Below are 57257 nucleotides of genomic sequence, written 5' to 3'. Positions count from 1 at the left end.
TTTTTTATTCAACTATTGAATCAAGTTTATTTTTTACATAAGTATTTGTAAGTTGTTTTCTTTATAATAGTCATAGCGTTATTAAACAGACCATCAGATCTTTAGATAATAAAAATTTCATTAAAACCCCCTGCTTTTAACAATTTTAAGATTTTTCTTATTATTTTTAGAATTGATCAATCAATTTCACTAATCATTACAAATCAATCAACTGGTTGAACCAGAAATATTTTATGATTTTATTGCAATTTGAGAAAAATAATATTAAAATAGTATATTTATATAATTGAAGCTAAAAATATTATAAATATGATAAAATCATATTAAAAGTATATTTAAAAGTAATTGAATTTTCATGAACTAATTTTTTAAATCAAATACATAATAATTGCCAAAAAAAAATTATAATAATATTTCTAAATCATGTCAAAACTGAAAAAAAAAAGTATTTTTTATATATAAAAAAAAATTGAGTGTCAAACAAAAAAACTCAAAGAAGAAAGAAGAAAAGAAAAAACAATAAAACAAATGACATAAAAAGATCACCCGCCCACTGTAGTATGCTATGCATGGTGGCTAAGGGCAAATGACATTTCATCTCAATTCCTATTTGTTTATAGAAAAATAGTTTATTTTAATTTTTTTAAAACATAAATTTTTAAAAAACAAATTATTTTTTGATATTTGATAGTATTATGAAAAATAATTTAAAAAATATTTTTCAATGTTTGATTATATCATAAAAAATAAACTAAAAAATAGCTTATTAATATTTTATTTTTTTTAATTTATTAAAATAATAAAAAATAAATTTTTCAAATTAAAAAGTTGAATAAAAATAAAATTGAAAAAAAATCTAATTTCATAAATTATCTTAAATAAAATAAATAACAATCAAAATAATAAAAATCAAATTTAACAGATAAAAAAGTTGAAAAATAATGAAATTAAAATAATTATAATTATAATTTCATAAATTACTTCAAATTATATAAATAATAATTAAAAGAATAAGGATCAAATTTAATAGATAAAAAAATCCAATTAAAAAATAAAAAAATAAATAATAATCATAAAAATAAGAACCAAAATTAATATAAAAATAAAATTAAATCAAATTTCAAGAGATGAAATTTTAAAAAATATATTCAAAATAAAATATATTAAGAACCAAATTTGATATATCAGGAAAAAAAAATAACATTTCTAATTTGTAAAGTTTTTTGTAAAGTTTTTCACTTCAAACTCCTGAAAAGTATTTTCCATCTAAAATACAAAAACAAATCTTGAAAATCAGGTAAAATTTTAATTTTCTTTTGATTAGAAAGTTATTTTTGTTGATAAAATTTTCTAATAACAAACAAACATTGAAAAGTTTGAAAATTAATTTACAAAAAATCACTTTCCATGAGCGAACATGGCCTAAATTTTTGGAAAGAAAAATTGCTGTTGCAGGGATTCAAACCTGCAGGCTTCAACCTTCGACATTGCCGCGCGCTTCAGCAGTCTGTGCTGTCATAGAATTGATGTAAAACAATTAAAAAGATGCATCAAGATGTTTCACTGTTCACATTGTATATATAAACAGTAAGGCTCTATAAGATACCCAATTCTTTTAGAGTATTTAGGTAATGAGCTCTGGAAATTACAAACACCAGTTTATGGAATACTAAAATACGATGGGACTAAATTCACTTGGCATGAACATAGGTAGCCAAATAGGGTTATCAGCCAAGTCATCTAGACAGTACGATTTCCAACAGGAACAACATGAGCAGCACAAAATATTGACATGCACGAGAATGCATCCTCGTCACTGAGATAACAAGTACTCTAAACCAAAAGAAATCCACATATCATAGCCTTATTAACATTCTTCATATAGCTTATAGTTACTCCCCCGCGGGATGATCTCCAACAGAACCTCATCCAGCATAAAATGGCAGCGTAAATAAGAGCAGACATTAGCGAGACCTGCACAGAAAAAAAAAAGGATCAGTACTCCAGTATTTCAAGTAATACAAAGAAAAAGATGAAGGCAAGCTAGCATACTCTACATGTAGACATCTAAGAATAACCAAAGCAGAAACCATGACAAATCATTTGAACTTCATAAAAAAAGTAGGAATCACAAAAAACCTTCTCGCTATACTACTTAAAAAACAACAACACTCAATGCATACTTTATAAGTTCCCTCACTGTCTCCTTTTTATTATTATTTTTTGGTATAAAGAAGTCGTTTTAAGCAAAAGTGGATCAAGGAGAAATTACAAACAGGTGGATGAGCCATTCTCCTCATAATAAAGACAATAACACAAAAACAAAACTACGACAGAGCTCTATAACATCTCTGTATGCTGACTACAGACACCCCGAAAAGCATCATAAAAAAAGGCTGAAAACTTCATGTAACAAAGGAACGCTGTTTGCTTGAAAACTTTCAGTCTTTTTATCCCAAATGGCTCAAATCAGAGCAAACACTGCACTTCCATGTTCTGTAAAGGAAGAACTGTTTCTATCACTGCATTATGCATTAAACTTTCACACTCAGTTGGCTTACATCCAGCATTGTGGCTTACATCCAAGTTCTGAAAACTACATGTAACAGAGCAATATCCTCAACAGTTATAGAAAAATACGATTTTGGAAATTTGAGCACTAGATGCTTTGCCAGATTTCCTATTACATTCTGGTAAGACCTAAGACATACATTCACCTCACAATGGTTTTTTCAGAACTAAAGAATAGATATCAAATGACTTTATTTGATAAAAAAGGAAAAAAGGAAGCAGAAGGTACTTACCCATAGGATTGTGAATGCGACCTTAATGGACTACGGCTATTGGCCCTCAGAGTCCTTGACCCACGAGATGCACGGTTCCTTTCCTTGGGGTTTCGGCCCTTCTCCGATGGACTTAGCGACCGCTGGTCTACCTGGAAGTCCCTCTCATCTCGTGGAGAATGCGAGCGTGAAATGGATCTTGATCTCCGTGGAGAGCAATAATCCTCCTTCACACCGCGATCCCTGTCTCAATGAAAATAAAGATATATAAAAGAACTTCCCAAAATAAGTGACTAGATCAATGATGAAGCTAGACAAAGAAAACAGAAATTTGAAGCATATCTACTCCAGTTATAATAGATCTGTCTGAATTTGTGGTCTCCATGAATAAAGCAATTTCAGTATGCATTCTTCCATTTCGATAAATGACAGATGACTTGTTTCTAGAGAAATGATATTTTTGCCTGCAGCTTTGTTGAAAATCTAATTGATCAAAATATGGCTGTTACCTGCACCTTTTCAGGGTTTCTGAACAAAATTATGATACTTGCATCCAAACAATTGACAGTTGGGCTCTATTGATCAGCATCCGATAACTTCATGGCTCTCTTTGCCCCAACATTCTAAAATCTCATATTATCTTTTTCTTGGACATTGCCATCATATCTCTACCAGTAAAACTTTGAATAGCTTTCCTTCTTTGAAGATGATTTCTTTCTTGGGCCAAATATAAGCTTTATATTCTTTCTTAACTGGATAGTATATGCAAAACAAGATATCAAACTTAAAAAAATCCTTATTAAAAAGTTGCTCTAAAGTTTTTTATGAAAAATAAAAGAATGAATACCCCGTGATTCTAGTCATCTCTCACATCAAGTTTGGCTATAGTCCAATTCAACTGTAGTAAACCTCACCAACCCAAATGTCAAAGAATGGGAAAGCCAAATGCAGTTTGTAGAGAATAGCTGGTGAAGGTGAGATTATGGTCAAAACTTATTGAAAGGCTTTCATTGAAAGATAAGCATGTCGACCATCACTATGAATTCTTTTTGGAATTAATCTTTATTTATCATCTCCTTTTTCACTTTAACATCTGCAGAAACAAGGTCACTGGCAGATAACATTCAAATTCATTGAAACACATGAAATGTCAAGTCTAGGTGCGTGGGAAATAAAGAAGACAAATACCAACCTCCTCTGAACCAAGAAAACAAATGAACAAGTAATGCATCACTATATCATCATTGACAGCGATAACCATGTTGTTTGTTAGGTGGGAGTGCATCCCACATGAACTTACCAGTCACATGGGTACGTGAAGTTAATACTATTAATAACAAAATAATGTTACAAACTCATACTGTTCACAGAATGATAAAATGCTCCATCTACTTCATGGTATATGGAAAGACATACAGCAATCCTCTATGATTTCATGCCACTATTCCTAAGGTTGAAACTCTAATATCTCCTAAAAGAAAGTGAAAAGTGTAGAAGTGATAAAAGACATCAGCAGCTTAATCTCGTGAAAAAACTGCTGGTATGCAGAAGCTTACAGTTGTAAGATACAATTCACTAGCATTCAAATGTAAACAAATTTTCATCCATGTTGCAAAAACATAAAAGAAAGGAAATGCCATGACAAGAACATGTAACAGCATCACAAAGAAAGCAAAACAGATACTGAACATATAAAATCAAACCTCGAATCATGCCTGGCAGGTGAAGGTGAGCGTGAGTAGGCTGTCAATGAAAAAATTCAACAGTTCATTGAAATTATTCAAGGAAAAATTCATTGATTTCAAAAACAGATCACTTGCATAATAAGGTTTAGATAAAACCACAAAATTTTGAAGAATATTTTGATAAAGAAGTCAGATAAATTTACAAGGGAAAATTTGAACTAACAACGGTATCGATGTCTTGGGGACCTTGGTGGTGTTCTCCCTCCATGGCTGCCTCCATGTCGATCACTAGAAATAAAATTTAAAAAGAATCAGTAAGCTAATGAATTAAAAGTGCTGTTTCAGTTGAACAGAAAAATTGATAAAATAAGAACTGAATGAAGATGAATCACTGGAGTTGAGTAAGTTATTGACACACCTTGTACGAGGAGTTCTGCGCATTTCTTGAGGTGTTTTTCTGTTCTCCTCAGCAAAGACAATTCTGATCTCACGTCCACCAATGATTTTATGGTCCATCCGTTTTTTTGCTTCAGCTGCATCTTCACCGTAACGATACTTCACAAATCCAAACCCTCGTGGTTCCCTATAATCACAGTAACACAAAAATCATAAAAAAACTAACCAACAACCAAACTAATCAATATTGTGATTAAGAAATAAAGCATAGAAACACCAACATTAACATGTCAGGCACAAAACAACTGAAAACCAAACACCACTTATATAATAAAAACAAGCAATTACCCAGTGTAGTAATTCTTGGGCAGATAAATATCTTTCAAAGGACCAAATTTCTCAAATGGCCCCCTAAGATCTTCAGGCCTGCAGAACATCACATGACCAGTAAGGTTTTTACTTTAATAGATCAACAGGCAGGAATCGGACATTCAAAATTCAGTTGACGACGATTCAACAATTCGCTAAAGAATTTAAATAACTCAGCATAAAAACCCTCTCCCTTACAAATTAACAGTTAAGGTATTAAACAAGAATTGAAACAATACCAGTGTAATCACCTAATTAAAAATATTCAACAATAATATTACACAATTCAGTTCACAATTACCACCGAACGGTAGCATAAAAACTGTCCTCAAGCCGAATTGATTAGTAAAAATTGCAAAAACAATTAAACAATAGAGAGGGAAAGAGCAAAGGACCTGGCGTCGAGAGGGAGATTGCGAATGAGCAAGCCAGATGGAGCAGGAGAGCGACGGTCACGGTAAGAACGGGTGTCACGGTGGCGATCTTCGTCATCGTATCGCTTACGGCCCCGAGGAGGGGTTCGGCTACGGCGACCAGGACTGTAGCTTCTGCTCCGGCTTCTGTGCCTTGGCATTGTTGTTTAAATTGGCGAGACTATTATTATTGGAATGAAGAGGAGTGGTTTTTTTATATATATAGATAAGGCAAAACCCTAACCCTAACCCTTGAGAGGGGTTTGTGTGTTTCGAAAGTTTTGGAGGGAGGGAGATTGCGAACGAGATAAGCTAGGTTAAGTAGGTGATGCATTGTCAGACAAAAACAAGGGAAAATCACCGATACCCCTCTAGTTTAAATTTATTAGATACTTGATTTGTGAGTTAAATATTTTTTAAAAATAAAAGAAATTATATATATATATATATATAAAAGCTTTAAAAAAATTAAAAAAAAATTATACATACATATAATCAAATAAATTAAGAACTTTGAGTGTTTATAAATAAAAAAAATCATAAATAATAATTAAAAGAAAAAACAATTAAAACATATATAAATAAGGATATTTAATCTTACAAAAAAAAATTAAAATTGAGATTTACTCAATTGTATTTGCTAAATTTATTTATTAAAATAATATTTTTATTCAATAAATGATAACAGAAATAGAGACACAAATTAAATAATTAAAAAAAATAAATTAAAAAAAAAACATTATGTAAGGCTGCATATATTATAAATATTATTTGAAAATATCAAAAATAAAGTTCATCTATACAAAACAATTATAAAAATATAGATGAATAATAAAAACTCTTCAAAATTTAAATGTATAACCAAAAAAATAATTATCATTTAAAATATAATTTCTAAACATAAGAAAGAGAGAGGGAGTATTAATCTAAATATAAATAAAACAAATTAGAGAAAAAAACCACATAAAAAATCATTAATTTTAAAAAAAAATAATTAGAAAAAAATATTTTATAAAAAAAAAGAAAAAAAGAAAAGTTAAATGTTGTTGGGTCTAGCCCATTTTGTTAGGGGCCACCAGGGGGCCTGCATGACTGAGCCTTATTTTTTTGTTGCAACTAGAGTGGATGACAATTTTTTTGAAAACAAATTGGACGATGTGTCGTTTAATTTGTCCAGATTCTGACCGTTGTGGTGGTCGAGAAATAGATGCTTAATTTTTTTATTCAAAAACAAGTTTTTCAGCTCTCTTTTGACCCAAAACACCTTTGGAATTGTTATACACTTAACTATAACCTCAAAAAAACCAAAAAATCATCTCAAAAACCAAAATCAACCCGAAACTAAAAATTAAACTAAGCTCATTTTGTTTTTTTCATGAAATTTGAAGGTAAAAAAACACTTAATATGAACTCTCTTCATCAAATGGAATCATTTGACACAAAACATCAACCATTGTGGTGGCATAAATTAGTGCCAATGATATTTTTCTCTCTCTACTACCGAAATCCAGCGACCTCTCTCTCTCCTCTCTAAATCAAGAACTAAAAAATAATAAAAATAAACTTTTATACCAAAATTGAAGTTTAAAAAAAAATTAAGGCACCAAAATCATATAATTTGTGTTGTTTTGAAAGTTAGAGATGTATCTTTCCTGAAACTTTTAAAATGTCATCCATGTTTGATGTCTTTTTTCATTTCTGTCCTTATTCTTCCAATCCAACACTTAACTACAAAATCAGAAGTAAATGACCTTAAATTATAATCAAATCACCTAAAATAAAACTTTAAGGACCAAGATGAATTGTCAAAAATGAACGAGGTCATCCAAAGAGATTTTTGTGTGTGTGAACAGTATTGGTGTTTACAATAAATATCCCACGCATGTTAATATTTAGTATAATTTGACCTGGGCCTCATCATGAATTAGATGAAAAAACCTTTTGAGCAAAAACAATATATTTAGTTGAATAAGAAAAACCAAAGTTAAATGATGAAAATAAAAAAGATAATAAGCTAAAAAAATGATGCCAACCTATATTAACTCAATAAGCTTGTGACCCGAGTAATTTGATTAAAAGTAATAAATTTGAAAAAACTTTGAAGCCCAATATTCAATTAATTAATTAATTAACTAAGTGTTAAAGGATAAAATTTTAAAAAAAATCAAACACACAACACGATAAAAAAATAGCAATTATAAGCCAAAAAAAGGCTTGAGCTCGTCTGAGTCAATCTGCCAAACCCACAAGTCAAGTTATGAGATCGTGATAACTCGGAAAAAAAAACAAAGAAAATCATGAAACTCAATTTTAAAAAAAAAAACAAAGTTGAATCATGAGATGGAAAGAAAAATAAGTCCTAAAAAATTGATGTCAGCCACTGTCCCGAGCCATTTGATTGGAAGAACCAAATATGGAAAAAAATATGAAAATCAATTCTTAACAAATCAAATATTAAATGATAAAGTTTTTAAAAAGAATCAATCACATAAAATTATCCAAAAAATAATAATAATTAAAAGCAAAAAAAAAAGATGCTAGCCCACCCGGGTTAACCATTACAATTATATATGTGCATATGTTATTTAAACAATTGCAGCAGATATGGTTACTTTCTAGGTGAATGCTGTAAAACTTGAAATCAAAAGGGTTTTAATAAAGGTTTTATAATGGCTACATAACAGTAATGTGAAATAAAAAACATGGTCAATTTTTATATCTTGCACATTTAACTTCATCTAATACACAAATGTTGACAAAATTTTCGACCTTCAATTGCATCTATAACACAAAACAAAAAAACCAAAAACATTTTTGTGAAAGCTACTTAACTTGTCCAAAAAATAAAGACAACAATGACTTGAATTTATTGTCTTTATATAATTTTTTTTATTGTGTTTACATCACAGGAAAACTAGCAATTTCTCTACGAATAGCTTGGATTTTGATTTCTATAGCAAGAAGATGACTGCTGCCTTTGTAATTTTGATATAATTTACAAACAATAATGTTCTTTAAGTGCTTAGCAATCTGGCAGCTTATTTCCATTTTTGATGTTGTTTATAACTTAATCTATATTATCAAACCTTTGATACTAGACTTGGCTTCAATTCTCTTCATCATTACCTACCAATCACTTCTTTCCAACATATGTCACCCGCAGCAAAACCCAATAACTCTAAGTGTGTTCATTTTTTTTCTTTTCTATCATTGGTTCATTATGCTTGCATGCTTTAGTTTGGCCCATGAACATGCTATCGATGTTATTGCATGTGGAGCTTGCATTTTACTCTTCTCTATTAACTTTGCTTTGCTTTGACTGCACTGTTGATTTTTTTCTTGCCTGATATGCTCTTTTGGATTATGTCAATCTGTCTTTGTTAAACTTATGCTCATTGCTGATTTGAAACTTTGTGATCTTGGATTTAAGGCTTTTTCATGTTCTGTCAATGATTGTTATATTGTTCTTTGCTTCTTCTTTTTTCTTATCTTTATTAGTTATCATGCGATCTGATTTTGTCGACACATATTAGTATAACGATAAAAATAAGATAAGATGTGTAGCAATAAGATATGTAAAAAATAAATATGCTAAATTTTTATTTTCTTACAACATCCACGCATTTAACTTCATATAATTCATAAATGTGGACAAAATTTTCAACCTTAAATTCCATAAAAACCAAAAATATTTTTGTGCATGCTATTTAACATGTAAAAAAAACTTTAGCTAAAGCATCAAATCAAATTATAACATACTTTTTTTTCTTTTATTTTACAAATTATTCTTATTATTCTTATATGTTATTTTATATTACACATGCCTACAACACACACCTTTCACACATCCTTTCCTCTTTTTTTCTTGACATAATTTATTTCATTGTCTTACCATAAGAGGACTAGTAATTTCTATAAAACAATAAGATAATTGCTGCCTCTTTAATTTTAATATAATTTGTAAACAATACTGTCCTTTCAGTGCCCAACAATCTATCAATTTATTTGCATTTTGATGTTGTTTATAACTTTATATATATTATCAGATCTTTGATACTAGACCTGGCTGCAGTTCTCTTTATCATTGCCTAACAATTATTATTTTTTATGGATGTGATTTTTGTTCCGATAAAAAAACAATACCTTATTCATAACCAAAAATTGCCCACAGCAAAGCGCGGGCAGTCAATCTAGTTTAATACAAATTTGATCGATTTTGACCTGAACCAATATATATATCTCAACATTAACATAATATACATATACATAAATAACTTTTTTTTTATCATTTGATATATATTCATACTTCAAATAGTAGTAGGATGATGAATATCTATACGGATAACCAAAACCCAATATATAAATTATGAATATTTAAATTTCTTACACAACAAGTAATGAATATGACATGGATATAAAGAAACTCAACTCGTGGGTATCATTGTCATTCCTAGTTGGATCTTAAAAAATCAATAAATAGATGATTTGGTTTGATTTAGTCTATTCAACGGGTCAACTCACAACATGGTCAAAATCTATTGACCTTCTTAAAAAAAATTCAAAATAATATTGTTTTGATTTTTAACAAAAAAATCTGAGTAAACCTTGGTTTAGGGGGTGTTTCAATTGGAGTTTTTTTTTTAAAAAAGATTTTTTTTCTTTAAATTAAGTTTTTTGGTGTTTTTTGATTGTTTTGATGTGTTAATATCAAAATTATTTTTTTTAAAAAAAATTTCTAATGTATTTTCTAGAGAAAAACATTTTGAAAAACAATCACTATCACTGTCTCAAACACCCTCTTAGTGTGTGTTTAACATTGTGGTAGCTTTTGACATTAGAGTTTGAAGGTAGGTTCAAGAAAAGTTACAAATCATTACTTTTTTGTAATTAAAATTTTAAAAGAGAGTTTTCAATGACATCCATATGGATCCATAATATATATATTAATTAATTAAATATTTTTAAAATTTGATAACCTCTATTGACATTGCATGGGATTGTGGTTGGACCACGTTTCTGAAAAATTTTAATTTTTTTAATTTCAAATTATTATTTATGTATTTTTTTTTTATTTTGATAAACAGTTAATAGAGAATAAAAAATATTTTAATATATTTTAAAGTCAAAAAATATTTCAACTTTTACAACTTTCCTAAACAATAACTTAATACTTCCACGAATGTTTTTTCTTTATAAGGTATTAGAGCATCTGAAGAGAAGAGCTAAAAGAAAAATATAATTTTTTTTTTGTTATAGGTCCAATGAGAGAGTTATATTTAAGAGTCAATATAGTATTTCTAAGTTGAAGAGCTATAAATATTGGTGAAAAATAACTAAAAGGTTGTTTAATATATTTTTATGTAAAAAAAAAGAGAGTTTTGATTAGGGTTGTATAAATAGTCATATCAATATCAAATATATTAAAATATAATTAACTTTACTAAATAATTTTTCACTAAAGTACACATATAAAAATTATTATATTTATTATGTGAAAAAACTATATTGCTAATCTGAATCTTCTAGATAACTTGTCCCTCGAAAATGATTCGAGACACGGTGAAATAGAAGACAGATATGCTTTTGAACATGTTTTTACTTTTTACAGTTCGTAAATTTACACTTGAAAATGAGATTTTAACCTTTTGGTTGAATAAAATAACTGAAAAACTGATTAAATCAAAAAAATAAAAAAATAATTAAAAAAATTGAACGGTAAAAAAATTTAATTAAACTAATTAAAATTATGAAAAAACCGACCGGTTCAGTTAAGTTTTATAAACTTGAAACAGAAAAAACCGAACCGAAAAAACCGAGCCAAACCAGTTTAAACCAAACTTTGTAAAAAAACAAAACCAAAATTGATCGGTTTGAATCATTTTCAGTTATTTTTTTAAATTCAGTTTAATGTTTTTTTTAAATATCAACCCGAATAAAAAAATTGATTACCCTGGCCATCCCTGCACCCCGAGAGGCACTTTTAAAATCTGCCTTGACTGCTTCTTCTAATTGAAAGAAAAAATCTGCTTTTACGGGAAAGACATGTCATCACTACTTTTTGTCATTTATTCTCGACAAAGATGCTTCACTTTCCAACCCCACTCGCCTCCGCCACACGCCACCTCTCACAGCAAGCTTAATTTAGAGACTTTTTTTATTTTTGTATTTTAAAAATATTTTTGCAAAAATTATTATTTTTTTGTTTGTTTCAATTTTTTTATTTTTAAATTATCTTGACATGTTAATATAAAAAAATAAAAAATAAAAAAAATATTATTTTAATATATTTTTAAATAAAAATAATTTAAAAAATAGTTATTACTCCAATATTAAACAAAATTTTAAACCCGCATGAGACCAATTAAAATCACACATAGAATTTGGAGATGTAAAAAACCATAGGAGGTGTTAAGTATAATGACAAATATTTTTTATATGAAAATATATTAAAATAATATATTTTTTTATTTTAAAAAAATATATTTTAAATATTAGCAAATTAAAATGATTTAAAACACTAAAAAAATTAATTTAAAACAAAAAAATTTAAATTTTTTCAAAACTCCAATTCAACCCTGTTAATAATATTTACCATGTAATTTCTTTTATATTTAACAACACAATTTACATCATGTTTTGAATCATTTGAATTGAATTCAATTAAGATGTATTTAATAAAAACTCATGTTTAAAATTCTTTAAGTGTTAAGAATTGAATTCTAAATAGAATTTAATCTTTAAAAATACTAAAAAAATAAATTAGAAATCAACTCCTCTTATTTACAATTTTAAAAAGGAAGAATTTAATATTAAATCGAACTTTTCTAAATTACCTATCTATCTTAAATAGTTTAGAATTGTTTCTGGACGTCCTTTTAATAATTGTAGGAGAGTTTTATTGATTGTTTCATTATCTTATATACTGAATTAGGTTCAAGAAATACTTGTAACCATATTTTTAACTTTAGTGATGAGATAATTCATTGTCTAAGGCAAGTGATAAAAGGAAAAACAATGTTTTTGTATAAGTTTATAATTGCAATTTTTAAAATACTATATTCATGAGTTAAGTATGTTCAAGGACTTAAATTAACCTTTCAACAATTAAAGTGAGTATTTAGAAATGTAGTTGAACTCGTGTTTTAAAAAAAAATAATTTTTTTTATTAAAAATTAATTTTTTTAATATATTTTGGATTGTTTTGATGCGCTGATCTTAAAATTAATTTTTAAAAAATAAAAAAAATATTATTTTAATGCATTTCAGCAAGAAAAATAATTTGAAAAGCAATTACAATTACATTTCCAACCAGGTAATTAATATCATGGGTGCCATTTGTGTGAACATTGTTGTTAAAAACCTTTAAAATCCAGAATTTTCAAATCATCTTATCACATCTCCTTGGGATTCTAATTCTTGTGGAAGATAGCAATTTAGCTATCAAGCTAATAACTATAAATCACCTTTATAAATTTCAATAACTATGCAGCCTATATATATTATATATAGTTTTAAATTCGAGACCAGGCTCGAATTATAAATTATGAGGATTGATTGATTATAAATATTTTTAGAAAAAAATCAAAATAATATTTTCTTAATAATTTTTTTAATTAATATATTGATAAATTTAATTTAATTTTATTTTTAAATCAAATTAATGAAATTATTTTTTTATATTTTAAACCAAACCGGTCTAGATGTCGTTTAACAAAAAATCCCATGTCAACCTTTTATCCTACTCAAGTTTTAAAACAGCGTTACACGCACTCATTTCAATTTTCAAAATTGCTTTTTTAAACACAAGCCAGACGACATTTATCTATAAGGGTAACGTTAAATATATATATATATATATATATATATATATATATATATATTTTTAAAGATGATTTCATTTAATTTAGCTGTATCGTAGCTGTTTACAAATCATATTCAACAGCGCGTGCCGCAAAATGTAGCGTAAATTTGTCGACGACAATCTACATCCCATGTCGCCACCATAACCTCACTTCTCTCTCTAATAACAAAACAAACCTCTTCAACGACTTCGATTCACCACCTACCCAGCCATAACCCAACCACAGGACCCCTCCTTTCCCGTCTCCTCCGCGCCAATAAAAACCCCCAATTCCAAAAGCTTAGGGTTTTTCATCTTTATTTCCTCCTCTAATCATGGAGACCTCCTCCTCCTCTTCTCCTCCTCCCCCTCCCCCACCACCACAACACGACGGCGACATGGAAATCCACCTTCCTCCGGACACCACCGAATGGGACTGGGGCGATCTCCTGGACTTCACCGTGGACGATCAATTCCCTCTCTCTTTCGATACAGTTGTTGACGTCACACAACCTATTGACAATCCAACGCCTGAAGTCGAGTTTTCTGATCGGGTAAGGAAGCGAGACCCGAGGTTGACTTGCTCCAATTTTCTAGCGGGTATAGTACCGTGTGCGTGTCCGGAGATGGATGAATTATTACTAGAGGAAGAGGCTGCTTTACCTGGAAAAAAACGGGCGAGGGTTGCTCGTGCCGGGTCGAGTATTGCTAGGTGTCAAGTACCGAGTTGTGAAGCGGATATTAGTGAACTTAAAGGGTATCATAGAAGACACAGGGTCTGTTTAGGGTGTGCTAATGCTACTGCTGTTGTACTTGATGGGGAAACTAAAAGATACTGTCAACAGTGTGGCAAGTTAGTGTTTTTTGATATCAAATTCCTGTGCCTTAATAAAAAATCGAGTTCTTATTGTATGACATTTGATGGCAGGTTTCATGTGTTATCGGATTTTGATGAAGGGAAAAGGAGTTGTAGAAGGAAATTAGAGAGGCATAATAATAGAAGGAGAAGGAAGCCAGCTGATTCTAGTAAGGGCAGTGCAGGTGATAAGGAAGTTCAAGGGGATTTGCTAACTGAAGATACTACTTGTGATGCTGAAGCTGGCAAAGGTTTTTCTTTATATATATATATATATGTTATTTTTACCGAAGAACGGGAATAATCTATCACATTTATTACAGTATCCCATTTTATACGGAATTTAAATCCCTGTTATGTGCCGAAGCAAAAGATTTTTAGTCAAGGATTGGAAAGAGATTCATGTTCCATTTCCAATTTCTAAATGAACCAAGTGTGGCATTTGGTGTGCGGCCTGATGTATTCTATGTGGTGCAGATGGTTTGTGGTCCAGTAGTCAGATGGTGGAGAAAGAAGGGTTGGTTGAGTCTGAAGATGGACACATTTCAACCTTGAACTCTGATCCTATTTCTCAAAATGTTAATAGTGATAGTGGAGTCTCTTTCACGGCGTCCGGGGACACGCGAATGGATTGTGGGAAAGATGATTCCAAACTTCCATTTTCTCCTTCAATTTGTGACAACAAGAGTGCTTACTCATCCATGGTTGGTCTCTATTATTTTGTGGATTCCGTGTTTTTGCATGCTTGATTTTGTTCGTTTCTTTTTTTCTTTTCTTTTTTATTATTGTTATTATTATTAAATTTGTGGAGTTGTAGTTGATATAAACTGATCTGGATTTTTTCTTGTAGTGCCCGACAGGTCGGATCTCATTCAAGCTTTATGATTGGAATCCGGCAGAATTCCCTAGAAGGCTTCGACACCAAGTATTTTAAAGAATTATATTGCAGTTTAGTATTTGAATGATAATTAATTTATATACAGCTAAGGATATCAGGGATTGGTTGACAGTTGGTAACTGTATTTACAGATATTCCAATGGTTGGCCAGTATGCCTGTGGAGTTAGAGGGATATATTCGGCCGGGATGTACAATCCTGACTGCATTTCTAGCAATGCCAACATTTATGTGGGTGAAGGTAATATATTAGATGCTATCTAATATAATCTTTAGATGAATTTAGAGTTTTTGACAAGATGCCATCTACAATAGTGCATATGCATGCTCTTTGTTATATCTAGATCTACAAATAATGTTTGATTACCCACTTCATTTTAGGTTTCATTTCAAGACCTCCAATTAGTGAATCAACAAAACTACAGGTCTCTCAATTTGTTATTTGGATTTCTGTGAATGCACAAATGTCTTAGCAGAAATGTATGTTCATACTGAAATCTCAAGGCCAGGAATTGAAAGCATTCATTTGTTTTCATACCCATAGATGTGCATAATTGCAGATACCATTAATACCATCAAGTAAATATTTTAGTTTAAAATTTCTAGACTGTCATGAATATTATCTCATACTCTCTCTTTCTCTCTCCCTCCTTTTCTTTATCCAATAAATGTTTGTTATTTTTATTTAATTCTACACAATATTTTAATTTCAATCTTTTCCTGTATGAAACAGTTACTTGAAGATCCTGCATCATATTTGAATGACCTTCTTGGTAGTGGAAAAATGCTGTCTAAAAAGGGTCGAATGCGTGTTTATCTTAATAACATGATCTTCAATGTCACAAAAGGTATGATAATTGTTTCTTTCTTAATGTTTGTATATTACAGCAGTTTATTGTACATAAAGTATGCAAGAACAAAACTAATTCAAATAACCAACCACGATTAACTGAAAGTCCCCTCTTAAATGGTTCTGTTCTTTATTCCTTTTCAATTATTTGTTCATTCCATTGATTAATCACTGAACATTCTATTGACCTAGATGGACATTCCGTGATGAAAGTCAATGTGAAAGGGCATGCCCCAAGACTTCACTATGTTCATCCTACATGTTTTGAGGCTGGAAAGCCCATGGAGTTTGTTGTTTGTGGAAGTAATTTGTTGCAGCCCAAATTTCGGTAAGGATTTGTTTGTACAATCGATTGGTTTTTAGCATCTTCCAAGTACCATTTTGGTAGAAACATAATTTTTTCTTTTTCATCTTTGATTGCCAATACATGGAAAGATGCTAATCGAATGAGGCTCTTCAAGGGATTATATGCAATGTGTTATAATAATTTGTTGCATTTTGAATTGACTTCTAAGTGTGTTTCGTACTTACAAGTGATTGTTGCCTACCACCCTCATTTTTAATCTGTAGGAAAAGTTGCCTTGATGCTGGAAATCATTATTTATGAGCACTTGTAGTTAGTTCCTCATACTTGATTCTATCTACTCCAGCCTCAATTAGTGTATAACAAGTTAGATCTCCCCTAGCATGGTAGAGAACCTTCTGTATATGAACACCTTAGATGCTTATTTTGTTTCACGAGGGAGCCAGGAAGAAGTTTTTATCACTTGCAGCATCTCTGTTGTATGCAGATGATGCTAGCAGAACTAAAAAACGCTGCAACATTTTCTCTGGCATCAAACTATTTACTTTCTCTGGCACCAATCGATTGTTTGTACAATCGATTGGTTTTTAGCATCTTCCAAGTACCATTTTGGTAGAAACATAATTTTTTCTTTTTCATCTTTGATTGCCAATACATGGAAAGATGCTAATCGAATGAGGCTCTTCAAGGGATTATATGCAATGTGTTATAATAATTTGTTGCATTTTGAATTGACTTCTAAGTGTGTTTCGTACTTACAAGTGATTGTTGCCTACCACCCTCATTTTTAATCTGTAGGAAAAGTTGCCTTGATGCTGGAAATCATTATTTATGAGCACTTGTAGTTAGTTCCTCATACTTGATTCTATCTACTCCAGCCTCAATTAGTGTATAACAAGTTAGATCTCCCCTAGCATGGTAGAGAACCTTCTGTATATGAACACCTTAGATGCTTATTTTGTTTCACGAGGGAGCCAGGAAGAAGTTTTTATCACTTGCAGCATCTCTGTTGTATGCAGATGATGCTAGCAGAACTAAAAAACGCTGCAACATTTTCTCTGGCATCAAACTATTTACTTTTCTGGCGGAGCTCATTTGTAGAGGATGCTGCCCCCCCCCTCATACTTGATTCTATCTACTCCAGCCTCAATTAGTGTATAACAAGTTAGATCTCCCCTAGCATGGTAGAGAACCTTCTGTCTATGAACACCTTAGATGCTTATTTTGTTTCACGAGGCAGCCAGGAAGAAGTTTTTATCACTTGCAGCATCTCTGCTGTATGCAGATGATGCTAGCAGAACTAAAAAACGCTGCAACATTTCTCTGGCATCTAACTATTTACTTTTCTGGCGGAGCTCATTTGTAGAGGATGCTGCCCCCCCCCTCATACTTGATTCTATCTACTCCAGCCTCAATTAGTGTATAACAAGTTAGATCTCCCCTAGCATGGTAGAGAACCTTCTGTATATGAACACCTTAGATGCTTATTTTGTTTCATGAGGCAGCCAGGAAGAAGTTTTTATCACTTGCAGCATCTCTGTTGTATGCAGATGATGCTAGCAGAACTAAAAAACGCTGCAACATTTTCTCTGGCATCAAACTATTCTCATTTGTAGAGGATGCCCCCCCCCCCCTCCCCCAAATAGTCCTTGGCAACTGCATCTCATTTTCTTCTGCAGTTAACAGAGGACTGTCTTCTTATTGGTTTTTGACTTTCTGGTTGCTCTATGCTGGAAATTCATATATTAGGCTTTGTTTTTTTTTTTATATTTCTCTGCGTGATAATATTAGCCTTGCTGCTCAGCTCCAAGCCAATAAGATTTAAGTTGCATGCTGGAGTTCCCTTGAGCATCTGTATTAGTATTAAGAAGTGACATCAACCTAACTATAGTGGAAAAAGAAGCCATTTGTAAACCAAATAATTGATAAGAGATATTTCTGTTTTTGGTGTACCTTCACCCTTTGATATCTTAATATACTAACGCCAAGTGTGCCTGAATCTAATGCAGTTTGACTCACAAGGTGAAAGATATCTGTTTTTAAACTATTTGTTGTCAACTTCTTTAACTTTGTATTTATATACTTGCTATAACTCTAAACAAAGTGTTTTTTTTTTAATTCCTTTTCTTTTGCATTCTAATACATGTTATGAATTTTTTTTCTGCCAAGTTCCATATTTTATGTCCTGATAAAGATGATTTTGATGGCAGGTTTCTGGTATCTTTTGCTGGGAAGTATCTTGCGCATGATTATTGTGTTGCATTACCACAAGTTCATACCAAAGGAGGTTCAGGTCTTCACCATCAGCTGTACAAAATACTTACCCATTGTATTGAACCTAATCTCTTAGGTCCTTTATTTATTGAGGTGCGGATCATGCTTTGTTTGGTTGTTCTGCTGTCCAAATTGGTTTATATTCTTGGTAAATATATAATTTCTACCACCCATTTGTTACACAGTCTGATGTGGCATTTTTGTAAGGGCAATAAATTCAAATTTAAATCTTCATGTGAGTGAAAAAACATTGTATTCCCAAAAAAAAAAAAAACATGGGACACGGGGTTAACAAACTTGGGAACTTTGCATATGCATTGCTGTGAGTCCGATGCCAAAACTGGTCTCTTGTGCAAGAATTCCTAACCTCACCACCAAAATCCTTCTGTGTTCATGGAAACTCTTTGCAGCTATTTTATATGGCTGGTCTTGTGACTAGGCTGGCGATGAGGATTGTTCTGGTCTTGGGACTAGGTTGCTGCATCGTGTTATCTTGTTCTATCACCTGGTTACTGGTCGTATCATTGGTGCTTAGTTTTGATTTCCTGAGCCTGAAACTAGGTGTAACCTATTTTGTTTGAACAGTATATTTCTAGTTATACAGGTCATTCTGAGCATTTTGGAAATGGTTTTTCACTACAAATATGCTCTGCAGGTTGAGAATGAGAGTGGCTTATCAAATTTTATTCCTGTGCTTATTGGGGACAGAGAAGTTTGTTCTGAAATGAAAATAATTCAGCAGAGATTTGATGTATCCCATTCATTGATTTTTGGCTCAGAGTGTGAGGTTTCTGCAATGAGACAAACAGCTTTTTCAGAGTTTAGCACGGACATAGCTTGGTTACTAAAGGAGCCTTCAGCAGAAAATTCTCAACAAACAATAACTTCTTTTCAGATTCGAAGATTCAATTCTTTGTTGAGTTTCTTGTTACATCATGAATCTACCATCATTTTGGATAGGATATTAAAAAACCTGAAGATCATGATGGAGAAAAGGGAGGTCAATGGTATGTTTGATGACACTAGTGACACTAATACGAGGCTATTACAGAGTTGCATGGAGTACGCAAGCAATATTCTTCATAAAAAACTCAAGAGAAGTGAAGTTTTGAAGCATCACTTGGAATGTCCTGAACAGGAATATTGCATTTCAGGAAGCTGCTGTGTAAGCAACAAGCCAGCAGTTGTTATCTCCAGTGAGGTAAGAATATCAATGTTCATCTCTTTTAAGGTTTTTATCAATGCGTTTGGTTTTGTCATTTAGGATCACAAGCTTATGGAGTTTTACATGGATTTATTGTTTCATTGACAGCCTTTTGTTTTCTTTTTGTGGGGTTGTTGGTTGATAACTTGTTATATTGAATTTAAGAAACAAACCAGTAAAATTGTCTGCACATAGAGCAAGGGGCCAAAGAAATTTTGGTTAATTTCTGAGCTTTGACTCCTGCAAGTTCCAAAAATGCATCATATCACTGTGAGTTATTTATTATCTTAAAGTTCATTGCAGTGATTTTTTCTTTGCAATTTTGAATCTCATTTTCTTATTTGAATCAACTTGTTCTGAATAGTTTCACAATGGTGTCCTGTAAAAGCTGCTCATAAGTTATAACATGCTTTTGAGCTGCATTGACCTTTTAAGTCCCCAAAGTATAAAAAACTCCGAACTTCGAAGTAGTTTGAGAAAAATACCAAGGACATGTTTTTTCCAAGTGCAGTTGCATCTGCAACCCCAATAAAGTTTAAGGTTTTTTTTTTTTTGATAATTTATCATTGTGCAGCCGTTTGTTGTATCTGCCTACCATGTTTTGAAAACCTATGAATAGGAGATGAGGTCTTTGTCTTACTTTGTTTGATTGTACGCCATTTTAGTCCCTTGAAGGCTGATATGAATACTCTTTATTTGCAGGGCTTGGAGCAAAGACCAGATGGAGGTTTGGGAGTGATGGCAAACTCCAAATGTATTGTTAGAAGCGAGGAGGTTCCCCTTTTCAACAGAGACGACGTTATGAGAAAGAACCTAATCAACGAGAGGCCAAAGAAATCATGTGGTCTCGTTTTCTCTAACAGAGTCTTGAAGTATCGGCCTTCAGTGTTTGTAATTGCTATTATTGCTGTATGTTTTGCAGTATGCGCCCTTCTTCTCCACCCGCGAAAGGTTAGCAAACTTGCAGTATCTATACGCAGGTGCTTGACAGACAGATATTAGATGTTCAATAAGTCTCCAGATTATAATACCCCCTCCTGATTGCTGGCTCTGTATACTGATATCGACATTGCCCGTGGACGCATCAAGATATCTATTCATGGCATTCACATGAGTTGGAGGTAACTTTAGGGTTTTGTTAGTTGCATGAGAATTCTTTGTAGGCAAGTATCCAATAATCCTGTATCTTCTGTTTCCTTGTACTGACAACAGCTTGCAACCCCAAGCCCATATATTATCATATTTTGCAATGATAATGAATGTATAAATAAATAACTAGGGAGATTCTTCTTCTTCTTCTTCTTATGCCACCATCAATGAAGGTGGTGTGATCACATCAGAACGGTCTTTTTATTCATCACATGTTTTGAAACTCTTGTTAGTTAGGGTTTCATTTTTCGTTTTGTTATATATATATTTTTGCTGAAACTGATTGTATTGCTCGGACTTGATTTTTCAGAAAATAAACAAATATTCTTAGAATTATACAGCTTTCATCACAAGCAGAGATGGAAGGGTCGCACCTGCATTACCTGTATCCATCACCCGATTCCGATAGTGAGGTTGGGATAAGTGAAGGTCTTTCTCTATCCGTCGGGTACTTGTACCTGACATGACTTGGTTTTTTTCATATTAAAAAAGAAAAAATTCACTCTCTTAAAAATTATTGTTTCCTGTAAATCATATCCTAAAAAACTTATCCAAAGAATCTCTTGTACTTGTTATCATTTTTTTTAGCCTTGTATAAAATATTAATACCAGATGAAATTTTAAAATATAGAACTTTGTTATTAAGCATCACTAGTGATGATTATATATAAAAATACGAACTCTATGTTAAAATATTTGATTTGATCAAAATGCTTTTAAAATTTAAGAATTTTCATATATATATATATATATATATATATTTAGAGGAATTTATTTGTAAATTCTAAATATACAGTCGCACTACATGCTAAAATTAAGAAGAGTTGTTTGTTTTTCACAAGTTTTTGCGTTTGTGGTGAAATGCAGTAAGTTGTTTGGTAACAAATCAAATTGTAATTTATACCGCGGGAGCCATTAAAAAATTAAATTTGAAATACAGTTAGTGTGTTTGATATTGTGGTAGCTTTTATGGTTTGAAAAAAGTTGTTTGATAAAATGCACTTTTAGTTGAGGTTGGTTTTGTGGCTGTTTGGTTAAAACTGTGATTGAAATTGAGATTGAACGAAAAACAGTTTTGTGTGTTTGGTAACTGTTTTGCACTGCGTTCCAAATTTTTTTGAAAATTTTCTTTTTCTTTTTTTTCCTAAAAATAATTTCTTTACATGTTTTTAAATTGTTTTTGTGTTCTGATGTCAAACATAATTTTAAACAATAAAATCTCAGAAGATAGATCTCTAAGTGAAAAGCACTTTGATCTGCCACTGCTATCATAATCCCAAACGAGCAAATTTATCAAATTGAGGTTATAAAATAATTAAAATAAATATATATTAATATTGATGGTTTTTCATTGAAATATTGTAAATTTAACTACTGCTATTAACATCATGAAATAAATAATACTTTATATAAAATATTTTTTATTCTTTCATTAAACTATTTAAAATTCCATCATGTGCGAAAACCATCCTGCCTTGACTACAGTTTCCTTAGCTTCTTAAGCGTGCAACAACATCGGGTAAAATGTCATCAGGAACAAAATTAGGATTGCGATCAAATTCTGCAAATGTAACGTCATCATGCGATCTACTTCTAATGTAATTATGTAGTGCCATTGATGCCACTACAATTTCAATTTGCGTTTTGTATTGATAAGCAGACATGTTTTGTAAAATCTTCCACCTTTGTTTCCATACTCCAAAAGAACGTTCTATCACATTATGTAGTGATGAGTGTGCATGATTAAAAACTTGTCGATTTCTTGGTTGTCCACGATGTCTAAATTCTTGGAAGTGATATCTCTGACCTTTATATTAGACTTAAATATCCATACTCATTGGGATATCCAAAATCAACAAGATAATGCTTACCTGTAATTACAAACAACATTTACATTTGTCAAAGGATTAATAAGAATTTCATAATTATTATACTTATAATTATATAACAAGTTCTATTGTATAACTACCTTCTGGTGGTTTAAGAAATTTTATATTTTTATTGTCAATAACCTCAAGAAAAATACGTGTATCGTGGGCACTGCCTTCCCATCATGTCCATACAAACGTGAACTGCATATCAAAACTACGAGCAACCATTATGTTTTGAGTCGGTACACCTTTTCTTTTGATAAATGGAATTTGATTTTCAGTTGATATGCAAGCTTGCATATGTGTTCCATCAATTGCACCAATACAATTCTACATGAAAACGATTGATACTATATACTCATTAATTACTAACATGCAAAAAATTATCAAAATTTCACATTGCCAACATTAACAAACATTTGTCTTACCTTGAAATAAGACATATCTTAGATTCATTGCAATTTCTTGTGGAGTGCTTGTAAAATTCCGGTCCTCTGGTTTTATGACATCTACTACGAACAAACATATTACTGCTAAGACTTTAATGCATCTACTTACAGTTTCACCTGAATATTGAAATCGCTCTTGAACTTCCCTATTTGATGCTCTGAGTGCTTTTGTATATAGAAATATAGCCACTTTTTCAATCACATTCATCCTTCTTGAAGGTTTTAACCTATACTTTGTTTCTAAATCACTGCACAGGCTCAACAAAGTTGATGTGTCCATTCTAAACATGTTCACACATCGTTTCCAATGTCCTCGTAAAACTTCGGTTAACCAACAAATGCCTGTGTTGTACGAAACTATGCACGGTTCTTTATGCATATAATTAATATAATACATGTTTCACTACAAGATTTCACAGTTTTACTGATGGAAATATTCTGTCGGTCTGTGATTCAAAGTTCGTCGGTAATTTTTTTATCGACGAGATTACCGACGGAAAATGTCCGTCGGCTTTCCTTTCATCGGTAATACCTAATTCCATCGCTCAGTCGGTCGGTAAAAAAAAATAATTACCGATGGTTTTATAGATGGAAATTGCGCGCCAAAAAAATAAAAATTCCCGCTTGAAATATACCAATGGATGTATTCTGTCGGTGATAGTGGCATATCCAGTAAATATTTTTCAGCTCCTGGTTAAATGCCGACGGACTATATCCCTCTGTAAATTTGTCGGTGAGTGGTGAAATGTCGACAATACTTATCCGTCTGTAAATTCATCAGTGATTGTGAAAGCTACTGTGAAATGCTGACGGAAACTCTCCGTCTGTAAATTCATTGGTGATATTGGCATTTCCCGCTCTCTGTCAAATGCCGACGGATACAGTCCGTCTGTAAATCCCTCGGTGATTATTTTTAAATATTTTTTTTTAAGAATAAATAATATAAAATAATATAAATTAATAATAAAAAAACCAATTATGCAAATAAATTTTTTATTAAACATCAAAAACAAAAAAAATAAAGTTAAATAATATTCATTACAAATTGAATGTGTTTCAAAAAAATATTAAATTAACATAATAGCAGAGGAGGAGGAGGAGGCTGGCTGTTAAACGGCCAAAAACAAGGCGTACATGTATCACCACTCTGTGATGCCATGTTCATGACCATTTGGTGAAGTTGTTCATAATTCGCCGAGAGTTGCTCGTATTTCTCAGTGAGATGAGCCGTGTGTTGTTCATAAGTCGCCGATAGGAGGAGGAGGCTGGTTGTTATACGGCCAAAAAATCTTGTATTGTTTTTGATGTTACCTAGTTGTCGAGTGATTTTTCCACACCCTCCTCATAGCAGTGTCATGCGCACTGTCCCAATCGAATTTGTCCTGTGTATAAATAATTAATTTTAAATAAAAATAATAATTTATTTACAATTATATTAATAATTTATTAGAAATAAGTTGGAAATTAAAAATTAACACCAACCTCAAATCTGTCAAACCATGCATCGATTTGAGGTATCCATTCAGGATGTCTGGATACTTGTCTCCATTGAAATAATGGAATCTCCATCGATGATTTAAACGCAGATGATATTACTCGGGCGGCCTCAATATTTGTGAACCTGAAAATAAATTAAATTAATGAAATATTGATTAGTTGTTCATAAATTATGTTATAATTTTTTTTTAAAAAAACTAAAACCTTAACAAACTTACATTGAAAGGTTATCCTTCCACTGTGCCTCGTACTTGCAGGTGAATTGATTCCGCAGCGAAGGCACGCCGCCTCTGCGCTGTGAAACCGCGCTGGAAGAGGCAGTATCGGTTGACGGCGCAGGTGCCTCTTTTTGACAGGCACCTAAGGATATGTCATCCTTGCTACTAGAAGAACTAACTGCGACCATACGTGAGCGACGAGCTGTGGATTTTGTTCTACACATCTACACAATTTTATACCCTCCTCACAACAGTGTCATGCGCACTGTCCCAATCGAATTCGTCCTGTGTATAAATAATTAATTTTAAATAAAAATAATAATTTATTTACAATTATATTAATAATTTATTAGAAATAAGTTGGAAATTAGAAATTAACACCAACCTCAAATATGTCAAACCATGCATCGATTTGAGGTATCCATTCAGGATGTCTGGATACTTGTCTCCATTGAAATATTGGAATCTCCATTGATGATTTAAACGCAGATGATATTACTCGGGCGACCTCAATGTTTGTGAACCTGAAAATAAATTAAATTAATGAAATATTGATTAGTTATTCATAAATTATGTTATAATTTTTTTTTAAAAAACTAAAACCTTAACAAACTTACATTGAAAGGTCATCCTTCCACTGTGCCTCATACTTGCGGGTGAATTGATTCCACTGCGAAAGCACGCCGCCTCTGCGCTGTGAAACCGCGCTGGAAGAGGCAGTATCGGTTGACGGCGCATGTGCCTCTTCTTGACAAGCACCTAAGGATATGTCATCCTCGCTGTTAGAAGAACTAGCTGCGACCATACGTGAGCGACGAGCTGTGGATTTCGTTCTACGCATCTACATAATTTTATACGAATAATTATATAATTAAATTTGAATGTTAAAAAAATTTCGGCAGCACCTCCCCTATACTGGAGACTACCCAAACTTTTCAAACCTGCAAATATTGATAATAGCCACAACCAATTGACCCCATCTATATTAATCTTGTATATAACATAACATCTATACAAATAACATCCATACTAATTACAAGGTAAATTCAACAATAACAATTAAAATTCTACAAATTATTCAATTATTATGGAAATACAAACAATAAAATATATTCAATAAATTTTTAAAAAAAACTCGAGACTAACAATTAAAATTAATGAAAATAATTAAACACAAATCATGCAATAATAGAGTAAAATTACTAATTATTCCAACATATTCAATTACTAATTATAAGGTAAATTCAACATTAACAATTACAATTCAACAAATTATTCAATTATTATGGCAATACAAACAATAAAATATATTCAATAATTTTTTTTTAAAAAAAACTATAGACTTTAGGAATGAAATATGCTTACTTTAATAATGTGTTTATTTCAAGACTTTATCTACATTATAAAAATACATCAAAACAAAAAACATAACAAAAATAACAATATCTAAAACAAAGAAAAAAAATCCTTAAAGTAAAATGAAGTAGAGGAAACACATACCTTTTAATTTGACGAAGATTCAAGTAGAGATTACAAGCAAAACAAACAAAAGTCTTAAAGGAAATGAGAGGAAAAAAATAAAAAATGAAAGGGGAATAACGGAGCAGATGAAAAAATAAAATGAAGGAGCGGTAGCTGGGATTTATAATGCAGTTTTACCGACGGAAATTAATAAAAATATTATTTTAAATTATTCCATCGGTGATGTTTTGAAAATCCATCGGTAACTTTTGAATTTTGCACCATCATTTTTAATTACCCTCCATATTTTTTGCAGTCCGTCAGTAATTCTGTCGGCAACTACATGCGGTCAAAGATGCATTTAATGCCCTGCCCTTTGGAATTTGCACCGGCCGTCAATGATTTTATCGGTAATTTTGACCTGCCGACAACATACCGATGGACTGGAATCTGTCCGTAAAATCATCGGTGTTGTGGCATTTCCAGTGACACTAATATGAAATGCTGATGGACTGGAATCCCTCCGCACAGTCATTGGTGATCAAATGGCTACTCTGAAATACCACAGACTGGAATCCGTCCACAAAGTCATCGGTGATAAAATCGCTACTGTGAAATGCCGACGGACTTGAATCCGTCTGTAATGTCGTCAGGGATAAAATCACTACTGTGAAATGCCGACAGACTGGAATCCATCAGTATGGACGTCGACGATAGTGCAGTGTGCAAGAAAGATGATGTTTGTATTGCCTATTTACCTTCCCGTAAACACTTAAATGATAAACTGTCCATCGCACAAAACAATAACAACAGTGCTTAAACAATACAAACTTATAAAATAAATATTTGGTGTTACAAAATATATCATCCATAATATATATTACATGAAAAAAATGTTTTACACATGGCTTCATTCTGATAGTTAGTTAGAATTTTCTTTTTCTTCTTCATTATCACCTTCATCGCAATCTTCAATATGGATATCATCATCTTCATCGACATTTGCTTGTTCACTAGAGCTCACAACAACATTCAACTCCTCTGCGTCAACATCAACAAGTACAAAATTATACAAATACAATTTTACAAAATCTAAAACAAACCATAACAAGTACAAAATTATACATTCATATTTGTATGAGAAATAACAATAAAACATGTACATATACTAATAAAATACATATACTAAAAAAACAATAAAATTGACATTTAAATGTTAAAATTTAAAAAGATAGAATTACTTACAAAAACTGATAAAATCCATCGAACACAGATGCTGTGACCACAAAACTTAAGAAATATGACTTGTGTTGAGAAGAGGGAGATTTTTTTTTGGAGGGGGGGGCTGGTTGTTTGTAGTAGGGGAGAGTTGGGATGGGGGAAGAAGAAGGAGAAATAGGGGAGGAGAGGGTCGACAGAGTGGTCATATATTAACTTTTGCCGATGGAATCACCGACGGACTACTTCTGTCGGTGATTTCGTTGGCCATTCTGACGATGAATCGGTCACGTCACTGTACGGAGATTCCGGTTTGAATCCTTTAGTGATTCCATTGGCAATTCAAATAGTGAATTGGTCATGTCACTGTATGGAGTTGCCGGTTTGAATCCCTTGGTGATTTTGTCGGTAAAATCACCCGCAAAAACTTCCACGTTAACGAACCGCCTTTTTTTTTTAATTCTGAATATTCCGTCTGTAATTCCATTGGTATATACTGACTGAAGTAGTCCACCGGTATATACCGAAGGAATTACAGATGGAAAATATGTTGTTGGTAATTATGACGACAAATTACTGATATAAGTATTCCATTGGTATTAAGCGAATTTCTGGTAGTGTTTTGCCCCAGCTGTGCACACAACTAACATTTTCATATCAAATTCTTGCCTCCAAAATGATTCATCATCCTCATCACTATCATCATCGTCATCTTTGTCGTCATCGTCATCATTTGTCCCATCATCAGCATCCCCGCTTGAGCCACCGCTGTTATAATCACCACGATAGTTAATGTGATCAACAACACGCTCCATTATGTTTTCATGATCATCATCCAAATCTTCATTGAATATTGCATTAAAATGCACATCATCCATATGTATAATGCTAAATAGATAAACAAATGAATATTGTTAAACAATAGTTTTTCAATTTTTGTTGGAAAGTATTTTTTGGATAGTATCTTTTACGATAATTTTTTTTGATTCGTTTTTGTTTACTAGGTCGGACCCGATCCAAAACATATCGGTTTATTCCGGACCTGGTCCGTCGTTGCAGAATTTGCAGCCGGTCTCCACTGTTCACGTTAATAGTGGAGACCGACTGCAAATTCTACAGAAGAAGAAGAAGAAGGGGAAGAGCAAGCTACCCTGCGCGACGATGATGTCTAGCTGGCGGTCGCAATGGCGGAGGCCGATGGTGAACAGAGGGAGCTGCTTGGCCGATGGACGACGATCCTTCTTATCTATTCACTATTTCTGCTCTTCCTTTTTCTCCTTGTCTCTGCTACTTTGTATTTCTATTTCGGGCGATTTTCTCCCCTCTTATGGTGGTGCTGCTGTTGAGGACAGTGATGCAAGGTAGTTCTTGTGGCAGTTACGAGGAAACTATGCGGTGGTGCCCTTGTTTGTTGCCTGTGCTTGCCTCTATTGTTCCTCTCTCTTACGTTTTGGTTTGGTCGTGCAACCTTACTCTCTGTTTTTCAGATCAAATTCTAGTTTGTCCTTCATCTTGTTTCCACCTTTCTGGTTCGGGCGGTTCTTGTGGCGGTGACGAGGAAGCTATGCGGTGGTGCCCTTATTTTTTGCCTGTGCTTGCCTTTGTTGTTCCTTTCTCTTACGTTTCTGTTTGGTCGCGTAACCTTACTCTTTGTTTTCCAGATCAAATTCTAGTTTTTCCTTCATCTTGTTTCCACCGTTCTGGTTCGGGCGGTTCTTGTGGCAGCGACGAGGAAGGTAGGCGGTGGTGCCCTTGTTTTTTGCCTGCATTTGCCTCTCTGTTTCGCTGTTTTTCCTCTGGTTTGGGCAATTCTCTGTCATGCGATCTCCTTCTTTTTTTTAACTTGTTTTTTGCCCACCCTTTTGGTTTGTCTCTTCTCTATGTTTTTTTACTTGTTTTTTCTTGTGTAAATTGCCATCAACTTTTGACGTTAAGTTGATCATTCCCCATATATTTTTTCTTCTGCAAGGCTTTAACCCATGTGAAAAGTTCTATTGCAATGTACCATGTGAAATGTATTGCTATAATGTTTTTTTTCAACATGTAAAAAGTGTTTCTCAACCCTGCAATTTACACCAGTTTGCATGTGAACCAATCGTGCAATTTACACCAGTTTGCATGTGACTTGTTGTTACATCCTGTGATGTATGATTGATCAGTTTGTTTAATATGTTTAACCTTTTGGATATTCTTTCCTTTTCCTTCCCGTTAATCCCTTTTCTATCTAATTTACATTTTGCTTTGTTATTGAAAGGACACAATTTCTTATAATTAGATTTCCAGAGTAGTGGAATTTTAAGTGAAATTTGTTCTGTCAAATGAAACAATACCTTTGATTTGCATCATCAACCAACATATTTATTATGTAAAAACTAAAAGCATTGTCCACATCATCAACTGATGTCATTAATAGTAAATCGTATTATCTCATATCGCAATTAATAATATTCAGCAATTATCAAATAACACTCCAACTTTTAACTACATTAAAATACAATCCATAACATGAACATAATAAATATTAATGCTTCATAACCTAACTGATTGCAGACGTCGTCTCCTTATAATGTCAATTGTTTAATTTATAGAGGGTTTCGAACCAATATAAATTAATTTATTACTCCATATCATCTTGAGAAATTTACAACTTTATTAATCTGCATATTTATATAAATGACAAGAAATTTAAAAACATGTTAAATAACAATTTAAATAATAATATTACCAACAAATATATGAAACAAGCATTTGGGATCACTATATACCTCACGATCTATGGTGCTTTACGCCGTGTATACATTCTCTGTAACCATTTCATCTTGTTTTCAAGATTACCCATAGTTGACCATATTTTTCTATTCGTTCTCAAACCTAAAAACTTAGTAGTAAACCCATGAAAATCATCACCGATATGAACTCCTTCAATTGAGTGAAGCTCGGTCATAACCTTAGGAATACGAAACCCTTCTTGATCTTTACTAATAGATGTTGAATCACTATTGTTTGACATGCTGTCAACCATTTGATCCTACCGTGACAGTAGTTGAAACCCAATTCCAGAATTCTTTTTTTTCCCCAGCTTGAACCTCAAAACGTTCTCTTTCTTTCCTCTTTCCATTACTGCGGCTATTGCTACTGGTAGACATATTAACCCTTTTAATCATGTTGCAAACATCATCGATAAAATTTGGAATTCCATGCTCTTCCAAATCACCGCTTCCTTCTTCCAAATCGGGATGTTCAACATTGGCATGTTGATTGCCATTAACACTGACATTATGATCAGGTAAGACTCCAGACGATGGTGCCTATGCATAAATGCCGGTAGTAACAATGTTTGCGAACATTCTGTCGTACTTCATACACAACGACGGTTCGATACCGGAGTGCCTAAACTTTTTTGCTCCTCTTATTTCCTACATAAAACAAATAAAATTATTTCATGCAACTTTGCCTAATTTATTAATAACTGAACTAAGATTTAAACAAATTAAAGATTAAGGATCATGACAAATAACCTGAATTTTTGATTTTCACCACTCATCACTAGCAGAAATTGTTCCTAATTCAGTAGTCTAGCCCACACTAGTTTCAAAAATGAGCTTCTTCCATATCCTCCAATCCTTTTTACAGCCATCCCATTTGTTCTTCAGTTGTGCCTTGGTGAATGCATGACCAGTTTGTTCTTTGAAGGATGCCAATAAATATTTTCAACTAGCTTTGTCGAAATGAGTATTTGGTTTCATTCCCATGTCGATAGCCTTGATGCAAAGGTCACAAAAGACATGCAACATTTCTTTAGTCCATGCTGCTTTATCCATATTTTCAGGACCTTCCATTCATAGTTCGATGAATATTTAGAAGCAAACATAATGAGTTATAACATGCTTAGAATTTGACTAATAATTTAATGGAAATATAGTCAACATACAAGTATTCAAACAATCAACAACAACGATTAAAAATGAAATGAAAAGGTTGAGACTTCCATTCAAGGTTATTAAAAACACGTTTTGACTCGTAAAATCATATGATTTTACGAGTCAAAACTTAAAAACATGTTAAATCGGGTTAAAAACTTGAAAACCAGTAAAATCGGTCAAACCCGGTCAAACTCGTGTAAAATCGGTCCAACTCGTTAAAATCGCTGAAATTGGACCGATTTCACGATTTCACGCCATTTCCATTACCCACTCCCTGTTGACTGCTGAGTCAGCACTCCCCTTTCCATTCCCCACTCCTTGCCCGACACTTCACCCTTCCCCTTTCCCCCTTTCCCTTTCCCCTTCCCCTTTTCCCAAATCGCAGCAGATTAAGAAATCGATTTCACTCTCCACTCTCTGATGTAACCGTATTATTCGATAGTTTCACTCACATCTACCTAATGTTTTGTCCATGTTTTATATATAAAATGCCTTGATATTCCTTGTTTTATGTTTTGAAGGCACTTTTGGATGAAAGATGCAAAAAGGAGTAAATTGGAGGTAATTGGCAGATTTGATGTTCAGTCGATGTTTTGTGCAGAGCGTGAGTTCTAGAGATCGAAATGAAGTGATTCCAGTGGCAATAAAAAGCTAATATCCATACCTTTCTGAAAATGTAATGCAATAAAAATAAAAAGAGAAAGATCATGGAAATAACATCCTGCAAATTCAAATCTCGCATTCTGCCAGTGTTGACCTTTGGCCATTCAAAATTTAATATCTGGAGCTACAGAAGTCCAATTGATGCAAACTAAATTTTTTAGGATTCTTAATTCAAAGACCTATCCACTATCCAAATTTCAGCCAAAAAAGATGTCATATGAGGGAGATATGAGTTTTAAAAGATGACAACTAAATTCTGTCAGCAAACAGGTTTCGTGAAGAAACGAGTCCAAATTACATTTCGAAGCATTTAAAGCGACATCCAAGTTTTTATATTAGCAATTTAGCTCCTCTAAGTCAGAGCTTGAAGATTTCATGCAAGGCTATTTCTCCTTTTTAGGAAAAATAGTTATTGAAGTACTTAAATGTAAACTGCCAACTTAATGAAGGACTATTTTGTAAAATAGAGACTAGGGTTTCTTAGCATATAAAAAGAAAGAGAGAAGGGGCAGCAGCCGGCAGAAAAGAGGGAGAGCAAAAGGAGACAGCAGCCAGCAGAGAATAAACATAAATTCTCTCCTCTACAAACCCAAAAATCATGCTCTCTTCAATCTTTAGAAGTAGTTATTCAATAGTTATGCAAGGCTAAGCTCTTTTCTTGGTTGCAAGGACGCAAAAACCTTCGGATTTCAAGAACCGTGAGATTTATTCTTCCTTCTATTTTTAGTTTATGTTATGAATGAGTATGATTGTTTTCCTATGCATATTTCCTATGATTGTTGTTGATAATTGCTAGAGCGGACTCTAAGTTATTGTTGTGAACAATCTATTGCTAAGTTTAATATCAAAACCGGAGTTGTGATATATGAACTTGTGAAGCAACTAAGCTTGATAACTGTGGCGGAACTACGTTATTGAATTTATGGAGAACATTTGAACAAAGTGACACAAGCTGCGGATAACTTGTATGTTAATCTTGATGAAATTATCTAGTTCTTAAAGCTACCATTAAATTGAATCATTAGTGCGGACACTTTGATTGTTTGTTGGTTAGGATTAGTTATACAGCGGATCCGTTAATTAATCAACATTAAGAAAAGATAAAATTTAAGAACGTAAACTGCAATTTTCGTTTCAAGGATTGGTTCTACTTTCCGTAGGAGGATGTGTGCTTGCGACCAAGATTTGTTTTCTTGATAAGTTTCGGTTTTAATTGATTTTGTTTGCTAGTTTAATTGCTGCCATAGTTTAGATAATCACAAATCAAAACCCACCAATTACATAACGTACAACATAAAAATCTGACTTGAAACTTCCTCGTGGGATCGACCCCTTACTTGCTCTATACTATCTTGTGTGTTTTAAGCTAGGGTAACTAATTTGTGCGAACACGACATCGCAACACTCTCCACTCACCTGCAGCCACATCCATACTTGTTAGTTGTTACTTAGCAATCAACCCTACATTGCACGAGCAAGGTGATTTGAAGCTTTGAGTTCGAACTCTGGAGGCTGAGAGGGCATTCCAGCGTGTTGCAGCTGTTCATAAGACAGTAGGGACTAGGGAGTGTGAGTTAATTTATCTTATGACTTTGGGGAAATCATGCTCATCGTATTCTTTTTTATCTTTCATTTAGGTTTCATTGAACGCAATGTAAATATTTCCTCATTTATCACTGAATGCACTATTCATGGTTTGACATATTTGAACTATGCTTCTGTTAAAATTTTGCATTAGTTGCTTCAAGACATGAAACATGTTTCCAATCATGTGGAGAACTTGTATAAATTGTGAATGAGTAATTTACCTTGTTTGTGATTTTTTGTCAAGAAGCTTGAACAAGATCGTTATCTTTAATATTTTCACCATTAATGTTGTTTCTGCATTTAGAAAATACTGAATTTACATGCATAACAAAAAAAATTAAATCAGTGAACTCATGCATTTATGGCATTTTAGCATGTCTACAATTATAGTTGGCTTGTCTGCCACTTCATTTGTTTAAATGTGTCATCTTTCCTAGGCACCAGCCACTGCAACATCCATCCTTTGTGCATTTTTCAGTTTCCAAGTTCTCTTTGGTATTATAAAGGTAAAAAGGTTAGATCAACTGGAAAGGTTAATAACAGAAACTGCTTAACCTAAGTAAGTATATTCTCTTGTATTATGCATCTTTCTCAGAAAAAGGAGGAAAGCTTCTGCTAGACATAGAATGTAAGAAATACACACTAGGTGTTGGTATGTGTCCTGTTTTGTGTCCTTTTTCATTACCTTTCTGTCTAAGAGCATTTGATGAATGATAATGCCAATTCCTCGCAATTCTTCTACTAAGTTGGGTTTATCCTGGTTTGAGAGCGAGTTGTCCCATTTATGAAAACTTTTTGGATGTATGTTGAGACTTGTATACAATAGGATTTTGTCCTGCGTTTGTTTTTATGCTTTTTCCATAGTCTAGCTGTTGTGTTCACATTAATCAAGTCACCGATGTGTCTTATAGCTCTCATCTATCTAATATCAGCTTACATTGGGAATTAAAGTCTGAATCTGATCCTTGAAAAGTTTTGAGATGTTTTGTTTTACTAGTTCTAGTTTCTAGAATTTTGGATTTAATGCATATCCATGAAAATTGATAGTTCGTTTGATTCATTGATTTTCCTCTGTTCACCTATCTCTACTTTATATGCAACTTGGTTTTCTTCCAAACCATAGTAGAATTTATTATTTTCAGTTTTCTTGATGCGATTTAACTTTGAGTAAGTGCATGCATCTTCAATTATTCAATGAGTGAATTGCATATATATACTGCCTATAAAGTAATTGCTCTAGAAATAAGTAACAAGATTGCCGAACTTTGTATGATTTTTTATTTGAAGCATGAATTTTTTATTTTTTTAATATATTTTAAAATTTCTTATGATTTTATGATCCGTTTTTATAATCCGAGTTTATTTTGTATTTTCCGTGCCGTGTCAAAAATGCGTTTTTAACAACCTTGCTTCCATTCCCAAAAATGAATTTAGAGCATCAAATATTATATAAATACACTTCTTGACAGTCTTCTTCGCTGACTGTTTTTTCTCCTCCAGCTACCGTTGGATCAAGCTATAATTTGGATATGTTGTTTTTCCTGATGCTGTCTAGATTTTGAACGGTAGAGATCAGAAACAAACACTCGGTATAGAAGTTGGGCTTCTCTCATAGTAGGTCTGTAAGTTTGAGGTCAGTTTGGTTAAACCCATAATTCTGAAAATTTCACCATTTGATGAAGTTGATATTTGGATATGCTATACTCATAATAATGTATTATAACTTGACCGTATGGATTGTTTGGAATATTATTCATTTGTTATTTATGATTGATTGAAACTGTTGTCAAAATTCTAAATCTCTAAAATTCTAAATCCCTAAATCTAATCCCTCACGTCTCACGACTTCCTCTTCCTCTTGCTGCTTAGAGACCTCATGGAGCAAAGCCTATCTCTCCCACTGAGATTTTGAGCTCATCAACCCCTTTGCCTTCTCTCCTCTCCTCTTCATTCAAGGTGAGCTAACTTCTTGTATTTTGTTTTTGTTTTTACTCAAATGGGCCCTTTTCTTTTTGGTAGTTGGTAGTTCCTTCTCTTCTCTGATTCCTTACCACTGCCATTCTCTGTAACGCACAAGCTCTATCTCTATGCTTTGTTGTAGCAGTGAACTTACTATTGCCATTTTCTTTCCTTGATTGTAAATTTCATTATCGGTGTTGAATGGTGACTTTTATTTTCTTTATTCAATTTTTGTTCTTTTCATTCGTTGCCTATATGTGATTCAATGCTTAATTCTCTAGTAAAAGTTAGCTAGTTTGCTCTTAATTATGCCACCTCAGACCAACTAAAATAATAAATAAATCTCCCTTCTTAGTTGTGCCTAACATAAGGTTGCTCTTTCATTTGTTTTGGTAGGCTAAACATTTATGTGCTTTGTGATATACGAGCATGATCTCTATTCCCTTTGAATTTGTTTTACCTTCTTGAAAATAAAGAATTTCTCTGCCTTGTGATATGCAATTCCTAAGTACGTATCATGAGTTTGTAGTATAGTTGATTTGTTAATTTTATGTTACTTCTAAACCTGAGATATTTTGATGAAGTGTGCCCTCAACTGACTTTTGTATTTTTATTTTTTGGAATCATATCTTGCGTTCTGGTTCTTCTTTGATAATTTACTGCTTAATTCATTGAGATAGCTCAGATGAGATGTTTAATATCTAAATGCATAATTGTTTGTTCTAAGTTTGTTAATTGTTAGTTAATGAAAAGTTACTTTAATTATGTATGAATATTTATTTGAACCATGTATTTTAAAATGCTTAAACTATGTATGAATTTTTATTTGAAACATTTATTTTAAGATGCTTGAACTATGTATGAAAAAAATTCCTTACAATTTTACGATCCATTTTTACTATTCGAGTTTATTTTGTATTTTCCGTGCTGTGTCAAAAATGTGTTTTTAACAATTTTGCTTACTGATCTATTAAGCCGCGATGTATGGGCTCGTACTCCATGCATATGCATATAAGAATATAGTTATATGTTGGTGTGATAAATCGATATGTTATGTCCATATACCAATCTATCTAGAGAATACTAAAATCACGAGATGCACATTTGTAAAGATTTTTGCCTCTGTTACATGCCACTCTGAGATAAAATGTTGATGTGTTAACACCTAATTATTGTCATTTTTATTGCAATGACTTATCACATGTAGCTCAATGTTATGTGAAATGTCTTGCTACAATTCAAAATATTACAACTACACCATCTCGAAAAAGATTAAGGGACCAGTGATGTCCATTGTCCTTGCCTATTATGTAAATTAGAGGAGTAGTTAAGAGCTCATTCGCAAAGTAAGGTATCCATTCAGCCCTTTAAAACATCAAATCAAGATACCTTAATTTAAAAAATTTAATGATAATTGTTGTAACTCAATTTTGACTCATTAGCTTTTAATTTGATTTTTACAGGGTTTAAAATGTAAAATTAAAAGATCAGAAATTTATTTCGATGAAAAGTGTAATTTGTCAACTTGCGTGAAAATTAAGGACTACAATGTGCTTTTGTTATTCTATCTTTATCTTCAAGATAATCCATATCTTCAAGATAATCCATATCTTCAAGATAATGATAGTTATCCGCTTTCAAATTTGATTTTTAATCAAATTTAAACTTCAAAGAAGAGAATGAGTTTGATTAAAACTTGGTTTTCACACGCGAAGAGACTCTAGCGCTATAAATACAGATCTCAGGATATAAAAAAGGTGGTGGAGAAAACCCTAGGAGAAGGCCATCACTAGAAACCCTACAAAATAAATAAATAAATAAGCATTGCCTTCTTACAAGAATCGCTCCCTCACCCCTACTTTTAAAAGACCACCCTCTGGTCTCTCTCTCCAGAACTAGACCCTCCCCCTCAGCCCCGTTTCTTTGTTTTCTCTTCACCACCATCTTCAGCCTCACTTCCTTCCCTCCCTGCCAACTGAAGCCTCAACCACTGGGAGTATGCACCTCCCTCATCTTTGGCTTAGGCAGCATGACCACTCCATTGCAGCACTGCACCCTGGCAAATGGCACACCCTCAGCCCAGTTATGAGAAGTTCCTCTCCACTGTGACCAGCTTCCCATATCTCGACCGATGCTGCTCCATCTCTCTTCTCCCCCCGTGACAACAGCTCCAACTAGTAGCCCCATCGTGATCCCCTATTTCAGCTATGGATGATAGCGACAACACGGTGAGCAGCAGTAGCACAGCAACCGGACACTCTCCCAGCCTCCATTGAAGCAACATTTAGAAGCTCTCCTTCGCAATAGCAGCACCCTGTAAACTCCATTTAACAGCGAGAGTTCTTCATCATCGCCTCGTCTTTGCGCTAGGTAAGCTCTTCTCATCTCTGTGCATGCATAACATAACTCACTTCATTACTGTACATGTGAAATTTAATGCACCGGTCACTGTTTATCCACGCGTCCCTCACCTTCCTTTCCAGCCACAGCCACGCCAGGTGAGAACTCCTTCTTTCTATTTTGCTAGATTAATTAGTTTGTTATTGTTACATGTATGCGTGAATTACTCAAGCATGCATGCAACAATGCTTTGTTTTTTTGGCATATATATATATATATATATATATAAACAAAAATAGTTTTTTTTCTTGTAATATTAATTTTTGCTGATTTATTCACTGGCGTCAGATTTAGGAATACCGTACTTTGTGGGTTGCGCAATATTTACCAACGTCAGAGTTGCAAATATTCATAGGTGAATATTCATTGGAAATATTCATAGGTGAATATTCACTGACGCCAGAGTCGGGAATATTATAGGATGACTATAAGAACGGAACACAAGCAAAGCTTTAACAATTTAAGACAAAACCATCAATGCAGCTTGCCTCAGGTAGGATGCTTAAGGGGTGATAATATCTTTCCTTTCATGTAACCAGTCCCATACCATAGAATCTATGTTGACCAATTTAGAGTTCTTAGTGACTATAATACTAGGTGGCGACTCCTTGAACAAGACCTTTTCCCCTAAAAGAACAAGATGCCAGATATATATTTTTTTCCAAATCGAGATAGATTAATAATTTTTACTTGGTCTCTGCGATGTCCGGGTGTGACAATAATAGTTATAATATAATAAAAGATGGAGGAAACAATTTTCTCAACTCACACCTGATGAGGCTCCTATATGCATCCAACTCATTACAATAAAATGCTTGGATAAAAGTTGGATTTTCCTTAAATTTTTGAGTCCCATGCCACTTGACATTACAAATTATAAAGTTATCACAACTATTATCTAATTAGAATTTAGTCGTTAATGAAAAGCTATTTGAGAACTTTTATTACCTCACACCTAATAGGGTAGTATCCCAAAAGTTTGATCTATCATCTTCTTGCCTCTAACTCGAGAAAACCCAAAATGCATGCACTTTTAGAACCATATCTATATAAAAAAACATACAAACAAATAAAAAATTGCTAATATGTATTGTTATAACAATAAATAAAATGTGATAAGTCAAAACACAAATATTTATATTATTCTACATTTAAAAGCAACAAACAACCCTAACTTGTTTGGCCCTATTATGCATCTATGACATAGCTGGTGAAGTGGATTGACAAGAACTATTGACCACATCTATATGCTTGAATATCATCAAACTCTTCCAATAATGGTAGTGTAAACCCCTTGTTATAATTTTTCTAGGTTATTAAAATATGAGAAATTTAACCAATAGTAAAATGTGTTAAATTAAATTAAAAAAACCTAAATCAAGATAAAAATAGTGAAATTAATGAAATGAAAAGTGAATATTGTAAACCCCCGGTTATAATTTTTATGGGTTATTAAAATATGAGAAATTTAACCAATAGTAAAATGGGTTAAATTAAATTAAAGAAACCTAAATCAAGATAAGAATAGTAAAATTAATGAAATGAAAAGTGAATATAGTACTAAATTGTTGAAAAAAAAAACAGTTATGGGGACAAAATGAATACGTAAGACCAAGAGAGGTCAATATTCAAATAACAAAAGGTTAGAAGTTTATGTACAAATGATAAAAAGGAGTAGGGATAAATGTGCAATTAATAAGATGATAGCACTATAAATATCATTCTATTTTTCTCTTGGAGTGACTTGCAAGAGTAAGAGAGAGTAGAGAGAAAGGCTGGAGAGAAGACATATTGATGGCAGAAAATTCGACAGCTATAACTCCACCTTCCACCATTGGATCAAAACAATATTTAGATATGTTGTTATCCTTCATGTCATGTACAGTGTCACTGGAGGGATCTTCTATATCAGTCTCCATTTGAGAGATATTGCAGGAGGAAAATTTCTAGGAAAATAAACTTCCGGACAGTCTTCGTCGTCGACTGTTTTCTCCTTCAGTCACCTTCGGATCAGGCTATAATTTGGATATGTTGTTCTTCCTGATGCTGTCTAGATTCTGAACGGTGGAGATAAAAAAAAAACCTCGGTATAGAAGTTGTGTTTCTCGCACAGTAGGTCTGCAAGTTTGAGGTCAGTTCGGTTAAACCCATATTTCTGAAAATTTCACCATTAGATGAAGTTGATATTTGGATATGTTATACTCATAATAATGCATTATAACTTGATCGTATGGATTGCTTGGAATTTTATTCGTTTGTTATTTATGGTTGATTGAAACTGTTGTCAAAATTGGTTTTGTGTGAATTTAATGAAATTATCATGAAAAGAGTGAAGGAACTCTTGGTTCCTGAAAGCCATGCTTTCGGTCAATTATGCATCAAAGAGGGAAGATTGAAATAAATAAGATAAATTAGCTCTTTAAAACATATTTTTGACACTCTTAAACGGTATGTGATATGGCTAGGGGTTGAGATAGAAGAGAAAAAGTTAAATTGTGAATGTTATGTGTAAATGGAAAGGTTGATGAACCTGGACAAATTCATCTCCTGAATTTTAGAGAGAATTCGAGTAGGATCACGTTTCTTCATAGTAGTTGTAGTCTTGGATGTTAGCTAACTAAAGAAGTTGGTCTTGTTTAAATTGGAGCTGTAGAACCCTAGTTATGGGTCATCAACCGAGATTGGGTCATGACTGACTCTATAAGGCAGTAGGAGTGATCAGTTGATGAGAAATTTTGACTGTCTTATAGGCAGAACTAGGTTCTCTTTCCTTAAGAAAACTTGTAGCCTCATGTCTTAACCTTCCAACGATACCAATCTCGCTTGAAATGGAGTTCTATAGCTCTAGATATATTTAAAAATCTGAGGAGAGGTCAGACAATAAGAGTTCGATATCAAGACAGTAACAGTTGGACAATAACATTCCAATGTTTGTTGATGAGCAATTTTGACTATCTTAAAGGCCGAACTGAGTTTTCTTTCATCAGAGAACTTGTCGTGTCTTAGCTTTCCAACGAGACCAATCTCACTTAAAATGGAGTTCTATAACTCTAGATATAGTTAAAAATCTAAGGAGAGGTTGGACAATAACAGTTCGATATCAAGACAGTAATAGTTGGACCGTAACAGTCCAATGTTTGTTGATAAGCAATTTTGACTGTCTTAGAGGTCGAAATGAGTTCTCTTTTCTCAGAGAACTTGTAGCCTCATGTCTTAGGTTTCCAATGAGACCAATCTCGCTTAAAATGGAGTTCTATAACTCTAGATATAGTTAAAAATCTGAGGAGAGGTCAGACAGTAACAGTTCGATATTAAGACAATAATAGTTGGACAGTAATAGTCCAATATTTGTTGATGTGCAATTTTGACTTCTTAGAGGTCGAACTGGGTTCTCTTTCCTTCAGAGAACTTGTAGCCTCATGTTTTAGCTTTCCAACGAGATGAATCTCGCTTAAAATGGAGTTCTATAACTCTAGATATAGTTAAAAATATAAGGAGAGGTCGGACAGTAACAGTTCGATATCAAGACAGTAACGGTTGGACAGTAACAGTTCCATGTTTGTTGATGAGCAATTTTAAATGTCTTAGAGGCCGATCTGGGTTCTTTTTTCTTAGAGAACTTGTAGCCTCATGTCTTAGCCTTCCAATGAGACCAATCTTGTTTGAAATGGAGTTCTATAACTCTAGATATAGTTAAAAGTCTGAGGAGAGGTTGGACAGTAACAATTTGATATCAAGACAATAACAGTTGGACAATAACAATCCAATGTCTAGACAATAACAATTCAAATATAAAGAAAGGAATGATAACTGTGGTTGGATAAAGGATGACAACATTAATGGGTGTAATGAGAAAAACATAAAATATAAAGAAAGAAATGATTGAAAGAAAGATCTATTAGCTATTGATATGATTATTATAAAACATATCCTTGAATGAGAAAAATTTATGAGATGAGCCTGACTGTAGGAGGGACCACCGGTGTGGTGCAACAGCAGCAACATAGGAGCACGAGTAGAGCTTTTACTGCAGATAGGTGACTTTCACCTTCCTTTTTAATAATGTTGAATAATGAAATACTTTATCATGAATGTTATTGTATTGTGTTAATTCAGATATCAGATTGCCAAATGCTTAAATGTTGACAAATGGTTGATTACCTTCGGCTAATGGCATTTGAATGGATGACTGAGACAAACGATTGATTAGCTTCGGCTAATGGCATCCGAATGGATGACCGGGACAAATGAATGGTTAGCTTCAGCTAATGGCATCCAAAGGGATGACCGGGACAAACAGTTGATTAGCTTTACCTAATGGCATCTGAAAGGATGGTTAACTTTGGCTAATGGCATCCGAAGGGATGCCAACGATTGATTAACTTTGACTAATGGCATCCGAATGGATGACCGGGACAAACAATTGATTAGCTTCGGCTAATGGCATCTGAAGGGATGACCGAGACAAACGGTTGATTAACTTCGACTAATGGCATCCGAATGGATGATCAGGACAAATGAATGATTAACTTCGGCTAATAGCATTTGAATGGATGACCGGGACAAATGAATGGTTAGCTTCGGCTAATGGCATTCAAAGGGATGACCAGGACAAACAGTTGATTAGCTTCGCCTAATGGCTTATGAAAGGATGACCGGGACAAACGATTGATTAGCTTCAACTAATGGCATCCGAATGGATGAACGAGATAAACGATTGATTAACTTCGGCTAATGACATCTAAAGGGATGATCAGGACAAACAGTTGATTAGCTTTGGCTAATGGCATTCGACTGGATGACCGGGATAAATGAATGATTAGTGTCGACTGATGGCATCCGAATGGACAACCGAGACAAATGGTTGATTAGCTTTGGCTGATGGCATTCGAAGTGGATGGCTGGGGTGAGTGAACAGTTAACCTCGATAAATGATGCCTTAAAAGGATGGCCAGATTTAAGATTATGGTTGATTGCAAGAATTGGTGCTTTTATATGTATTACAAGTTGTTTATACCAGAAACATAAATGAACTATAAATGTTACGCTTCAAACATGAGATAATGTTAATGCTTCATTAAACTGCCATACCATTTCTTATCATTGTTATTATTAAGTAATTGTATTATTGTAAATATTTTGTACTGCAACAGGAACATTACACCAACAAGGTGCCTAGAAAATCCAAAACACGGGAACCTACTTTTGCAAGGAATCATGTAGTTGCATTCTAAATCATGATGTATTTTGTATGAATCAATGTATTGAATGTATAACTATTATTAGATCATTTTTGTTTAAATTTGTGATGACTATTTGTAGGAAAGAATACAAACTCATGTCTATGCATGTATATTTTTAATGTGAACTTCTAATCATGCAAACATAATATTATATGTTTATGTAAGATTCACTTTTAAGTGAAATGTTGATTGTTGTTGATGTATGGATTGTATCTTGATGATGTGAGGGAACAGGTTCGTCGATTACCAACACGATGTGTGTCAAGTACAAAAAAAATAAAATTTACTGTTGTTTTGGGCTTGAAAAGCCAGGTTGTTATAAATATAGTACTAAATTGTTGAAAAGAAAAATATTTGTGAGGACAAAATGAATACGAATGACTAAGAGAGGTCAATATTCAAATAACAGAAGGTTAAGAGTTTATGTACAAATGATAAAAAATGGTGGGGATAAATGTGCAATTAATAAGATGATAGAATTATAAATATCATTCTATTTTCTCTCTTGGAGTGACTTGCAAGAGTAAGAGAGAGTTAAGAGAGAGGCTAGAGAGAAGACATATTGATGACAGAACATCCGACAACTATAACTCCACCTTCCACCGTTGGATCAGAACGATAATTGGATATGTTGTTCTCCTCTATGTCGTGTACATTTTCACTGGAGGGATTTTCTATATCAATCCCCGTTTGAGAGATATCGTAGGAGGAAACTTTATGGGAAAATACACTTCTGAACAGTTTTCTTCGCTGACTGTTTTCTCCTCTAGCCACTGTTGGATCAGGCTATAATTTGGATATGTTGTTCTTCCTGATGTTGTCTAGATTTTGAATAGTAGAGATCAGACACAAACACTCAGTATAGAAGTTGGGCATCTCTTACAGTAGGTCTGCAAGTTTGAGGTCAGTTCGGTTAAACCCCTAATTCTAAAAATTTCACCATTTGATGAAGTTAATATTTGGATATGTTATACTCATAATAATGCATTATAACTTGACTGTTTGGAATATTATTTGTTTGTTATTTATGGTTGATTGAAATTGTTGTCAAGGATTGTGTTTAGAAGAATATTGTTCGGAAAGTTTGTAAAATCGATAAGAATGTTTTATTTTGACGTTAAGAGGGAAGATTGGAATAAATAAGATAAATTAGCTCTTAAAAAGATATTTTTTGACACTTTTATATGATATATGATATGGCTAGGGGTTGAGATAAAAGAGAAAAAGTTAAATTGTGGATGTTGTGTGTAAATGGAAAGGTTGATGAATTTGGACAGATTCGTCTCCTAACTTTTGGAGAGAATTCGAGTAGGAGGATGAAGGAATTAGGATCAAGTTTCCTCATAGTAATTGTAGTTTTGGATGTTAGCTAACTAAGAAAATTGGTCTTGCTCAATTTGGAGCTGTAGAACTCCAGCTATGGGTCACAAACCGAGATTAGGTCATGACAGACCTGTAGGGTAGTAGGTATGGTTTGTTAATAAGCAATTTTGGCTATCTTAGAGGCATAATTGAGTTCTCCTTCCTTCAGATTGTAGCTTTGTGGCTTAGCTTTCCAATGAGATTAATCTCGCTTGAAACAGAGTTCTATAACTCTAGATATAATTAAAAATATGAAGAGAGGTCGGACAGTAACAATTCAAGGTTTAGATAGTAACAATTCAAATATTAAAAAATGACTGAAAGAAAGACTTATTGGTTGTTGATATGGTTATTATAAAATATATCCTTGAGTGAGGAAAATTTATGAGATAAACCTGTGATTTGCAGGAGGGACCACATGCTGGTGTAACAACAACAACAGAAGAGCATGAGTAGAGCTTCTATTGCAGGTAGGTGATCCTCACCTAAGCTTTTTAGTTAAATTCAAGAATTTAATATGTTAATAATATGAGATGTAAATTTGCAACGTTGGATATTATGTGAAATGATGAAAGTTGGTGTAATGATGTTATTTCGGATAGTATTCTGAATGTATGTGTGTGTTCAAAGGGAACTACTTTTGTGTGCATTGCCAAGTGATAGGAGTACCACTAATAAAGAAAATATGAGAAGTGTAATATGTGTTTCGACTAGCATACATTTAGTGTATGTTAGGATCTCGGGTAAGGGGATCACTATGTATTGACTACCATACATTTAGTGTACGTTAGGATCCCGGGTAAGGGGATCACCACGTATTGGCTAGCATACATTTAGTGTATGTAGGATCTCGGGTAAGGGGATCACCTTGCATCGACTCCTACGGGGTGATGATGACCAGTGAAATTGGTATCGGTAATGTGTTAAGCGAGAATGATCATGGTTGATCTTATGAAATCTTAAATGGAGGTTGATAATGGAAGAGGAAACAGTTTTTAGTAATTGAAGGAGAAAGAGTTTCCAATGAAAACCAGAAGGGAGAAGTGAATAAAATATGAATGCATGATTGTCTTTTTAAATTGTTGGATATTTGTGCTGCTATATTATTATGATTTTCATGTTTCAATAATATGTATTTTGTTTCAGGACCATCGCATGCACGACAGGAGTAGATCCTAGCTTATGTTCACTTTTTATAGTCTAGGTTTTAGGGAGTATACCCTTGTATTTTGTAATATTACAACATTTATATAACTTAATTTGTATAATTGGTGTTTAAACTTGAGTAGATGAACTTAATTCTGAAATCCATATAATCATGCTTCATGTATGCGTGTTTATCTCATTATCCCCCTATAATGGTATTTGTTGTTCAATGTTTGTTATATATGTTGTGGTTGTGATGTTGATGATGATGTTTGTGGGATTGAGACCTAGGATGATTGGGTTGTGATTGAGTTATGAGATGTAAGATATTAGAAGTGTAAACAGGGTATATGTCGATAACTTGGGACCTTCCGGTATAAGAGAGACTGTTGAAATTTTGGTAGACTTGTATATGAGAACTGGAAAAAAAATATTACTCGTATTTTTACGTATCAAATCACAGGAAAGTAACTATAATCACATATGAAAGTATGAGGCGTTACAAGTAGATACATCATTATCAAACTTATGAAGAGGATGTTACCAAACATATGTATGATGTATGCTTTAGCATACCACGCAACACCTTCTTACTCACTTTATCAAGAAATGGGTCAAAAAAAAGTTTTCTTAAGCCATTTCAACTTGATGGCATGCCCTTTTAACATAATAGGGGGACATATCCCAATTAGTGCAAGCATTTCTCCTTCCTATCTATTGATCACCCGCTAGTCACAGACCATCCATCTATGAGTAGGTTAAGAAGAAAAATAATGTCCTTGAATGCAGTTGTCATCTCATCTACATGTTATTGAAATATGTTGGTCTGACACCTTCATCTCTCGAGCATTGCACTGATTAAGACAGGCTCTAGCTTGATGTGTTGCAAATAACTGATATGATAGAAATTTTCTTATATAATATAAATCATCACATGAGCATTTAGATGCATCAGCTTATGTTGCCGACAATATATCTTGTCGTCGATCTACAAAATAAACAAAAATGATAAATATTAGCATGATTGTGATATTGTAAATACGATTGAATATTAACACATTAAGTATAATAAAAAGTATACTTACACATCTCGCCCACACTTCCTTCGGTCTATAACCATCATGCAACTATATAATGAACCTATCAATAAGACTTGGAATAGAACTGTTGTTATCAGCGCGTCAACTATGGGATCCACCATGTCGATGGACTCCTTGTGAACCTAAAATAATTAGTCCCATTTGATTGTTAACATTCAAATAATAGAATTTAACAATAAGAAATAATATTCATATACAACAATAACAAATAACATTAATATCTAAACTTAAAAGCAATGTTAATATATTTTGTCCAATTTGGCAAGTTTTTATATCATGCCCTCTTTGACCACATATGCTATATCTATATTAGATATGTCCATCTCTTACATCCATCTTGTTATGCAACTGAATGGATCCTTTTCAACCCAAACAATTCTTCATCTTGAGGGGCCTGGTTCTACCTGAGGATCAGTACATTCATTTCATTGTGTTTCATTAGGTAAAGGATGAAATAGATGAATAAATATGTTTTAGCACATCTCAAACACTATAAAACAGGTCAACAAACTGGACATAATCAACTCGAATTTTCATACAACATATAAGAAGGTGTGAACATGGTTGATAAAACATCTATCATTTACTGTATGCGCATATTCTTTCTTGTATGTTACTTGTTCGCCAAATATCTCTTTGAACATCAGGTTTAGGGAGGCTGTTGACCTAGAAATATCTTGTTTCATTGTTAAAGAGCATTGTTGTAAGGTCTCCTAAATTTGCATAATTGTTTGTGAGTTCACCAAGTATTTACAAAGGCCATAATTGACCATGAATAAGAATTTGACCTTTAAAACGTTAGTTGAACTATAGTAATAACAAGTAATGTACGAGATCACTTTTCAAGATATTATTAAGAACTTATGATGTATTTTGTTTTTAATATTTCCCTAAAGGTGGCATCTATAGCATGAAATGACCCATCTTTTCATTGGTTTATGTGTCAAGTTATTTTTAAATATCTAAGTCCTTATCAATCAATGCATCACACCATGCATTAAATTTTTGCTTTGATGTTTTTTTGACACATCCTTTTCTAATTTTTTTTTCAAAGTATGATCTTCAAACTAAGTGTTGAAATTGCTAGTAAAATAACATGAATAATAATACATCATATCTTTGTCATTGAATTCTTAATTCCACCAACCAGGAATTAATGTACTAACTTGAGCAAATTTAAGAGCCATTTCAAGTTATAATTGAATTTTTCTTCTCCCAGAGGATAAGCTAAAGGCAATATCCTATTATTTATGCGGAAACCAACTGCAATCAACAACTCCCCATGAAACTTGAAATTTCTTTGCAGAAGAGGTAGAAGAGAAACGGGGGAGAAAAGGACAGGGGTTTTTATTCTTACAGACCATGCTATTCTCAACAATGAAATACGTTAAATTGTTGCATTTTCTAAAAACTTTGTCGGCATGTGATACCATAGCTTTAAAACCCGACCGATCCAGAATTGGAACAGGACCGAATTAAAAAAAAACCCGAATCGGACAGGGTTCCGATGACTTGGTTGACCCGAACAAAACCGAGTTACAACTCATTGATTTTTTTATTATTAAAATAACATTATTTTAATTTTTTTTTAAAAAATCCGATAACCCAGCAGAAACTCAATAACTCAGTCAAAATTCAGAACCTGAATTTTAGACCGGGCTGTTTTTGATACTTTCTCAATCTTGTTTTTGAATGATTGTTTTGTTGGACAAGAAATGCACATAATGACGTCCAATCCAAGAAGAGGAGACGATAATCATTGATTTAATCATGATCAGCTGGTGCTGAGTCAGACTGGCATGAGACAAGTCTAAATCAAACAGCGATCTTTTCAAACCCATTGAATAATAAAAAATGCTTGGCATTATCTGAGATTTTATTCTTATGCTGAGTCACTCACAGCTCCTTTATCTTTCCTTTGAGGTCACCTTTGTCTTTTTGCTCATCAATCCTCTATCCCAGAGGACATTAATTTGCACTCTACATGTTTCCAATGATCAGCTCCTCGCGGCCTCTTTTTTTTTTTTTTTTTATGAGTTCTCCAAGAACTTTGTAATAACCTTTTGAATTATTTTCTGCATAAAATATTGAAATAAAAAAAACACTAATTAATAATAATAATAATAATAATAATAATAATAATAATAGACATATAAAAACAACTATTTAAATAATGATCATATGATAAGAGTTGAAATAAAAAAAATACTAGTTGATAATAATAATAATAATAATAGACATATGAAAACAACTATTTAGATAGTGTTCAAGTGATAAGAGTTTGAGATTAAAAAGTTTGTTTTTTCTGTGGTTTCAAGTTCGAGTCCTGTGGTTACTCATATGATAGTCACCGGAAGTTTCCATGGTCGTTAATTTCAGGGCTCGTGGGATTAGTCGAAGTATGTGTAAACTGGCCTGAACACTCACACAAAACTTTTAAAAAAAAAAAAAGACATATGAAAACAAACTGATAGAGTATGATAGCTGTGTCGTGTGGATCTGTCGAGTATGGTCTGGTCTCTGATCTCTGATCTCTCATCTCTCTGTCGTTGGCCCCATGATAATTTTCGTTGCTGTCTTTCAAAGGACAAAGGTTTTTTTTACACACACACACACACACACAGCTTTTATTAGCTTTGAATCGTTCATTAGGATTATCCCATGGTATTAGCAGTCGGGCCATATTAAGTTTTACATAAATTATTTTCTTCTTTTCAAATTAACCCATATATAGTTTATTAAAGAATTAATAAATTAGTTCCTGTAATATCTTAAATAATAATTAATATAGTTCCTTAACAGTGGATTTAAAAAGAACATGCTTATGATAACACCTTCTCAAAATATTTACATTCAAGAGCATAAAATTAAGGGAACTAATTAATGCTGATTATATCATACAATATATATAAGTTTTTTTCTTGGTAGATATTGAGATTTTAATTATTGGTAATTAGTTATAATGTTTATAACACGACACGCCATCCTTTTAAAGAACAGCTATGATGATCATGGTAGGTGAGATTTGAACTCTGATCAATTTTCCTGGGTGCATGCATGAGCGATTTATAATCAAGAGATTTTTACTCATATAATTAGGTTCATCCTTGTCTGTGATCTCACGTTTTAGTTAGCATCTAGCCATCTACCAAGAGAGAGAAGTGTTCTCTCACCATCTTGTTCAAATCTCACGTGAAATCATAATAAGAAATGGAGTTCAAAGAACTTAAACCATAAACACACTCTCATTGTAAACACGACTAAAATGCAAAGAATTACGAACAGTAAAATAAGTTAATATTTATTTTTAATTATTTGGTTTCAAAGTGTTCATATTGCTACTTGGTTAACACATGGAAGTAATGCGAGGTCACATTTTTCTTAAAAAAAAGTGGTGCCTTAGATTAGTTGGTTCAAGCGTGTGGATGTATCTTCATGATTACAAGTTTGAGTCATGTTAGACGTGTTTTAAGATTTAAAATAATATTTTTTTTTATTTTAAAAAAAAAAGGGCGGAAAGGACTAGGCGTGTAGACATCTTATAGGTTCATGTGCGTTGCTCTTTAGGTCAAGCCCAGCCTAGTGAGTTTATTTTTATTTTTTAAATAATCTTTTCAAATTCATTATTTAGAATGTAGTTTGTATTCAATTTTATTTTTAAATATTGAGTTGATGGTAAATAAGTTTTTAAATTTTTTATCATATAATAAAATAAAAATCTAAATTAACTAAATGAAGTTCATAACTTGAATAACTTGGATTGTGAATTTGACAAATTAATTAAATATTAATCAAAGAGTTGGGTATGATTTTTTCAAGTTTAAACGTTTAAGATGGATAATCTTACTAACAACGTCTCAACAAAAAAACTAAGCACATAATCATAAAAAAACTTCAAATACGTTTTATTGGCAATTAGTTTTTTTAACAAAAGTTGAATTATTTTTTAAAAGAAAAAACTAGCATTCCATGAACCTGATCTGTGTCTGTGTGTGTGTGTGTGTAGATCAAGCCAAATAGCAATTACAATAACAGGAATTCATTGAAAGTTATCCATAATGAATACAAATATAGTAATACCCACGGCAGTGCCATGATCTCATTAAACAATTTCATTAATAAAAAAAATCAATTAAACTATTTTACATCAAACTCCTTTTCTATTCAACTATAAAAAATATTTTCAAATCAATTTATACGTCAAAATCTCATTTCAGAGATGAGAAAAATTCAAACTTACAATTTCTTTTTTGTCAAAAAAATGGGAACGCGGAGGTGGGAATTATATGGATCCACGGCTTACACACGTAGGAGGCTGGTTATTTTATTTCATTCAATTCAGAGCCGTCAATTCATCCACAGAATTATAAAAAAAGTCATGGCAATATTCCAGACAGAAGATTTTAACATGCAATGCAACTTGGTTTAGAAGCTCCAATGGATATTTGTAACAGACGAATTAATAAATCCATGGAGATGGGCTGTTCATGATCACCACGTCAGTGACAGCTTAATCCCACATGCTTTAATTTGACCTCGCTAGCTAGCCAGTTTCCTTTTTCTTAATCAATCATGCGCTTCTGGCAAATATTGTAAATATCCTGGTATGATCCCATGCTGATGTTAGCTAGCTGGTGCTGCGATATCTTACATGCATATATACCCCGTAAGAAATCTTATTTCCTCACACTCTCCCATCTTTTAAGTCCTTACTTGCAACCCTAAAGGTCTCTTTAAGAGTCCTGAGTTGCAAGTCATTGTGTCCTGACTTGCAAGTTGTAGGGTTATTATCTTTCCCTTGAGCTACCTAGCTGTTGGAGATCGAGCTGGGAGAGAGAAATGACTATTAAGCTACAGGGAGATGTTGAGCAAGGTGAAATCATTGGCCTTGAAGACTTGGAAAAGCCATTGATCTTGGGGGAGAAAATTGTTGTGATTAATGATGATAATGAAACTGATCAAGATCAAGAGAGTACTGGATCCATTGGGATGGTTTTGCTATGCACATTTGTTGCCGTTTGTGGTTCGTTTGAATTTGGCTCTTGTGTAAGTACTCTCTCTCTCTCTGTTTGTGATATCAATCAAGGATGGAAAATGGAGTTCCTGGTTTAAGAGATGTTCTTGATTTACTAAATGGAATTTTTCCTTTTCCTTTTTTTTTGGCCTTTGATTTTGGTTAGGAACCCACAAAACTCCCGAAAAAAAAATGGGTTTGTTTAGCTTAAGTTAATTATTTTGGCAGGTGGGTTATTCAGCTCCCACGCAATCTGCAATCAGGGAAGATCTTAATCTCTCAATAGCTGAGGTTGGTCTCGTTTTTTATCCTTTTCTTTTTCAAATGAGAAATTATCACATTATAATCTATCTAAATTGAGTCTAATTTTCTGATCAAATCTTGCAGTACTCTATGTTTGGCTCTATATTAACCATTGGTGCAATGCTTGGTGCTATCACAAGTGGCCGGATTGCAGACTTTATTGGTCGGAAAGGGGTACTCATCTAGAATTTTAGAGTTTTGGTAAAAGGTGATTAATTAGCCTCCCAATTTATTTAATTAATGGTTCCTTTGTAACCAGGCAATGAGAATGTCAGCTTGCTTCTGCATCGCAGGATGGCTAGCAGTCTTCTTCTCTAGAGTAAGTGCTCGGCAATTCATTGCCAACCCTACAGTATTCAACATCCATGGATTTAATATGCTGACGATCCTTTATTTTGCTGGTAATTTTCCTGGTACAGGGACCTTTTTCACTTGATGTGGGAAGGATTCTAACAGGATATGGCATTGGAGTTTTCTCTTACGTGGTAATTACTTTATAGTTGCAATCCTCTTACAAAACCTTCCAATCTAATTGTACAAATTTTTTATCCTGGTTTCTGATGATAATACATGTCTCATGAAAAATCAGGTTCCAATATTTATAGCAGAAATAGCACCAAAGAATCTCCGTGGAGGGCTCACCACATTAAATCAGGTAATTAGACATCATAAAGTAGTATGATATCAACTTCAAAAATGATGCAAGTGGAGTCATCACTGACTTTTTGACCCCTTCGCCATATCTATTGCTTTTTAGCTCATGATCGTTACTGGCTCGTCCACTGCATTCTTAATTGGATCGGTTATAACATGGAGAGGACTAGCTCTAACTGGTAAGTTGAAGCCCTGCAAAAGATGATACTGTTTCTTTGATGTTGAATTCTGGGTTGAACTGAAATACCAAAGAAAAGTGTAGATTCTGTTCCGGTGGTTTTGCAAAGGGCTGAATGTCATTTTTTAAAATGTTTTGCAAGGTCTTGTCCCCTGCATTTTCCTGCTTGTTGGTCTATGTTTCGTTCCCGAGTCTCCCAGATGGCTGGTAAGCTTATGTTTCATTCAAGCTTTGGCTGCTCTTACTTTGTCAATTTGGGGGGGAGTTTTAACTAAAACCTATGTATCCAGGCAAAAGTTGGCCTCCAGAAAGAATTCCGAGTTGCACTGCAGAAACTACGTGGAAAAGATGCTGATGTTACTCGGGAAGCTGCTGAAATCCAAGTACTTGCCTTCAACAATGTCATATTACTTGAAGCAAGTTCCGTAGAAGAGATTTGTCTTATGACTGACTGTTCCTGTTTCTTGGCAGGTTTACCTTGAAAATCTTCAAGCCCTTCCTAAAGCTAAACTTCTCAATTTGTTCGAAAGCAAATACATCCGTTCTGTTATTGTAAGTTAACTGTCTTAAATGTTTCGTAATTCAATCCTTACGTTTACGTTGTTATCCACAACAGAGATTTTGTGTTTCTGACGTCTTACAAGCTTTGCACTTGGTCATGATGTTCAGATTGGAGTGGCGTTAATGGTTTTCCAACAATTTGGAGGAATTAATGGCATTGGATTTTATGCAAGCGAAACCTTTGCTTCAGCTGGTAAATAAGTTGCATTGGCTCTCTTACTTGGTTGCTTTAGTCCTCAGTCTTCGCCGTTGTTCTGAATTGTTTATGTAAATTGCAGGACTTTCTTCAGCAAAAATCGGAACCATAGCATATGCTTGCATTCAGGTATTTAATTTGGAAAGTTCTCAAAAAAATAAATATAAAAAAGGAGAGAAGTTTATGTTTGAGAACCTAATCCATCTAAAAATTGATCTGCAGATCCCAATAACCATGCTGGGAGCAATTTTAATGGACAAATCTGGGAGACGACCACTTATGATGGTAAATAAATCTTCTTAAGAACTTCTTACCTTGCAAAAATATTAATTTAGTGAGACAAATCTCTTACTGACTATCAAATATGCTCTTTGTTCATGAAGATCTCTTCTACTGGAACATTTCTAGGCTCTTTCTTGGCAGGAACTTCTTTCTTTCTCAAGGTAAATCACTTAAATGCATATTTTGTTCTTCCTGTGAATCCTCTCTGCGTTCAAGGTTCTGATTCTGTTTCCATGATCTTCGTGATTCAGGGGCAGGGCTTGTTGCTTGAGTGGGTACCAATATTAGCCATCGCAGGAGTGCTGGTAAATTTCCTACTACATCACTGCTCATTTTATTTACCGCAAATCAAAATCTAACAATTTCTGCTCATTTTCCCTATGAAATCAGATTTATGTATCAGCATTCTCAATCGGAATGGGAGCAGTTCCCTGGGTGATCATGTCTGAGGTAGCTGTTTTTACCTGCCAAGAAAACTGATAAACTTTTTAGTCTAACTTTCTGCATCGAATGGAATAGGTGTTAGCTACAAGCTATGGCAATACAAGTTTTTTTTTTTAATCTAGAACTTTTTCCTGTGGCAGATTTTTCCAATTAACATAAAGGGGATTGCTGGGAGCTTGGTGGTGCTAGTGAACTGGTCGGGGGCCTGGGCAGTTTCTTTTACCTTCAACTTTCTCATGGACTGGAGTTCCTCAGGTAAGCCGGAACTTCTCAAGTCAGGCACAAAATACAAGTTACTTATCATGGAACTGACTCCATGGTTTTCACTTTTCAGGTACATTCTTGGTGTACTCGGGATTCTCAGTGCTAACAGTTCTTTACGTGGCCAAGTTTGTGCCAGAAACCAAAGGAAAAACACTGGAAGAAATCCAGAAAAGTATCAATTCATAGAGACTAGAAGGTTTTGAAGGTTGAAGGGATGCTTGATCAGGAGATTCTGTGAAATTGTTTTGTGATTTTGACTCAACCGCAGTCCCTATTCGGAAGCGAAAAGGCCAGATTCTTAACATGGCATGAAGACATCAATTCTTTGGGATGAATGCAATATTCAAAAAAAAAAATTATATATTTTTTATATATATATATCAGGAAGTATATAGATCCAGTACTGGTAGTCTGGTATCTTCTCGTTTTGACAACTTTAGATGGATGTGCTTTGTGTTTTGACAAATTTTTAGAAATTAACTTAATCAAGTTCTTGTTTGATTTTTTAGGTCTAGAAATATAATCATTGTATTAATTATATTCTAGTTCTTAATTTCTAAATTATATTTTATTCAAGTCATACTTAATTAAATTATCCCAATTTAATTTATATCTAATAGTTCTTAATATGTGTGACCTTTAGATTCCTAATATGTTGGCTCAAATAATTCTAATTAAATAGAATTAAATAATTTAATTTATTATCAATTCAATAATTGATTAATTTATATTTGAAGATCATGTGTATCGTCTAACAACTTGTCATGATCCCCAAAATATTAGAAAAGTCATTTGTGGTTTGACTTAACCTTTCAGTGACTGGTTTCTTAGTGTAATTAATATCTTTTCATTAATAATGTTCCGATTTAACATTAAAGTATGAAGTATGTCTGCTATGTTAAATCATGTTTATTCTCTACATAATAGTTATTGATCGTTTGAATAAAATTTAAAACTCTTTTTAAATTTCATTTTTCCTTGGTCAATGATTTCTCACTCAATACTACTTGAGAATAGATGAAATATTTTTTCTAATTTACCTAGGTGATAAATCCTCTATTAATCACTCAAGTACCTTCATATAGCTCATGTCATCCTTAATGTCAGCCCCTTTGTTACCTCGATCAAGATAACATGTTAACATAATCAAAGTATAATATTCTCTATATAAGATAACTTAGTGATATCAAGTCTAAGGATCATTTACGCAACCATCACGTGAGCCTTTTCATAGACACAAATGATCTCTTCATATAAAATTCTTATGTGGGTCAGTTTAGTGTACGTGTCTTATGACACGCAACTACATATTAGTTTTAGGGATTATTATACCTCAGCTTATAAGAACAATTACTTCATTTCATAAAGGAAAAAACATAATATGCATCAATCTCTACAACTCTAATAAATGTCCAATATTTAATAGACTATTGATCAAGAACATTTTAGTAACAATACTATGATGCAATAGAAATCCCATAATCATAATAACTTTATAATTTTCTTTGCAAAATATTTTTGTCTCATGGACTTTATATTTACTCTAGATTCATAAATCAAATATTAGATTCATTAATATAATATTATACAAATATTAAAGATAAATTAAGCTTTTATTAATAATATAATATGTATTTATATGAATATAATAATGTCATGTGATATAATATAGCTAACCAACTAGATATTTATAGGCGATATTAAACTAACAAAGGTACACTCTAGATAGGTTCAATCTGATATCACCAATGCCATTGACAGAAGCAAGCCCAATAACAAAAAAAAAAAAAAAACAAAGGCAAGATCAAAAGATTAAAAGCTAATAGGCTGGAGTGAGGATACATGTGCGAGATGCTTTTTAAGAGAAATTATTTTTTTCTTGGTTATTTTTATTCCTAAATAGTTTAGAAAAATATTTTTTATGGTGTTTTTATTTTGTACTATTTAGTTTAGAAAATTAAATATTATACTTGATAATTTTATTTTATTTTATTTATTTTAGGAATTCCAAGAATAATTCTATAATTATTTATTAGAATTATTTTCCTCTTCAAAATATACCTAGCACTAGTAAAAATAATGTTGTATAACTTTTATTTTCATAGAAAATATTCAATAATAATATGGACTTTGTTTGGGTTTATAATTCTTTGGACCATTAATAATTAATTTTTGCTAGGTCACTATTTTGTTCAGTCCAGCTCATGAATGATAGAATGTGATTAGTTTTTTTACATAAGAGTTT

At 32.9% G+C, this 57257-nt stretch overlaps 4 protein-coding genes across 7 annotated transcripts; 2 read left to right on the top strand and 2 right to left on the bottom strand.

The window, feature by feature from the left end:
- Positions 1-1546: 1546 nt before the first annotated feature.
- On the bottom strand, positions 1547-5980 carry LOC133698028 (serine/arginine-rich SC35-like splicing factor SCL28). Of its 2 annotated transcripts, XM_062120888.1 has the most exons (7): positions 5629-5978; positions 5213-5290; positions 4887-5051; positions 4692-4756; positions 4487-4526; positions 2805-3026; positions 1547-1974 (listed from the first exon to the last, which is right to left on the bottom strand). In XM_062120888.1, exons 1-7 carry the CDS (start codon positions 5805-5807, stop codon positions 1965-1967), a joined length of 759 nt encoding a protein of 252 aa, XP_061976872.1. In that variant the 5' UTR covers positions 5808-5978; the 3' UTR covers positions 1547-1964. The 2 variants fall into 2 exon arrangements, with proteins under 2 accessions (XP_061976872.1, XP_061976873.1); XM_062120889.1 differs by lacking the exon at positions 5213-5290 and having other exon boundaries at positions 5629-5980.
- Positions 5981-13612: 7632 nt separating this feature from the next.
- Positions 13613-21664, top strand: LOC133697366 (squamosa promoter-binding-like protein 7). 3 transcript variants are annotated; one of them, XR_009842856.1, is made up of 11 exons: positions 13613-14339; positions 14415-14593; positions 14820-15046; positions 15193-15267; positions 15372-15479; positions 15972-16086; positions 16281-16416; positions 18603-18759; positions 19322-19867; positions 20036-20140; positions 20573-20711. XR_009842856.1 is itself a non-coding variant. In XM_062119849.1 (10 exons), exons 1-10 carry the CDS (start codon positions 13822-13824, stop codon positions 20870-20872), a joined length of 2361 nt encoding a protein of 786 aa, XP_061975833.1. In that variant the 5' UTR covers positions 13617-13821; the 3' UTR covers positions 20873-21166. The 3 variants fall into 3 exon arrangements, 1 of the variants encoding a protein (XP_061975833.1); XR_009842855.1 differs by lacking the exon at positions 20036-20140 and adding an exon at positions 21330-21664 and having other exon boundaries at positions 13617-14339; positions 20573-20991; XM_062119849.1 differs by lacking the exon at positions 20036-20140 and having other exon boundaries at positions 13617-14339; positions 20573-21166.
- A 6668-nt stretch (positions 21665-28332) lies between these two features.
- Positions 28333-29553, bottom strand: LOC133697317 (uncharacterized). The gene is made up of 2 exons (XM_062119792.1): positions 29381-29553; positions 28333-28621 (listed from the first exon to the last, which is right to left on the bottom strand). The coding sequence occupies exons 1-2, from the start codon at positions 29551-29553 to the stop codon at positions 28333-28335; spliced, it is 462 nt and encodes a 153-aa protein (XP_061975776.1).
- A 22151-nt stretch (positions 29554-51704) lies between these two features.
- Positions 51705-55588, top strand: LOC133696290 (sugar transporter ERD6-like 16). The gene is made up of 18 exons (XM_062118440.1): positions 51705-52162; positions 52359-52421; positions 52518-52607; positions 52693-52752; positions 52853-52918; positions 53023-53088; positions 53191-53266; positions 53408-53472; positions 53556-53648; positions 53737-53817; positions 53935-54019; positions 54105-54151; positions 54245-54307; positions 54406-54465; positions 54556-54609; positions 54695-54754; positions 54889-55003; positions 55083-55588. Exons 1-18 carry the CDS (start codon positions 51956-51958, stop codon positions 55196-55198), a joined length of 1467 nt encoding a protein of 488 aa, XP_061974424.1. The 5' UTR covers positions 51705-51955; the 3' UTR covers positions 55199-55588.
- Positions 55589-57257: the final 1669 nt, after the last annotated feature.

Source organism: Populus nigra, chromosome 6 (assembly GCF_951802175.1).
Source record: "Populus nigra chromosome 6, ddPopNigr1.1, whole genome shotgun sequence".
Classification (NCBI taxonomy): Eukaryota; Viridiplantae; Streptophyta; class Magnoliopsida; order Malpighiales; family Salicaceae; genus Populus; species Populus nigra.
The sequence above is the reverse complement of the archived record's forward strand: the minus strand, read 5'-3'. Positions and strand labels throughout refer to the sequence as shown.

Bases quoted from the DNA above. Each gene is read 5' to 3' on its own strand.
- LOC133697317 (XM_062119792.1), bottom strand. From the start codon at position 29,553: ATGACAGAGAATTGCCCAAACCAGAGGAAAAACAGCGAAACAGAGAGG. The intron at 28,622-29,380 runs GTAAGGTTACGC...TTATCTATTTAG, and splicing joins TTTGATCTGGAAAACAAAGA to CATTATACATATGGATGATG.
- LOC133697366 (XM_062119849.1), top strand. From the start codon at position 13,822: ATGGAGACCTCCTCCTCCTCTTCTCCTCCTCCCCCTCCCCCACCACCA. The intron at 15,047-15,192 runs GTTGGTCTCTAT...TTTTTCTTGTAG, and splicing joins AGAGTGCTTACTCATCCATG to TGCCCGACAGGTCGGATCTC. The intron at 16,417-18,602 runs GTAAGGATTTGT...TTTTGATGGCAG, and splicing joins TTGTTGCAGCCCAAATTTCG to GTTTCTGGTATCTTTTGCTG.
- LOC133696290 (XM_062118440.1), top strand. From the start codon at position 51,956: ATGACTATTAAGCTACAGGGAGATGTTGAGCAAGGTGAAATCATTGGC. The intron at 52,163-52,358 runs GTAAGTACTCTC...TTATTTTGGCAG, and splicing joins CGTTTGAATTTGGCTCTTGT to GTGGGTTATTCAGCTCCCAC. The intron at 53,473-53,555 runs GTAAGCTTATGT...CTATGTATCCAG, and splicing joins CCGAGTCTCCCAGATGGCTG to GCAAAAGTTGGCCTCCAGAA.
- LOC133698028 (XM_062120888.1), bottom strand. From the start codon at position 5,807: ATGCCAAGGCACAGAAGCCGGAGCAGAAGCTACAGTCCTGGTCGCCGT. The intron at 5,052-5,212 runs GTAATTGCTTGT...CTGTGATTATAG, and splicing joins CCCAAGAATTACTACACTGG to GGAACCACGAGGGTTTGGAT. The intron at 4,527-4,691 runs GTTAGTTCAAAT...TTTCATTGACAG, and splicing joins CCCAAGACATCGATACCGTT to CCTACTCACGCTCACCTTCA.